The sequence below is a fragment of the Hemiscyllium ocellatum genome, chromosome 29 (assembly GCF_020745735.1).
Source record: "Hemiscyllium ocellatum isolate sHemOce1 chromosome 29, sHemOce1.pat.X.cur, whole genome shotgun sequence".
NCBI lineage: Eukaryota > Metazoa > Chordata > Chondrichthyes > Orectolobiformes > Hemiscylliidae > Hemiscyllium > Hemiscyllium ocellatum.
In genome coordinates this window covers 17,478,199-17,550,287 of record NC_083429.1, presented here as the reverse complement: position 1 = coordinate 17,550,287, position 72,089 = coordinate 17,478,199, and the positions used below count along the sequence as shown (strand labels likewise).

At 42.2% G+C, this 72,089-nt stretch overlaps 1 long non-coding RNA gene across 1 annotated transcript; it reads left to right on the top strand.

The window, feature by feature from the left end:
* Window positions 1-27,297: 27,297 nt before the first annotated feature.
* On the top strand, window positions 27,298-62,852 carry LOC132829689 (uncharacterized). Its single transcript, XR_009646254.1, has 3 exons — window positions 27,298-27,320; window positions 61,025-61,068; window positions 62,762-62,852. It is a non-coding gene; the product is annotated as an uncharacterized LOC132829689 (long non-coding RNA).
* Window positions 62,853-72,089: the final 9,237 nt, after the last annotated feature.

The following is a 72,089-nucleotide window of genomic DNA, read 5'->3' as shown; positions in this document are numbered from 1 at the left end:
AGGGGATGGAAAGGGAACCGGCAGGCGGTGCAGGGATCCCCTGTGGCCGTTCCCCTCAATAGCAAGTACACCGCTTTGGATACTGTTGGGGGGACGACTTACTGGGGTAAATCATGGGGAACAGGTCTCTGGCACAGAAGGGAATGGGGACGAGGATTAGTCATTGGGACTCCATAGTTAGGTGGACAGATAGGAGGTTCCGTGGGAACAAGAGAGACTCATGGATGGTATGTTGCCTGCCAGGTGCCAGGGTTTGTGATGTCTTCTATCATGTTTTCGGGATCCTTGAGGGGGGAGGGGGGCCAGCCCTAAGTCATTAGACACATAAGCACCAACAACATAGGAATGAAGAGAGATTGGGAGTTAAGGCAGAGGTTCAGGGAGCCAGGGTGGAAGCTTAGAGCCAGGGCAAACAGAGTTGTTATTAGATTACTTACAGTGTGGAAACAGGCCCTTCAGCCCAACAAGTCCACATTGACCCGCCGAAGCGCAACCCACCCAGACCCCTACATTTACCCCTTCACCTAACATTACGGGCAACTTAGCATGGCCAATTTACTGGTCCTGCACATCTTTGGACTGTGGGAGGAAACCGGAGCACCCAAAGGAAACCCACGCAACATGGGGAGAATGTGCAAACTCCACACAGTCGCCTGAGGTGGGAATTGAACCTGGGTCTCTGGCGCTGTGAGGCAGCAGTGCTAACCACTGTGCCACTATGCTGGTCAGTTATCTCTACTTTGTTGCCCATGTTACTAGTGAAGCGAGGAGCAGGGAGAGAGAGCAGAGTTGAACACGTGGCTACAGGCATTGTGCAGGGGGGAGGGTTTTGAATTCCTGGATAATTGGGCTCTCTCTTTGGAAGGTGGGACCTTTACAAACAAGATGGTCTACACCCGAACCAGAGTGGCACCAATATCCTGCAGTGGGGGAGGGGGGGAAAGGGTGTTGCTAATGCTCTTCAGGAGCGTTTAAACTAATTCAGAAGGGGGATAGGAAGCTGAATTGCAGCTCCAGTAAACAGGACGTTGAGAGTATTGAGAGCAGAAATAAGGTTTCAAGGTCACAGGAGGGAACCGGAAGCAAGAAGTTGGTTTGAAGTGTGTCTACTTCAACGTCAGGAGCATCCGGAATAAGGTGGGTGAACTTGCAGCATGGGTTGGTACCTGGGATTTTGATGTTGTGGCCATTTCAGAGACATGGCTAGAGGAGGGATAGGAATGGGTGTTGCAGGTTCTGGGATTTAGATGTTTCAGTAAGAACAGAGAAGATGGTAAAAGAGGAGAGATGTGGTATTGTTAGTCAGAAACAGTATTACAGTGGCAGAAAGGATGTTTGAGGACTCATCTACTGAGGTAGTATAGGCTGCGTTTAGAAACAGGAAAGGAGAGGTTACCTTGTTAGGAGTTTTCTAAAGGCCTCCAAATAGTTCTAGAGATATCGAGGAAAGGATAGCAAAGATGATTCTCGATAGGAGTGAGAATGACAAGGTTGTTGTTTTGGGGACTTTAACATTCCAAGTATTGACAGGGAATGTGATAGTTCAAGTACTTTAGATGGGTCAGTTTTCATCCAATGTGTGCAGGAGGGTTTCCTGACACAGTAGGTAGACAGGCCAACAAGAGGCGAGGACACGTTGGATTTGGTACTGGATAATGAGCCAAGCCAGGTCTTGGATTTGGAGGTAAGTGAACACTTTGGTGATAGTGACCACAATTCTGTTTTGTTTACTTTAGTGATAGAAAGGGATAGGTGTATACCACTGGGCAAGAGTTACAGCTGGAGGAAAGGCAATTATGAGGTGATTAGGCAAGATATAGGATGCATGGGATGGGATAGGAAACTGCAAAGGGTTGGCACAACTGAAATGTGAAGCTTATTCAAGGAATAGCTACTCAGGGTCCTTGGGAACTATGTACCTGTCAGGCAGGGAGTAAGGAGTCGAGTAAGGAAGCTGTTGTTTACTAAAGAAGTTGAATCTCTTGTCAAGAGGAGGAAGAAGATTTATGTTAGCATGAGACATACAGGCTCAGTTAGGGCACTTGAGAGTTTCATGTAGCCAAGAACGACCTAAAGAGAGAGCTAAGAAGAGCTAGGACAAACAGAGTTGTTATTAGATTACTTACAGTATGGAAACAGGCCCTTCAGCCCAACGACCTAAAGAGAGAGCTAAGAAGAGCCAGGAGGGGACATGAGATGTCTTTGGTGAATAGGATCAGGGAAAACCCTAAGGGTTTCTTTGGTACATCAGGAATAAAAGACTGATGAGAGAAAGATTCATGCCAATCAAGGATAGCAGTGGGAAGTTGTGTGTGGAGTCCAAGGGTATAGGGGTAGCGCTAAATGAATATTTTTCTCCAGGATTCACACTAGAAAAAGACAATGTTATCGAGGAGAATACTGAGATACAAGCTACTAGACTAGATGGGATTGAGATTCACAAGGAGGAGTTGTTTTGGGGCCACTGCTGTTTATCATTTTTATAAATGATCTGGAGGAGGACATAGAAGGATGGGTTAGTAAATTTGTGGATGACACTAAAGTCGGTGGAGTTGTAGATAGTCCAGAAGGATGTTGCAGGTTACAGAGAGACATAGATAAGCTGCAGAGCTGGGCTGAGAGGTGGAATATGGAGTTTAATGTGGAAAAATGTGAGGTGATTCACTTAGGAAGGGGTAACAGGAATGCAGAGTACTAGGCTAATGTTTGGATTCTTGGGAGTACAGATGAATAGAGAGATCTCGGTGTTCATGTACATAGATCCCTGAAAGTTGCCACCCAGGTTGATAGGGTTGTTAAGAAGGCATGCAGTGTGTTAGCTTTTATCAGTAGAGGGATTGAGTTTTGGAACCATGAGATCATGCTGCAAATCTCTGGTGCGGCCGCACTTGGAGTATTATGTACAGTTCTGGTCACCACATTATAGGAAGGATGTGAAATCTTTGGAAAGGGTTCAGAGGAGATTTATTAGGATGTTACCTGGTATGGTGGGAAGGCCTTATGAGGAAAAGCTGAGGGTCTTGAGGCTGTTTACATTAGAGAGAAAGTTGGGAGGTGACTTAATTGAAGATAAGAGGGTTAGATAGGGTGGACAGTGAGAGCTATTTTCCTTGAATGGTGATGATTAGCATGAGGGGACATAGCTTTAAACTGAGGGGTGATAGATGTAGGTCAAATGTCAGAGGTAGTTTCTTTACTCAGAGAGGAGTAGGAGTGTGGAGTGCCCTGTCTGCAACAGTAGTCGACTGACCAACTTTAAGGGAATTTAAATGGTCATTGGATAGACATATGGAATAGTGTAGGTTAGATGGGCTTCAGATTGGTTTCACAGGTCGGTGCAACATCGAGGGCTGAGGGGCCTGTACTGCATTGTAATGTTGTCTGTTCTAAGTTTATCCTCAAAGTTTATTTTCTTCCTTTTTCTTTATCATTTTTCGTGGACTTTTAAATTTTCTTTAAACATTTGGTTTACCATTTAACTTTGACACATTTTATGTTTTGTTTTCCTTTCAATTTGATGATATCTTTAGCTTCCCTGGTTAACCACAATCACTTTACTTTCTAGGATCCATCTTCCTCACTGTTATATATTGTAGCTATGAGTCATAAACTATTTTCTGGAACATCTGCCATTGTTCAACTGCCTTTTTGGCTAAACTCCTTACTCTGCCTACTCCAGTTAACACAGCCCTCATCCCCTACATGTTTGCCCTGATTTTAGTTTTGCATTGTTGTCTCACGCCCACGTTTCTCATTCCAAAACTGAATACTATATTACGACACGTTATGGTCACTGTTCTCTCTGGCATCATTTACTCTGAGGTCATTTATTGTATCTGCCTTATTGTGCAATATTAAAACCAAAATAGCCTGATCATTGGTTGGATCCACAGCATATTGTTCCAGGAAACTGTCCCAGATATATTCTCTGAATACTTCCACATGGTTCTTTCTGCCAATATGATTTTCCAAAAATTATATGAATATTAATTATATGAAATTGACATCACCCATAATTTAATTACTTCCTTTTTTACAAGGCCTCGTTGTCTCTTGTTTAATCTCTGCCCCACTGTATAGCTACTATTAGGAGTCCTATAGACTACTCCCTCCAGCAGAGATATGGCCTCGTGGCATTAATGCTAAATTATTAATATAGATAATGTTCTGGCAACTCAGGTTTGAATTCCACAATGGAAGATAATGGAATTTGAATACAGTTAAACTTGATCTGGAATTAAGAATCAAGTGATGATTTAATGCCATTGTTGATTATTGAGGGAAAATCCATCTAATTCACTCATATCCTATTGGAAATAAATCGGCCATCTTTACCTGGTTTAGTCTACATGTGATTCCAGACCGAAAACAATGAGAGTGTCTCTTGGAGCATTCTGTTTCACAGCAAAACAAGAACCACTCGACTGTGACTGGACGCAATACTTACAGACACTCACTATCATAAAGAGAGTCAAACATAACCGGCAACCAAACTTTGAAGCTGTAATAAGTCATTGGAGATCAACTTTAATGAGGGTGTGGAATTTTGATTTGATTTTTCATGCTGTAATATTATCAATGAGCATTTAGACCAGTAACTAATGTGAAAAGCTCTCAGCGTTATGACTAGGAAAAGGCAAATTCAAACTATTAAGTTCTGTATGTTAATTCATAAATCAGAAATAAGATATTCAGGAGATTTTTCTACTTTATATTCTGCCTGTCTCCATTGTTAAAAGGCCTATAAATTCTTGGCACCAGTATTATGTTCCTTAGCTTCACCTAAACCCACGGTCTTGAAATTCTGACCGAAGATCCTTCTCTAATTGTCGTAATAATGATATTGTTCACAAGATCACCCTTTCCTCCTTTCCACATTTTTGATCGGTCCTCAAAGTCCTATTGTCCTTTCCTCTATTCACTCCTTTCTTTTCCTAACACTGCTGAAATCTCTCTCCCACTTGATGGTCCTCCATGGTTCATTCTTTGTCATTCCTGTCTCTCTCACTATGTTGAGCTTCACTGGAACACTGTCAAAAGCCAAACACAGAAAGGTCAGAGTGGTAGCAAAGGTGGCGAATGGAAATGACAGGAGACAGGTGCTTCAAGGTCAAACAAGACTGAAGACAGGTGTTCCATCAGACAGTCATCTAGTTGTATCTCATCTTGCCAGTGTACAAAACACCACATTGTGTGCAGTAAATGCACCATGCAGAGCCCTTCCTTTAAGTCTTCCCTTTTTAAAGTTTAACTTTAAAATCATTTCTTTTTCAATATCCTCTCACTTCATTTAAAGTGCCATTACCCATTTTGACATCCTTTTCTTTCCACATCACATCTGACATTGATAGGTGTTCCACCAATGACACCCTCCTGATTATGCTGCTAGACCTGGAGCCATGGTGTCTGTGCAGCTGAGAGTTACTATTCATTTAAACCTGGCACCAGATCCATGTAAAGGGAAATTAAGTAATTAAAATGTACCTTCTGTAGGTGTCTTTCTTAAGCCTGCTGAAGAACCCAAAGAATCAAGAGCAGTTGTCTTATGTCACCCCACAATGAATCACTAAATGAGATCCAGGAATCAATCTTAGACTCCTGGCCTCCAGGTTTGGCAGCTAAGGTTGTCTCAATATCATCAAAATCAAAATGGTATTGAACTTATTTCACAAGATAGCCTCAAAAGTGAATTTGTCCATCTTGACTATCTGCTCAATAAAACATACTTAATATGCTTTAATTTCACTTCTCTTTGTTGAGAGAGGAAAGTAGGAGAGAGAAATGTAATTATTTTTAGGCACAAGAACAAGAAACACAATCTTGTAATGCAAGAGATATCAGCCTCTTCACTCCCAGCTTTGTTCATTCAAGATCTTTTTAGGACACCTGATCATTCAATCACCCAGAATGTCACTCCAGAGTTCTCTTCAATTATTGAATCCCCAATATCAACATTCCATGGATTATTATTCACCAGAAACTCAACTGGACCAGTGGCAGAAATATTGCAGATGCAAGAGTAGGTCAAAGGCTAGGAATCCTAAATGATGGAACACACAACTGACCTCCTGACATCCCAAAGCCTGTCCACTATCTACAGAGCACAAATCAGAAGTGTGACGGAATACAGGGCTAGCTCAAGTCCAACAACTCTTCAGAAGTTCAACATTATTTAGAATAACACCTGACTAATAAAAAATGGTTAACAATAACCCACAGGATGTAGGTAATGCAAGTTTCGGTGATTGTTGTGCCATGAAATGCCAAGAGGAGACATAGTTAGGTTCTCACTTGTTGAAGATGCTCACTGCCTGAGATTGCTCTGGCACAAATATTACTTGTCACTTGTTAACCCAAGCCTGGATATTGTCCAAATATTGTTCCATTTGAACATGAGCTGCTTCAGAATCTGTAGAGTCAGGAATGACACTGAAATTGTGCAATCATTGGCGAATAACCCCACTTCTGCCCTTATGATGGAGGAGGTCACTGATAAAGCAACTAAGGTGGTTGAGCCTAGGAGACTATCCTGAGGAACTCCTGCATACATGGCCTGAAGTTAAGATAACTGATCTCCCACAACCACGACCATCTATGTGCCAGATATGACTCTGACTAGCGGAGTCCTTTCCCCAAAACACCATTGATTCCAGTTTTGTTAGGGCTCCTTGATGCAGTTGGTCAAATGTGGTGGTGATGTCAAGGGCTATCACTCTCATCTCACTTCAGTAAAAGTAAGTGCTTTGATATATCTTGTGGTTGTGATATGTCAAGGGGCCCTGAATGTGAAAGATGGGAGCAGCTATTGTGGCCTCCTGAATTCACCCTGGAGAGTGGTATTGGACCAGAAAGATGTTTTCCACAACAGGGAAAACCATTCACTGTGTGAAATACAGAAAGAACGGCTAAAGCACTGTCAAATGAACATTATTCACCAACGCTGAACAACAAGCTAAGCAATACCTGCCTTAGTCCAAATGGAGAAAAATAAAATGATATCTGCTTCAAAATGAATCATTGGCTAGGCCAGTCTCTTCAAGATGATATATCACCAGCTGTGCTCAAAATATCGAGTTCATGTTTCCTGTCAGTGTTTGTGGCTGAAGACAAAAGTGCAGCAGTTTATTAAAGATACTTGAATCTTGTAACTAAACAGCCTCAGAACATCAAAAGCATTTTGAAAACATAGGCATCATGAAATCTTGCATAAATAAAAACAGAAGTTGTTGGAAAAGCTCAGCAGGTCAGGCAGTATCTGCGAAGAGAAATCAGGGTTAATGTTTTGGGTCCAGTGACCCTTCCTTAAAGCATCTGTTAACTTCACAGAAGCTGCCAGACCTGCTGAGCTTTTCCAACAACTTCTGTTTTTGTTTATGATTTACGGCATCCACAGTTGATTAGATTACTTACAGTGTGGAAACTGGCCCTGCGGCCCAACAAGTCCACACCGACCCGCCGAAGCGCAACCCATCCAAACCCATTCCTCTACATATACCTCTTCACTTAACACTATGGACAATTTAGCATAGCCAATTCACCGAACCTGCACACTTTTGGACTGTAGGAGGAAACCGGAGCACCTGGAGAAAACCCGCACAGACACAGGGAGAACGTGCAGACTCCACACAGACAGTTGCCTGAGGCAGGAATTGAACCCAGGTCTCTTGAGCTGTGAGGCAGCAGTGCTAACCATTGCGCCAACATGCTACAGTTCTTTCAGTTTCTATTCAATCTTTCACATTCGCTGAAAGAAGCAGAACAGGTTTTAGTTTATCATTACAGCTACTTTAATTTCAATTCAATAAGTGCTCTTGTGGTAGCAGTATGCCTACCTCTGAGCCAGGAGGCCTGCTTTAAAGTCCCATCTATTTCAAAGCTGTGTATTACCACCTCTGAACAAAGTTAAAAATGACACAACACCAGGTTATAGTCCAACAGGTTTAATTGGAAGCACACTAGCTTTCGGAGCCATGCTCCTTCATCAGGTGATATCACCTGATGAAGGAGCGTCGTTCCGAAAGCTAGTGTGCTTCCAATTAAACCTGTTGGACTATAACCTGGTGTTGTGTCATTTTTAACTTTGTAAACCCCAGTCCAACACCAGCATCTCCAAATCATCTCTGAACAGGTTGTTTAAAAAATATCTATCTCCCCTCATGGTTGCATTGAAGTATCACCTAGACACATGACTAGCTCCTTGTTGGGATTTAATCCAGAATGATCTGGCTCTCCAATATTTAATAGAACCTGGAGGAATCTCTTTGCAAGTGATGGAAAAAATGGCAAGGAAGGGAATAATTGAGTGAGTAGACCCTGATAAGATAACTGTCTCCTTCTCACTTTTTTATTAATGAGATACTGAGTGAGGAGGTCCATTGGGAGTTTTTCAAACTATCACCAACCAAGGCCCGTAGTGGTAAATTAAAGGCTACTGAAGGGCCTCAATTCATGACCCCCCCTGACTACCTGTCTTCTTAGCATGTAAGAAAGGCAGCTATTTGACTGACTGGGAAACCAAGGTGGCCCACTGGATCATGAGGAGTCCTCAGATTGCCCCAAACTGAGGGTAATCAGAGATACAGATGGTGGACAAGTGGTGGTCTCTAAAACATCTGAACGGTGGCTTGTCTCTGATCGCTGTTGCCCAGCAACCTTTAATCCCTCCCTCATTGGAAAGTCCTGACTATCTAAAGGCTGATGTTGAGGTGAGTGAGGCTCATTCAAATGAGCAGGAGAGAAACAGATTCACGAATAGTGCAATTTCATTCAACTCAAGACCTGGCCCAGATGGAAAATTTCTGGAAATCTTCAACAGAATGAGTGGAGAAATAGACAAAGTGCTAGCTAATGCTTTCTTAAGAAGCTGTGGGGTAGGTAGTCAAGGATTGGAAACAAATGCTTGTAATCCCAGAACTCAAAAAGCAGAAAAGTATCAAACAGATACAGTCAGTCAGAGTTTGATAATTACAAGGACAAATTCACAGTTTAATCTAACTGTCCTTTAAGAATGAGGTGTCATTAACAAGTAGTTAGGTTATAACCTCACAAGCTTCCTGAATTGTTTGAATACCCAAGTCAGGCAGACCTGGTTAGGATTGATAACATAGTTAAGTATTTATTAGAGCAAATGCAACATCTGGAGCTATCTTGATGTGTACACTATTCAAAAGCCATTCATAATGTTTTCTCGAAAGTTAACTCATATGCACTGTATGCCACATGGAGGGAAACTATATTATCAATATGCATTGATATTGCAGCTTGACCATCATGAATGACCACTCAGAGAATTGTATTCCCATCTCTGAGGATGACCAATCCCATGGTTATCCTTACAGATTGCCATGTAACATTTGGGTTCTAATAATACAAAGATCACAGCTGTGGCAATGATTGACATCACCACCCTCTCCCCTTATTGATTCCATGATCTTCATCTTGAATATATTTCACATCTTGGTTTGATGAACAGCTAACAAACAAGCAAAAGTGTTTCAATGGGGAAAGCCTAAACATATCAGCATCATCATGTCCGTGAATGAGCTTTACCTTCTTTACTAGTATTAAGATTAACAGAATGGCTGCAGGGGAACTGTGATCATTATTTGGTGAAGCCTATTAGCTCGGAGAAAGTGAGGACTGCAGATGCTGGAGATCAGAGCTGAAAATGTGTTGCTGGAAAAGCGCAGCAGGTCAGGCAGCATCCAAGGAACAGGAGAATTGACGTTTCGGGCATGAGCCCTTCTTCAGGAATGAGGGAAATTTGCCAAGCAGACTAAGATAAAAGGTAGGGAGGAGGGACTTGGGGGAGGGGCATTGGAAATGCGATAGGTGGAAGGAGGTTAAGGTGAGGGTGATAGGCTGGAGTGGGGGTGGGGTGGAGAGGTCAGGAAGAAGGTTGCAGGTTAGGAAGGTGGTGCTGAGTTTGAGGGTTGGGACTGAGACAAGGTGGGGGGAGGGGAAATGAGGAAACTGGAGAAATCTGAGTTCATCCCTTGTAGTTGGAGGGTTCCTAGGCGGAAGATGAGGCACTCTTCCTCCAGCCGTTGTGTTGCTATGGTCTGGCGATGGACGAGGCCAAGGACCTGCATGTCCTTGGTGGAGTGGGAGGGGGAGTTAAAGTGTTGAGCCACGGGTGGTTGGGTTGGTTGGGCCGGGTGTCCCAGAGGTGTTCTCTGAAATGTTTCGCAAGTAGGCAGCCTGTCTCCCCAATATAGAGGAGGCCACATCGGGTGCAGCGGATGTAGTAAATGATGTGTGTGGAGGTGCAGGTGAATTTGTGGTGAATATGGAAGGATCCCTTTGGGCCTTGGAGGGAAGTAAGGGGGGAGATGTGGGCGCAAGTTTTGCATTTCTTGCGGTTGCAGGGGAAGGTGCCAGGAGTGGAGGTTGGGTTGGTGGGGGGGTATGGACCTGACGAAGGAGTCACGGAGGGAGTGGTCTTTTTGGAACGCTAATAGGGGAGGGGAGGGAAATACATCCCTGGTGGTGGGGTCTGTTTGGAGGTGGCGGAAATAACGACGGATGAAAAGATGTATATGGAGGTTGGTAGGGTGTTAGGTGAGGACCGGTGGGGTTCTGTCCTGGTGGCGGTTGGAGGAGCGGGGCTCAAGGGCAGAGGAGCGGGAAGTGGAGGAGATGTAGTGGAGAGCATCGTCGACCACGTCTGGGGGGAAATTGTGGTCTTTGAAGAAGGAGGCCATCTGGGCTGTACGGTATTGGAACTCGTCCTCCTGGGAGCAGATGCGACGGAGACGAAGGAATTGGGAATATGGGATGGCGTTTTTACAGGGGGCAGGGCGGGAGGAGGTGTAGTCTAGGTAGCTGTGGGAGTCGGTCAGTTTATAGTAAATGTCTGTGTTGATTCGGTCGCCCAAGACAGAAATGGAGAGGTCGAGACAGGTGAGGGAGGAGTCTGAGACAGTCCAGATAAATTTGAAGTCGGGGTGGAAGGTGTTAGTGAAGTGGATGAACTGTTCAACCTCCTCATGGGAGCACGAGACAACACCGATACAGTCATCGATGTAGCGAAGGAAAAGGTGGGGGTAATGCCAGTGTAGCTGCAGAAGATGGACTGTTCGACATATCCTATGAAGAGGCAGGCATAGCTAGGGCCCATGCGGGTGCCCATGCTACTCCTTTGTCTTGGAGGAAGTAGGAGGATTGGAAAGAGAAGTTGTTCAGAGTGAGGACCAGTTCAGTCAATCGAAGGAGGGTGTCAGTGGAAGGGTACTGGTTGGTGTGGCGGGAAAGGAAGAAGCGGAGGGCTTTGAGTCCTTCATGATGGGGGATGGAGGTGTACAGGGACTGGATGTCCATGGTGAAGATAAGGCATTGGGGGTCGGGGAAACGAAAATCATGAAGGAGGCGGAGGGCATGGGTGGTGTCCCAAATGTAGGTAGGGTGTTCTTGGACTAAGGGGGACAGGACTGTATCAAGGTATACAGAGACGAGTACAGGGGGCGGGAGCAGGCTGAGACAATGGGTCGGCCGGGGCAGTCAGGTTTGTGGATTTTGGGCAGGAGGTAGAAACGGGCGGTGTGGGGTTGTGCGACTATGAAGTTGGAGGCGGTGGATGGGAGATCCCCTGAGGTGATGAGGTTATGGATGATCTTGGAGATGATGGTTGGTGGTGGGAGGTGGGGTCATGGTCAAGGGGGCAGTAGGAGGAGGTGTCCACAAGTTGGCATTTAGCCTCAGTGGTGTAAAGATTGGTGCGCCAATTAGCTGTTTGGTCAGGACAGACATTTGAACAAATAGACCCCATGGTGAAGTCTAATTGCTGCAGATTTCTCTAGGTTATTATATTGTTAAAATAAACCCAGAGTGAGTAGCTCTGTATGGATAATTTAATCTGCCTACTTTTTCAAAAAAAACTGTTCTATTGAAGCAAAAATGGAAATTGTTGGAGAAACTCAGCAGGTCTGCCAGCATCTGTGAACAGTTAGCAGAGGACGTTTCAGGTCCAGTGACACTTCTTCCGAACTGACAGCAGGTTGGTATATAAACTGAAGACTGGGGGATGGGGGAGGGGAAGAGGGTTATGAGGAGTAGGCAGATAGGTGGAGACGGAACCCAAAGAGAGAGAATGACAGTTAGGCAGCTAAAGGAATGGATGATAGTAAGCCGTAGAAGGAGAAAAGGGGATAATGGAGACCATAAGGCGGGGAAAGTGGATTAGCTTTGGAAAGCAGCCCATATCATATGGGGCCTGGGATTTCAGGGTGAGTCAAGGACATGGAACAAGGTGTTCAGATTCTTAAATTATTGAACTCAAAATTGAGTCCTGAAGGCTGTAGAGTTCCAAAAATGAGGTGCACTGAGCTTCATTGGAGCAATATAACAGGCCTGAGTCAGCTTTGTTGGCCAGAGAACACAGTAGGGTGTTGTAATGGCAGGAAACTGGAATTCAGGGTCATTTTCCTGGAAAGAACATAAGTGGTCTGCAGAGAAATTGCCTTGTCTATGTTTCAGCTTCCCGGTTGACTGGACACCACATTGTCAGCAACAAATGCAGTAAACTAGATTGAGAAAAATGCAGATAAACCACTGCTTCACCCGGAAGGTGAGTCTGGGGCCTTGGATAGTGAGGAGGGAGGAAATAAACAGGCAGATGTTACATCTTCGGCAATTGCATGGGGTGGGGGCGTTGGTGGGTGACGTGGAGTTTGGGAAGCTGTTGGGATTGAAGGAGGGGGGAAACAGTCCTGGCAGAATGCTGACAAGGGGTGGGAGGGTAATATGTGTCTGGTGGTGAAATTCCACTGGAGGGAGCGGAAATGGTAGCGAATCACCCTTTGTATATAGAGACCGTTGGGATGGAAAGTGAGGACCTAGGAGATCATATCACTATTTTGTGTGGGAAGAGAGAAGGAGTGACTATAGGATTTCAGGAAATGGCTGAGTGCCACTGTGGTAGGGAATCTTCAGGGGTTAAGGTAGATTTTTCAAAGGGTCCCCTATGAAAAGTGGCAGCATCACAACAGATGATACAGACACAAAGAAATTGGGAGAATGGGATCAAGTCACAGGAAGTCCTCACACTTTGTTTCCGCAGTTCTTTGTTTTATTTTGGTCTGTTAAAATTTCAGTTTGTTCCTGGGATATGAAATTTAGACTATTTCTAACAACTATCAATTTAAAAACTGCCAGTTCAGTACAGGTCGTTTTGTTATAACACGAGTTTTGTTAATGTAAATTCACTATAACACAATTGATGAACGAGGGACACTGTTTCTAAACCATGAAATTTTAAAGCGTATACGGGTTATAATGAGATTCTGGCCCCATTACTTTAAATGGGGCTGCTATTACATGATTTTTTGATTAGATTAGATTCCCTACAGTGTGGAAACAGGCCCTTCGGCCCAACCAGTACACACCGACCCTCCAAAGAGTAACCCACATAGACCCATTCCCCTCTGAATGATGCACCTAACACTATGGGCAATTTAGTATGGCCAATTCACCTGAGCTGCACATCTTTGGACTGTGGGAGGAAACCGGAGTACCCGGAGAAAACCCACGCAGTCACGGGCAGAATGTGCAAACTCTGCACAGACAGTCATCCGAGGCTCGAATCGAACCTAGGACCCTGGTGCTGTGAGGCAGCAGTGCTAGCCACTGAGCCACCGTGCCCCCACCCCATGAGAATGGAACATGAAAATGGAACGTTTTTCAGAGTGGAGGTCTGTGACCAGTGGAGTGCTACAAGGATCAGTGCTGGATCCTCTACTTTTTGTGATTTACATAAATGATTTGGATGTGAGCATAAGAGGTACAGTTAGTAAGTTTGCAGATGACACTAAAATTGGAGGTGTAGTGGACAGCGAAGAGGGTTACCTCAGATTACAACAGGATCTTGACTAGATAGGCTAATGGGCTGAGAAGTGGCAGATGGAGTTTAATTCAGATAAATGTGAGTTACTGTATTTTGGAAAAACAAATCTTAGCGGGACTTATACACTTAATGATAAGGTCCTAGGGAGTGTTGTTGAACAAAGAGACCTAGGAGTGCAGGTATATAGCTCCTTAATAGGATAGATAGGATAGGATAGCAGGTAGATAGGATCGTGAAGAAGTCATTTGGTATGCTTTCCCTTATTGGTCAGAGTATTGAGTACAAGAGTTGGGAGGTCATGTTGTGCTGTACAGGACATTGGTTAGGCCACAGTTGGAATTTGCATGCAATTCTGGTCTCCTTCCTATCGTAAAGATGTTGTGAAACTTGAAAGGGTTCAGGAAAGGTTTACAAGGATGTTGCCAGGGTTGAAGGATTTGAGCTATAGGGAGAGGCTGAACAGGCTGGGGCTGTTTTTCCTGGAGCATCGGAGGCTGAGGGATGACCTTATAGAAGTTTACAAAAATTATGACGGGCATGGATAGGGTAAATAGGCAAAGTCTTTTCCCTGGTGTCGGGAGCCCAGAACTAGAGGGCATAGGTTTAGGGTGAGAGGGGAAAGATATAAAAGAGACCTAAGGGGCAACTTTTTCATGCAGAGGGTGGTACGTCTATGGAATGAGCTGCCAGAGGAAGTGGTGGAGGCTGGTAAAATTGCAACATTAAAGAGGCATTTGGATGGGTATATGCATAGGAAGGGTTTGGAGGAAGATGGGCCGGGTGCTGGCAGGTGGGACTAGATTGGGTTGGGATATGTGGTTGGCATGGATGGGTTGGACGGGAGGGACTGTTTCCATGCTGTACATGTCTATGACTTCTATGACTCTACTACGTTATAGCAGAACTGGCTGTACTGCCTTCTGCTCCTTCAATGTCAGCTAACTTTAGGTCAAGTGCATTTGCTATAATCCAGCTGATGCTATGGCTGAACACATCAGATCCTGAGTGAAACTTGATTTGTTACATCACAACTTCATTCTAACCCTGTAAAACATTTACTGCATGCATTCACAAGAGGCTGTCAGAACTTTTAAATGATAAATACTAAACGATTTATTCAAATAATAATACAAATATACCAAAGTAATTATTTGATGCTGGACAAAAAGTTGAAAAGATTTCATTTTTGGGGTTAAAAAATAATTAAAATTCACACTATCCTTTTTCACTCAGCAATATCCTTACAAATATTTCAGCTGGAGTGAAAAGTTGGCATAATTTTCACACGTGCTCCTTGCTCAGACTCAGGCTGGTAAAGCTGCGACTAGTTTCCTTTTGATGAATTTCTGCACAGTCATTAGGTGCATTTTCTCTTTGTCTCATCCCAAGCCACATAAAACAAACTGCAAACTTAGTTCTGCTTTAACGTCAGAAATCTACATGAGTTTCCTGAGTCGAGCTGTCCTTCACTCTCTGGTTTACACCAAGCCACTGATGGACTTTCAGGATTGTTATGCCTTTCTCTGTCATCAGACCTCTCTCCAAACAACAGCACAGCTTTTCTTCCTTCTTTTTTAATGCTCTGAACTGCTCACATCAAGGATATTAAACCTCATTGAATTCCATATCTAAAAAAGACTTTCAGATTTCTGGCACCAACTGAATTATAAGTTGAACAAAACTATTTCTCTTCCTTCTTGATATAAAAACACAAAATATAAAGTCAACTTGAAGTCATATGGTGTTCTTAATGCATTCTTCCTGAAAGACTGATGACGTTTCCTAGCATTTATACACCATTCTCCACAATTTCACAAACTATTAAAACCTGTCACTCAACTTTAATGATGGAGCCCATCTTCATCCCTCAGGTCCCTTTGCCCCTTTAGAATTATGTCCTGTAATTTATATTGCTACTCATCATTTTTCCCATCACAATTGATTGCTTCATACTCCTCTTCATAACGTTTCTTCTGCTACTTGTCCATCTTGGACATCTGCTCATGTCCATTCCTCAAGATTGTTAAGTTCCTCTTCAACCTCTTGCTGTGTTTTCATTTGTGCACTATCTGGAAAGCTGAAGCCAATCTGTTTGACCTTATGTTGCCTAATGAGTGATAATTTAAAGATTACTACTTTGAATGGCAGCACCTATCTCCCCAAGACCTCCATCATGCAAGTTTCCAAAGTCAACCATTGCCTCAGCCTGGTTACCACGCCCTCTCCATTGGCTCCATCCCCTGTTTTCAGAAATAACTGAGAGCTTGGGTTTTGACCAGGATTACAACACAAATTGGACTGTCTGTCTGAAAAGAGGAAAACATGTATTTCCAGAACACCTTTCATGATGTTAGCGACATTGTAAAGTACTTTCATAACAAATAATGTTGCCCTTTCCAACTATAGTCACTGTTATAATATAGGAAAAGCAGCAACCAATTTATGCACAGCAAGCTCCCACAGCCAGCAATGAGGCCATCTTTTGGTTGAGAGATAAATATTGGACAGAACACCAAAGATCAGTCCCCTGTGCTTCTCCAAAATAATCGCTTGGGATTTTTTATAAGCACACAAGACTTGATTTAAAATCTCGTCTGAACCTCTGACAGTATTGTGTTCCCTCAATATCACACTGGAATGTCATTCAGGACTTGCTCTCAAGCCTACAGAACCTGAGGCTTAAAGCCTCAAACTTAGGAGATCGAGGCAGGCTAACAGCGCTCATGATAGAAACTCTGTTAACCACTGTGACCAATACCTTCACTTCTACTCCCAAGGTAAAACTTTGCTCCATTGATTGTCTTGTATTCTCAACTTGAATTTCAACTCTATTACAGATGGTGAAGACAAGAGGTATTGTTCTGAATTCTGGACTGCCATCTGATAGAATTTGCCCTCACTTCCTGGGCCAATGATATGCTTCCTTCGTCGCTATTCCCTACTTCACCATGAAAGTTGTAAGATTTCATAAGATCTTACCAATTAACCTATTATCCGTTAGAAAGAGGTTATTGTCACAAAAAGCATGATCTGTCAAGGTTTGAATCCACCATGCATTGGAACATTTGAACTTCCCTTTCTACCTGTGTCCCTATGTTTTTTGTAAGTAAGCTTTGCTGTATGTCAAACAAAAGTTCCCTTTACCAAAAACAGAAATTGCTGGAGTAACTCAGCAGTTCTGGCAGCATCTGCAGACAGAAAGCAGAGTTAACTTTTCAAATCTGATTTTGGATTCTGTCCTGAAGCAGAGACAGAATCTGAACCATTAACTCTGCTTTTTCTCCACAGATGCTGCCAGATCTGCTGAGTTTCTCCAGCAATTTCTGCTTTTGTTTCCGATTTCGAGCAGCTACAATTCTTTGTTTCATTATAGGAGTTCCCTACATTGCTTGCATCCCTGTCTTTCCTTGTCTCTAGAGAATGATCACCCACTTCCCTGCCTGTACCTCATTACCATTCATTCATTGCAGGGTATAAGGACCTTAAGATCACATTAAAAATTATTGTAAATTACCGTTCGTCAATTTTATTGCCCATTTTATTTTCCAAAATTCAATTTTTCACTTCTTAAAATCACCCTTTCTAAAATGTATTAACTGGATTTTCATTATAAACATGCTTTCTTAAAATCATTTTAAGCATCTTATATTCTGGTCATTGTTACCTAGATGTTCCTCTGCTTTTACTTTTCTGCTATCCCTGCTCTGGTTTACTCCCTGATATGGAGATAATAATAACCGCAGGAAATGTAAAACTTGCGCCCACACCTCCACACTCGCTTCCCTCCAAGGCCCCAAGGGATCCTTCCATATCCGCCACAAGTTCACCTGTACCTCCACACACATCATCTATTGCATCCGCTGCACCCGATGTGGCCTCCTCTATATTGGTGAGACAGGCCGCTTACTTGCGGAACGCTTCAGAGAACACCTCTGGGCCGCCCGAACCAACCAACCCAATCACCCCGTGGCTCAACACTTTAACTCCCCCTCCCACTCCACCGAGGACATGCAGGTCCTTGGACTCCTCCACCGGCAGAACACAACTACACGACGGCTGGAGGAGGAGCGCCTCATCTTCCGCCTGGGAACCCTCCAACCACAAGGTATGAATTCAGATTTCTCCAGCTTCCTCATTTCCCCTCCCCCCACCTTGTCTCAGTCGGTTCCCTCAACTCAGCACCGCCCTCCTAACCTGCAATCCTCTTCCTGACCTCTCCGCCCCCACCCCACTCTGGCCTATCACCCTCACCTTGACCTCCTTCCACCTATCCCACCTCCATCGCCCCTCCCCCTAGTCCCTCCTCCCTACCTTTTATCTCAGCCTGCTTGGCTCTCTCTCTCTTATTCCTGATGAAGGGCTTATGCTCGAAACGTCGAATTCTCTATTCCTGAGATGCTGCCTAACCTGCTGTGCTTTGACCAGCAACACATTTGCAGATAATAATGAATGTAAACCTGGTGGGGATTATTTTATGTATTGAGTTAGAATGAAGTCCCATGCACATAGTAGGATCTACTTTCCAATTTCTCCCTTATCTACTTTTCTGTTCAATTAAGATCAGAATTTTATTCTCAATTCCCTAAGTTATTGGCGTATTTCTTCCAAAATCTCCCTTACACTATTAGACAATCTGTACATTAAACTTTTGATCTGTATTACCATTTTCTTCCGATTTTTGTCCCTAGCGGATACTGCTTGTGGTAATATAAGGATTGGAGAAAGTGAGGACTGTAAATGAAAGTCACAGAGAAGGTGGAGGGTGTGGGTGGTGTCCTGAATGTATGTGGGGAGTTCCTGGACCAAGGGGGAGAGGATGGTGTCAAGATATGAGGAAATAATCTTGATGGGGTAGGAACAGGGGGAGACAATAGGTCAACCGGGACAGTCAGGTTTGTGAATTTTGGGCAGTGCGGGGTTCCAGGAGTATGAGGTTAGAAGCTATGGATGGGAGATCCCCTGAGGTGATGAGGTTGTGGATGGTCTGAGAGATGTTGGTTTGGTGCTGGGAGGTGAGGTCATGGTCGAGGGGGCACTAGGAGGAGATGTCCATGAGTTGGTACCTGGCTTCAACAGTGTAGAGGTTAGTGCGCCAAACTACTCTTGCTCCTTGGATGCTACCTGACCTGCTGTGTTTTTCCAGTGCCACACTTTTCGACTGGTGGTCGTATAAGGTCTTCCTGAGATCGCGAAGAAAATCTGGTAAAGCTTCACCTTTGATCTCTACTGCTATACAGCATCAATTTAGATTCAAGCCACTCAGTAAAACAGAAAGAAAATCATTTTTCCTTATAGAGTCTAGTGATTCTTCAGTTTTTCAGGTCCTTCCACACCCCACTCCCCTCTGTTCTCCCTTTTTGTCTACTCAGACAATGAATTAAACAATGAATCTCATTGCTTAACTGTTTGATATATTAAGATACAAATTATATTCAAAATTAAAATGAGAATCAACAGCAAGATAATATTCTCCTTTTTTAATTAAAAAATTGAAGTATCCCTGCACAAATATAATAATAAGTAAATGAAATAATTGTTTTCATATTTTTATCTTAATTACAGCCAATCAGCAACATAGTTAAATATATACATTTCACATTCCACATAATACAATTAGCCTCCCAAATTTCTTTTTTTTTGAAGATTGAAATATACAACATGCTTAGTCATGAAGTAATCCAAACGAAAATGAACTTATTTTTATTTAACTCCTCCTGTTGCAAAGTGCTTTTCTAAGATATCTTCAGGTCTGCTTTGAGATGAATGCAACACACTTTCAGCAAGACAGACCTGATTGAGAATTTCCAAACCATCACTGCTTTTTTGTTTTGTTCAATGTTTTTAGATTTTCAGCAGCTGCAATATTTTGCCTTTGCACAGCTGCTGCTGTACTGTGTGAGTCCAAATGAATGCTCAATATGTCAAGTATAGAAACTTGTATAATATAGGAAGCTCAAGCCTCACAAGCTCCTATAAATACCAAATTATTTTCGTTTGCAGTATTGGTTGAGGGATATTGTGCAAAAAACCAGGTCTAGTGATTGTAATGAGGTCAGCCAGCTGGACCTAAAAGGATATGAGTTCCTATCTGATCCAATCAGGGAGTCCTGGCTGACATAAAAGGAAGAACATCAGGGTTATTGAGCTCTAGATGTCTGATTCCATGAGAGGCAGTGCTATTGTCAATGGTTATACAGTTGTAAATAGTAATTCATGATAGGATGCCGGCCTCTGAAGAGTTATTTCTGAATGTGATCCCTAGGCTTTTCTTTGAATTAATGATATGCAATCCCGTGCACACACATGAGCGAACCTTATTTTAAGACAGTGCTTCCCAAGGTGACCCTGTCTTGTGGTATGAAAATTTTTGTTTATGTGTGTATGTATGTTCATGTATGTGTTTCTGTTTGCATACATGTGTGTTTGTTTGAGCTTGTGCATGTGAGGGGTATGTGTGTGTTAATGCTTGCCTGTTTATGTGTGAGTGTGCATGAGTATGTGTCTGTATAAGAGTACATATGTTAATGTGCATTTGTGTATATGAGTACATGTGTGTCGGTGTTTGTATGCCTTTATGATTAGATTACTTAGATTACTTATAGTGTGGAAATAGGCCCTTCGGCCCAACAAGTCCACTTGAATCTTGTAACTAAACAGCTTCAGAACATCAAAAGCATTTTGGAAAACGTAGGCATCATGAAATCTTGCATAAATAAAAACAGAAGTTGTTGGAAAAGCTCAGCAGGTCTGGCAGCATCTGCGAAGAGAAATCAGGGTTAATGTTTTGGGTCCAGTGACCCTTCCTTAAAGCTTCTGTTAACTTCACAGAAGCTGCCAGACTTGCTGAGCTTTTCCAACAACTTCTGTTTTTGTTTATGATTTACGGCATCCACAGTTGATTAGATTACTTACAGTGTGGAAACTGGCCCTTCAGCCCAACAAGTCCACACCGACCCGCCGAAGAACAACCCATCCAGACCCATTCCCCAACATTTATCCCTTCACCTAAAACTATGGGGCAATTTAGCATGGCCAATTCACCTAATCTGTACATCTTTGGACTGTGGGAGGAAACTGGAGCACCCGGAGGAAACCTACGCAGATACGGGGAGAATGTGCAAAGTCCATACAGACAGTTGCCTGAGGCAGGAATTTGTCTCTGGGGTGTAAGGCAACAATGCTAACCACTGTGCCACTGTGCCATCCGTATCTGTGCATGTGTGTATGTGCGGATACGTGTTCCTGTGTCGTTTATGTGTCTGTGTATGTGTGAGTGTGCCTGAGTGTGTGTGTGCGTTTGTGTGTGAGTGCGTATGTGTTTGTGTGTTGCTGTTTATGTGTTTGTGTGTATGAATTTCTTTTTGTGTAATTGTGTGTTTATGTGTTTGAGAGTAATGTGTGTATTTGTGTGTGTGAGAGAGAGTTTGTGTACATGGTTCTGAGTGTGTTTGTCTGTGTGAGAGTATATGTGTGTGTGGGCTTGTGTGTGCACGTGTGTGTGTGTGTGTGTTTGTGTGCGACTTTTTGTGTGTTTTTATGTCTGTGTATGTGCAAGTATGTGTGTGCATGAATCTGTGTGTGTGTGTGAGAGAGAGTGTGAGAGCCTGTGTGTATGTATATATGTTTGTCTGTGTGTGCGTGTGAGTGTGTGTGTATTTGTGTGTCATCTCTATGTGTGCGAGTATGTTTGAGTTTGTGTCTTTGTATATGTGTGTGTCAATTTTTGTTTGTGTATGCCTGTGTATTGGTGTGCGTGTGTATGTGCACCTGTGTGTGTCTGTGTATCTCTGTATGTGTGTTTGTGTGTATCTGTGTGAGTGTGTATCTGTGTGTGAAGGCTGTGTGTGTGTGCGTGTGTGTGTGTGTGTGTGTGGTTATGGTAGGGGTTCAAGTAGTGGTGTTGGAAGGTTGCGAGCTGTCAGAGTGGAGTTGGGGGAGACCTCTGGCCGTTGGGGTCAGATTGGAGTCAGGAGTCATTGGTGTGTAGCTGTGGGTGTGAGGCCTTGTGGAGAAGGAGAACGGTTGTTGTAACTTGAGTGGAGCTCCATAGAGCTGAAAAATGTGTTGCTGAATTTATGCCCAAAACATCAATTCTCCTGCTCCTTGGATGCTGCCTGACCTGCTGTGCTTTTCCAGCAACACATTTTTCAGCTCCGATCTCCAGTCCTCACTTTCTCTTGGAGCCTTATAGAACCCATTGCTGCCTCAGAGCCTGACGACACAATATTTCCATGGGAAGCCCTAGTTTAACATATGCTAAGTGTGGCATCTCTGACAGCACAGCCAGAACTACCAGTCTTGATTGTGTGATTGCTGAGGCAATAAGATGACAAAGATGCCTCTTACACCCAAGCCAATCGAAGGCGCCTGTCACCCCTCCCAGAATGCGGTACTGTGACCAGTCAGCTGGCATATGAGAGTCATCTTACAGAAAGAATCATTTAAGGTACCACACAAAAATAGTCATGAATCAAAAAATATGATAGTTTTGTGATATTCTTTATTACAAACTCTGTGTGTCTGCTGTGAATCCTCAGTCTGTTGTCCATTCCCCCTCTCCTGACAGATAGCAAAGTAGTAACTTCTCCAGCTGCATTCTATTTTCAAATGGTTGTTTTCTCTGTCAGTTTCATCTCCACCCCCACCACTTCCTCCCTTAGTCTGTTCCATTGGCTCAGACCCATCACTTCTGACGTGCGATTCATGCATTCAACACACTTCAAATTTGAATGGAGTCCGATTTTTGAAAACCCTCAGATTAGCAGAGCTGTTGATTTTGATTAAAAATAGGTCGGATATCCTTCTCCAATTAACACCTCATTGCTGTGGTTCCCAGTGTTCCCGAGACTCCCTGCCCTTCCTGCCATTGTCGTGTCCAGTCGAGATATGGCAAACATTTTTCCCTCTGGAACTGTGTGTGTTTTTGCTTGATTGCTGCTACCCCAGTGGCTGGTTCAGATAAACAAGAGAGAAAGTTGGCTGAACAAATACTGAGCAGAGGGAGACCAGTGACTTAGTTCCCATACTCTCAATCAGCACAATGCAAGTGGTGGAGCCAATGATATAGAGGACCATTGTGCTCCACAGCAGGGAAATTATCTTCCTTATTCCCATGAATTCAGAATCCAATTCATGAGGCCGGAAGAGAGGCCACAACCCTGCCTCTCTCCTGCTTGAACACAACACCAGCTCTTACCTTCCTTAATTCCCAATCTCATCTTCAAACCAGTTTCACCTTGATTTCTGAGGTGCAGAGCTCTGGAATTTCATTCCTACAAGTCATCATTTCTATTTCATTTTCTTATTTTAAGATACTCATCAAAACCTACTATTTTGTCTCACCTTTTGATCATCTGTTCTTATATCTCCTTACATGGCTCAATGTCACATATTGTTTTGCAATAATTCATAATATACTGGAGCAGGCAATCAAAAGGCTAATGGAATGTTGGCACTCATTTCAAGGGGATTGAAGTATAAGAATGGGGAAGTCTGTCTGCAACTGTACAAGATTCCAATGAGACTACATCTGGAGTATTGTGAGCAGTTTTGGTCCTCTTAACTAAGAAAATATATTTCTGCAGACAGTTTGGAAAAGGTTAACTAGGATGATCCCTGGTACAGAGGAGTTGTCTTAACAGCAAAAGTTGTTTTTTTTAATGGGGATTTACAAGGTAAGTTGAGACTTTTCCCTTTATGGGTTAGTCTAGGACCAGAGGGCTTAGTGTCAGAATAAAAGACTGAGATGAGGAGGAATTTCTTCTCTCAGAGTTGTGAGTCTTTGGAACTTCTTGCAGAGAGCTGGGGCAAAATTCCTGTGGCTGAGATAGATTCTTGATCAGTGGGGGAGTCAAGGGTTATGGGACAAACACAGAAAAATGGACATGAGGAATTTCAGATCAGCCATGAATGGCAAAGCATGCTTGAAGGGCCGAATGGCCTACATCTGCACCTATTTCTTCTGGTCTTCTGGTCTAATGCACCTGTGAAGCTCCTTGGGATGTTTCGCTACATGAAAGATTCTCTCTGAATATGATTGTTGTTGCAACGTGCAAAATTTGCCAGTTTAGTTCACCGCAGCATCTATCCTTTCATTGGCTCAGCCTTATCATCAAATTGAAACATTTTGGAAGTCTGCATCTTGTTATCAAGTTGCCAATTTTGAATAGATATCTTCCTGGAGTTTTGTGACATGATTTCTTGTTTTTAACTGCCCAGCACCACATTCTCAATTATTGGCCACCTCAATAATGCCTCACTAGCCCAGCCAATTGGAAAGCAGATGCTTCATTACCCAATGAAATGATTTTTGACTCACAGCCATTTGTTTCAGACTTGCGCAATTGATAAATGCTACAAAGGAAAAGAAACAAAATAAAAAATCATTATTGCTGCAATGTTTCTCCATGCAACTTGCTTGAAGCAGTGTTCTGGAGCTTAATTGTTAACCCCTGGAGATATCAGAACCATCCTAGAGTATTAGTAACCTGAGACTGCTATCTCACTTCGAATGGCTCCAGTCAGCCTCAGTCTTCCCATTATAAATTAATTTCTAAATTACCATTTTGATACAATTGCCAAAATATTTCATGACTATGTACCAAAATTCCTATAAATGCCCCTGTTTGGCTGCATATAATGATGGCACAGCACAAAGATCAATTATCTGAAATAAAGTACAAAGAGAGCCATTTTTCCGACATGAATGGAGTTGCAGATTTCAGGAACATTTTCGCAGATTATATCCTCATCATCCAATGTCTGAGAGTGAGGATTTATCTGTTGCAAATACATTGAAGTTTCTTACTGACCAAACGAGGAAAATGAAGTAGTCACCAGAATGACTCATTGTTTCTTGATGTTTTTACCAGGCATTCTACGGTCTCTGGGTCAGACCTCACAATTACAATTGATATGCTTTTCCAACCCCTCTTCAAACAACAACAGTGTCATCAGACATTGCTTTCAGTGTTCAGTTGCTCACTGCATGGGTCATTGCAAATATAGGCAGGTCACTTCATCTATCAGCAGCACTCCCTGTACAAACAGATTCCAGAGTATTGAGTGCACGCTCTGTGTTTACTGTTAAGATTTGTAATTTGAAAGAGAGTTCCAATAATAATTAATTTTTTTAGAAAATTGGATATTAATTTGAAACAGTAGTATGGGAAAATCACAAGCAATGGGATGAGTTTGGGATGACTCATGGCTATCAGAAGAGAAAGGGGCAGCGTGATTAGTTAGAGATTGATGGAGGCAATAGAGAAAGAAGAAGATAGTGAGTTTAATTTGACAACAGATACAGGGCTACAGGGAAACAGTGGGCAACGGGATTATATTGGGATTGATACAAGGTAATAGGGAAAGAAAGTGACAGTGGGATTGGTTTGGGATTGATTCAGGACTACTGGGAGAGAAATGAGCAGTGGGATTAGTTTGGGATTACACAGGGCTATAGAGAGCATGCAGGGTAGTAGGATTAAATTGGGATTGATACAGGTCTATCAGGGACAAGTGGAACAGTGGGGCTGGTTTGGGATTTTCCTATGGATGTGCAGGTAGTAGAACTATAATGGATTTGTTCCTGTAAACTGCTGTTCGGTTGACTCAGCTTCCTCCAATAACTATAATTAAGTGTTTTCTGATGTGAAATCCAGTCACAGGATTGTTTGGTATAGCTTCCAAGCCTTTCCAATCATACATTCAATGTGTCACTTTCCAAAAGCCAGCAGCCTCCCCTGGAGGCACTGAGCAAGATTCCATGTGGATGGTGGTTCTGAGGATGCCACTGTTGATAGGTCCTCCCTCTTTGTAAATAATGATTAAGAATTTAAATAGGTTTTACTTGGTGACAAACTATCCAGTTAATTAAATGTACTTTTTTTTATTTTGAACTTTCTGTTTAAATCCCAAATCTCTGAGTTGTTTTGTTTTGACCTTGATTTTATATAAAATTCAAAACCCCACCTTCTATCATTGTAACAAACTCAGCATTCTGTGTAGCATGGACTGTTGATAGGCAGAGTTAAGTTACCTTTTAGATTACTTTATATCCGATCAAAAGTGCATTATTTTGAGAATTTGGGAACATTGACATCACCTTGTTGATTAATATGTTAACTTTTTGACTTGTCTAACTATCAAAGGGTCTTTCTGATACTCAAATCAATGCTAACACTAAAGGAAAAGCATCTTCTTCATTCAACATGGGTGATGAAAGTTTATTGGATTCCCATGGTAACGCACTGACCAATCAAAGTCACCTTTGGTCTGAGAATTAAGATTGACAGTTAACTCTTCCTGCTGCATCTCCATGTCAATGATGGATCGACCAATCAACACCTTCCTTTTTTTTAAAAAACAGTGATTCTTCTTTGGAAGTCTGATTCTTGCATCCTAATTCAAATAAGTATAAGATGAAAAGTTTTAATTTTGAGATTCCATTGAGTAAGGTTTAAGTTATAACTTATATCTATCATTTGTGCAGTCTATCTGTTTGTAATGAAGATGCTTCACGTTCACCAGGAAACTCTGGGAGTGCTGAGGAGAGTGGGTTTCTGACAGTGCAGTTTCAACACACACTTCATTGGATTAATCCTGGCTAACTGGCTTAATGTTGAAGGAACATCACTGTCTTATTACAAAAGCATAACATTGTGAGTGTTGGAAATCTGAAATAAAAACAGAATGTGCAAGAAAAACTGAGCAGATCTGGCAGTATTTATTGAGAGAGAAACAGAGTTCATGTTTTGAGTTGAGACACTTCTTCAGATTAATTGTTTAGTGAGGTGTTTCCACTACCTGTAAAAGCCAGGAGGAAGCGGAACCAGTAATGAGAAAGAGTTACAATTCTTTGCTAAAGAAGAATATGTATTTGGCTTATAATAAATAAAATGAAAGCAACAAAAATCAGAGAGGCTGAAAATAAAGAAACAGCAGAACAGAAATAAAGCAGGTGAATATGGTTTTGGGTGGCTGAATGATCCAACTATAAGAGTCGGCAGGAATGTGAGGGTCACAGAGAATCAGCTACTATTGTATACAAATCCAGCAAATTATTGCCTGTTTTCTGCAATCTTGATTTGCTAGTGCCTGTCCCACAGCCTAATACTGTCCCACTGCCTAATACTGTCCCATTGCCTAACACTGTCCCACAGCCTAATACTGTCCCACTGCCTAATACTGTCCCACTGCCTAATATTGTCCCACTGCCTAATACTGTCCCACTGCCTAATACTGTCCCACAGCCTAATACTGTCCCACTGCCTAATACTGTCCCACTATAATTTCAGGCTGACATACACAGTACTGAGTAGTATTGAGAATCTGTCCTCGCTTTGAAGACAAGCACAACTTGGCTCCTGCTGTGGAACTTCAAGATTCCCAGAACAAGTCTATCCGTGGAAAGCTGTGCCCCCACTTTGCCAAAAGGAAATGCCTAACCTTGCAATTTTCTCATTTAAGATGATAGCTGTCAAAGGTGAGTTGGTTACAAACAATGATTTTTAAAGATGCGCTAGTTGGCCCTTTGTATTACATATGGCAGCTTTGACTCATATCGTACTCTGAATGTTCCATCTGACGGTTAGAGGCCCGTCTTTCGCCCTACAGTTTGCTTTCACTGTCACCTGTCCTCCAAGGGGAAGTTTGATGGAGGGACTCTGTAAGGAGAAAACTTGGCTCCACTGTTACATTTCTTAAAAAAAAAGACCCGAACAGATCCAAGAAAGGGAACTTGAGTATACAAAATCATCTTTAACAGTGTGAGGGTAGTTGTTTTCCTTATTTACGCCATTGCCTTTTTATGCTGCACACTTGCTTTTGATAATGTTTAACAATACTTTATTATTAAAATAAGTAAATTCTTTATAGAACCATAGAAATGATACAGAGCAGAAGGGGCTATTTAGCCCAATTTGTCCATGCCAACCCAGCGACATCCAGATTTCCTTTCTAATTTCATCTTCCTGCACACAGCCCATAGCCCTGCAGTTTGCAACACTTTAAGTTCAGATCCAGATAAGTTTTGAAATAATTTAGTGTCTCTGCATCCACCACCAACTCAGGCAGACTTCCCTCCAATGATTCTGTTTAAACTCCCGCTGCCCTCGTAAAGTAGCCAATGTAATCAAAACCCCCTCTCAACTCAGTTGCACTCTCTCCCACCCTCTTTCATTGGGCAGAAAGTACAAATGTTTGAAAACATGTATCAACAGGTTCAAGAACAGCTTATTCCTCACTGTTATCAGACTTTTGAATAAACATCTCATATATTAAAGTTGATCTTTCTCTGTACCTTATTTGTAGCTGCAACACTATATGCTGCATTGTGTTCTATTACCTTGATATACATACGTAAAGAATGATTTGTCTAGCTAGCATGTAAAACAAAACTTTTCACTGTATCTCAGTATATGTGACAATAATAAAAATCAACTCAAAATCATAAAGGATCACACCATTCCCAGTACCATGCAGCATACCTGTTGCATATGAGGTTACGTTGTTAATGTGATATTAACAACAGAATATGTGAAGCTTAATTCTATTTACATCCATTCATGGTCCAGTACTACTGATATCAGGCTGAGGTAACATGAGAGAATCACAAAGATTCTCCAAACACAGATAGAGGAGCAAGTCCTGCCATTTGTGATTTAAAAAGAGTTAAAGAGCTCAGAGATTTGCGGCTGGGTATTGAATATTCCATGGGTGTGAGTTGACAGCAACACGCAGCCATCATTCTGTTGTACAGCAGTTGCCTGATACACAATGCTTGATAGAAATATTCCTCCACTCCGACAGATTCGACATTTCATTTTTTAACTTTTTATCCACCAGAAAAAAACAACAATGTGAGGCCTAGTTTCAGTCCTAGCTAGCAGTATCGATCCTGGCAATGGGTGGCTTCGTGACAGTTGCTGGAAACCACACTGTGGGGTGTTAAAGTTCACTTGGCTCATCTTCTGAACTCTTTCCCGATATTTGTAGAAGCGAGTCTGGCTTCATTTCCAGTCTTTGTATGAATAATCGTGTAACAATATTTTATGTTTCTGAAGGAGATAAATTCTGGTTCCCAACTCTATCCTTGATCGCAGAGAAATGATATTATTAAATTAAAAAGGGTGCAGAAAAGATTTAAAGAATGTTACCCGGACTGGAAGGTTTGAACTATAGAGAAATTCTGGATAGGCTGAAACATTTTGCCTGAAGAAAGGTTACACCCAAAACGTTAACTTGACCAACTCCTGACGCTGTCTGGCTTGCTGTGTTCTTCCAGCCTCCTGCTGATATATTTTTTACCCTGGAGTGGTGGAGGCTGAGGGGTGACATTATAGAGGTTTATAAAATCACGAGGGGCATAGATAAGATAAATAGTAAAGGTCTTTTCCATAGGGTAGGGGAGTTCTAAACAAGAGGACATAGGTTTAAAGTGAGAGGAGAAAGATTTAAAAGAGACCTGAGGTGCAACTTTTTCACACAGAGGGTGATGCACGGACAGAACAAACTGCCAGAGGAAGTGGTAGAGGTTGGTATAATTACAACATTCAGACAGGTATATGAATAGGAAATGTTCAGATTACATTCCCTATGGTGTGGAAACAGGCCCTTCAGTCCAACAAGTCCACACCAACCCTCCGAAGAGTAACCCACCCAGACCCATTTCCCTCTGACTAATGCACCTAACACTCTGGGCAATTTAGCATGGCCAATTCACCTAACCTGCACATCTTCGGACTGTGGGAGGAAACTGGAGTGCCCAGAGGAAACCCACACAGACACAGGAGGAACATGCAAACTCCACACAGTCACCGAAGGCTGGACTTGAAACTGGGTCCCTGGGGTGCTGTGAGGCAGTAATGCTAACCACTGAATCACTGTGCCTCCCCAGTTAGAGGGATATGTGCCAAATGTTGGCAAGTGGTACTAGTTTAGCTTGGGAAACCTAGTTGGCATGGATGAGTTGGACTGAATAGTTTGTTTCCGTGCTGTATGACTTATGACATAATGGCTCTATGATAGGATTTCCTGGCCTGAGTCATCCACCTTCGTGAAATGCTGCCTCTGAAATGTCTCTAACTGATAAACAAAAGTGTTCCAAACAAATGTTAATAAAGACAAGAGGTTTTGTTCAATGATGCTGCAAGCTTCATCCTGGATTGTTTGCAACAGTTTTCTGGAGAATACTGTTCAGTGCTGGAGCCCACAGTACAAGCTGGGAGGGTCGGCAGCTCCAGCAGTGAGTGTCTGTGTGGGGTGTAGGAGGCTTCAAGGGATAAAGCTGGAATCAGACAGAATGAACAAACCCTCATTATATATTCTCAATGAGTCACTAACACTTTCAGAGCAGTAACCATTGCGCTGATGTCATAGCCTCTAATGTACTGTTATATTGTATCACTGGAGGTGTGTAATTGTAGACAGCAGAGTGCAAGCTGTGATAGATGACTCCAGTACAAATTAAGGCAATTAAAGCAGTGAATGTGAAAGGAAGATAGGAACAAAAATCAGTGATTCAGTTAATCGAGTGTATCCCATTGCTCTCTTGGCTGACACAGTGGCTCAGTGGTTAGCACTACTGCCTCATGGCACCAGGGAGCTGATTCTAGCCTCAGGCAACTGTCTGTGTGGAGTTTAAACATTCTCCCCATGTTTGCGTGGGTTTCTTCCAGGTGCTCCCATTTCCTCCCACAGTCCAAAGATGTGCAGGTTAGGGGAACTGGTCATGCTAAATTGCCCACAAAGCCCAGGGATGTGCAGGCTAGATGCATTAATCAGGGGTAAATGTAGAGTAATAGGGTATGGGAATGGGTCTGGGTCGATTACTCTTCAGAGGGTCCATGTGAAATTGTTAGGCCAAATGGTCTGTTTTCACACTGTAGGGATTCTATGGTTTTATGAGATCCACAGCAATGTGGTTGACTCTTAACGGCCCTCTGAGCAATTAAAGGTGAGCAATAACTGTTCACCGAGCCAGTGATACCCATATCACATGAAGTAACTTTTAAAAAACTCATCACTGTGGGTCTGGTGTCACATGGAGGCAAGGACTGATTAAGGATAGTCAACATGGCTGTGTTCGTGGGAAAGCATGTCTCACAAACTTGATTGAGTTTTTTGAAGTAGTAACGAAGAGGATTGATGAGAGCAGAGCAGTGTGTGTGATCTATATGGACTTCAGTAAGGTGTTCAACAAAGTTCTTCATGGTAGATTGGCTAGCAAGGTTCGATCTCATGGAATACAGGGAGAACTAGCTATTTGAATAAAGAACTGGCTCAAAGGTGGTGGTGGCGGGCTGCTTTTCAGACGAGAGGCCTGTGACCAACGGTGTGCCACAATGATCGGTGCTGAGACCACTACTTTTCATCATTTATATAAATAACTTGGATGTGATCATGAGAATTATAGTTAGTAAGTTTGCAGATGACACAAAATTGGAGGTGTAGTGGACAGCTAAGAAGGTTACCTCAGATTACAATCACATCTACATTAGATGGGCCAATGGGCTAATGAGTGGCAGGTGGAGTTTAATTTAGATAAATGTGAGGTGCTGCATTTTGGAAAAGCAAATCAGAGCAGGACTTACTCATTTAATGTGAAGGTCCTAGGGAGTGTTGCTGAACAAAGAGAACTTGGAGTGCAGGTTCATAGCTCCTTGAAAGTGGAGTCTCAGATAGATAGGATAGTGAAGAAGGCGTTTGGCATGCTTTTGTTTATTGATCAGAGCATTGAGTATTGGAATATTTTGGAATATTGAGTATTTTGGAATATTGTATGTAATTCTGGTGTCCCACCTAGCGGATGAATGTTGTAAAACTTGAAAGGATTCAAAAAAGATTATTAAGGATGTTGTCAATGTTGGAGGATTTGAGCTATAGGGAGAGGCTGAATAGGCTGTGGCTGTTTTCCCTGGAGCGTCGGAGATTGAGGGGTGACCTTATAGAGGTTTATGAAATCATGAGGGGCATGGATAGGATAAATAGGCAAGGTCTTTACCCTGGGATCGGGGAGTCCAGAACTAGATGGCGTGGGTTTAGGGTGAGAGGGGAAAAATTTAAAAAGGACTTAAGGGGCAACTTTTCAATGCAGAGAGTGGTACGTTTATAGAATGAGCTGCCAGAGGAAGTGATGGAAGCTGCTATAATTACAACATTTAAAAGTCATCTAGATGGGTATATGAATAGGAAGGGTTTTGCGGGATTTGGGCTAAGTGCAGGCAAATAGGACTAGATTAGGTTAGGCTATCTGGTCAACATGAACAAGTTGGAGCAATGTGCTGTACATCCCTTTGACTCTATGACTTTATGACTCCATGAGCACAGTGAAATTTGAAATCACAAAAAGCTAATATCCAAGTTCAGTAGATCACAGGGAAGGCAAAAGAAATGTTTGCCTTTATTTCAATGAAAATTGTGTATAAAACTAAGAAAATCTTGCTAAAATTATGTAAAGCATTAACTAGATCAAACCAAGAATTATGCGAACAGCTTTGGTTCCTTATTGGAGTGAAAACATGCTGGCATTGGAGGCAGTCCAGAGAAAGTTCACTTGGCTGACCCTGGGTATGGAGGGACTGTTTATGAGGAGATGTTGAGTAGGTTGGGCTTGTACTCATTAGAGCTTGGAACAATAAGAAGCAATTTTATTGAAGGGACTGCACCTGAGAGGTGGATAGGTTCTTTCCCCTTGTAGAGAGAGTCTAAGACTAAAGGGTCTTAGAGTAAGGACTTGCTCAGTTGAATCAGACATTTCATACAGTCCTTTTCCAGGAACTCATTGCCTGCTCATACTTCTAACTTGATTGTAATGAGATCATAATGTATTCATTTTGTCCAACTTACAACTCTAATCTTTCCTGTTCTTTCTGCACAATATGATTTCAATGTTTGATGATGCCAAGGATCCTGAGTGGCAAACATGAAGGCAGATCCACATATTGTCCACAGCATTGGTAGGAGTAGAAAATAAGGGGTCCATGTAATGTACTGGAGGTAGGCATGAGGCATTTGCACATCAGGGACCGCCGAAATGTCAGTACAAATTGTCACAAGAGGTAGATTTGCTATTTCGTTGAGAGTGAAGCTTTTCCAAGCACTCTGTGATACTGACCGTGTATTCTGAAAGTAATGTAGCTTAGTCCCATTGTCAACCTTATGATGAGGCTCTGGTCCCAAAACTTATTGTCCCACAGCATATTATCCATCCCATGTCTGTCTGTCCTTTGGGTTATGTCACTGTTGTTCTCCTAAAAAGCAAGCAGCTAATGAGACAGGGAGAAGTAGGATCCTCATAGGGTGCACGGTGAGATGGAATTGGGAATGAGGGAATTATCCTTCCTTCATTGCATAATGCATCCGCATGATTAGGGATTTGGAATATGGAAGGTTTTCTCTTTGCTCTGGAATAAGACAGTTAGCAGACAGAGATGCTCCAGCCTGCTGAGCTGATAGATAGTTGAAGAGGAGCTGTTGTATTATGGCACAGATCCCAAAATACTTGAGCTTTAAGTCAATGACATGATGTCACAACATATAATGTTCTAGTATCAAGGAATAGCACTCACCTGCAGTCTCTACCTCTGTGCAATAGAATAGTAGTGAGTCAGCTATATGTGTGCGTATTGTATAACATCAAAAATCATACAACCAGACCATGTGGGTACATCTGTGAGATTAAAGCCCCATAAATAATATTGTAAATACATGTCAGATATTTTTCTCAAAGAGAATCCAACTTTGTCTGGGTACCTTGTGTGGATGAACGTATAGTAAACCACTAACACCATCATGCTCACAGCAATAAGCCCAATCTGGATCCACAGAAGCAACATTCAGTTCAGCTTCATTTTTCAAAGTACAATTTAAAAAGAATCAGGGAGAAGAATTGTGTTCAATCTTGCGGTTTAAATCGTTCAGGGATCAGTTATATTACATTAGAAACCACAGACTTTCTTGCTTATTAAGCCAGCAGCTGCTCCTGTGTTATGTATTAATAATTGAAAACAATGAAGCTGATCAGCCCATATCCCAAGACCCCAGCAACACAGATTCCTGCTCTGTCTATCCACACCTGAATCCTCCTCTGTGTAGCTCCGATGCTTTATCTCCTCTTTTAATTCCAAACATTGCTGAGACATAGAGAACGAAGATAACAAATAAATTGGCAGTGAAGAAGGTGGACCCTGTTGGGACATGTCTCAGCAACACAGCAATCAGAGCAATTACATTCCCAATGCAGAAACTGAACTCTTAGTCCTGACTGCCAGCAAATATAAACCAGACCGCGAGTCTGCAAGCATGTGTGCTTTATAAAAAAAAACAAGCTGCCTTAGAGAGAGAGAGAGAGAGAGAGACGCTCATTTTTGTCTAGACTGGAGCTCCTGCTCTCTAAGACTCCCTAACAATAAACAATCTGGGCTACAGGGTCACATCAAATGAAATAATAGCTGAGTGGGGTAATTGCCATGGTACCAGGTAGAATCTATCAATGTCACTGGCACCCAACTTGAAGACGGGCTTGAGTAGGTCAGAATGTTTGTAGTTTCATTCAGAGCAGAGTCAGGTTCCCAGTGACTGCGAAAAGTGGAAACTATGAACAGGCATCTTTCACTGAAGCATTTTCTCAGGACTATGAGACTGAAGACCAGTCAGGGAGCATCAGGGATCAAGCTGTCATCTTCGATCCTATTGGCTACATATCCCACAAGAGTCTGTAACCTCATGTTTGTTAATTTACATTCCCATTTGAGGTTGAAGGAGTATTAATGTTGCAAGGCAAAGGCAGAAATCTGTTTGTGTGTGTCTCTGTCTGGGCATGTGCACGTGTGTATGTGCAGGACTTTTCCTTTGTCAGATCAGGGCATTGCTGAGCAAGGCCAGCATTTATTGTCTCCGGTCACTTCACAGGGATATGAAAGGTCAGCCACATCTCTGTGGGCCTGAAGTCAGATCTAGGCAGCATGGCAAGGATGGCAGATCACCTTCCCTAAAGCACATCAATGAGCCAGATAGGCTCTTAGAACAATCAGTGATAACGTCATGGTCACTCTTACTGAATTTAAAGTGAAATTCCAGATTGATTAATTTAATTTCTAACAACCGTCATGATAGGATTTGAACTTGTCTCCCTCGATCTTGGGTTCAAAGTCGAGAGCGTGGTGTTGGAAAAGCACAGCTGGTCAGGCAGCGTCTGAGGAGCAGGAAAATCGATGTTTCAGGCAAAAGCCCTTCATCAGGAAACTTCATCAAATTGGGTTCAAAGGCCAATTGTGTCACTTTTAACACTACTTGAGCTCTGATTGATTGAAACTGCATGGATAGGTGCCCTAACTATATAGAATTTTCCAGTACAGAAGGAGGCCATTTGACCCATCGTGTCCAAAGCCCTCGAGATTCAAAATTCTCAAATATATGTTCTCTCTGAAACCTCCTATGGAATCTGCCTCCACCACCCTCCTAGGCAGTCCATTCCAAATCCTAACAACTCACTGAGTAAAGAAAGTACTCCCCATCTCACTCCTAGCTGTCTTGCTGACGGTCTTGAAATTGTGATCCCCTAGATACTGACATACCACTTGTGGAATCAGAATTTATCATGTAAAAAACTTTTTCATCTTTTCAGTGTCGAGGAGGATAAGTCCAATTTCACTAATCTCTCCTCATAGCTAAAATTCCTAAATCCTGGAATCATTCTGCAAATCTCCTTTGCACTCTCTCCAGAGCTTTAACATCCTTCCTTAAAGAAGGAGCCCAGAATTGAACACAATACTCCAAATGTGGTCTGACCAATGATTTGTAGAGATGTAACATCACTTCTTTGCTTTTATACTCAATGCCTCTATTTATAAACCCAAAGGTCTTGGAAGCCTCTGAACAACTGTTTCAACTTGCTAGCCATTTTCAGAGAATTAAGCACATGAATCTGAAGATCCCTCTTCTCCTGTACTCCTTTCAAAGTTATACTACTGAGCCATGTACCTCCATGTTTCTTCTGCCAAGGTGTATTACCTCACATCTTTCTGCATTGAAATTCATCTGCCAGGTGTCTGCCCATTTGACCCCAACTTGCCAATATCCCTCCAAAGTCACTCAGCATCATCCTCACAGCTCACAATTGTCCATAGCTTACTCTCATTTGCAAATTTAGAGGTTTTGCCCTCAACATCCATTTCCAAATCATTTCTATAGATCAACAAAACAAGGATCCCAACATCAATTTCTGGGGAAACACCACTTTCCACTTGTCTCCAATCTGAGAAATGCTCATTTATACCCACTCTTTGCCCCCTGCCTTTTAGCCAATTTCTATTCCATGCTGCCGTGGACCCATCAATCCCAACTATTTCTACTTTGCTAACCAACCTGCCATGTGGCACCATATTAAATGTTTTCTGAAAGTCCAAATTTTTAACATCACGCACTACCATCACCCACAGCCTGTGTTAACTCATCAAAGAACTCAATTAAATTTGTCAGGTATGACCTGCCCTTAACAAAGCTATGTTGACTGTCAAGTACTGGTTTATTTTTTTCTTGAAGTGTATATTTATATTATCATCTATAATGGTCTCCATCAGTTTTGCTACTGTTGATGTCAAGCTGACAGGTCTGTAGTTTCCTGGATTATCCTTTAACCCTTCCTTAAACAACAGCATCACATTTCCAATCCTCCAGTAGCCCAAGACTAATCCTATACTCAGAGAGGGAAATTTCTGTCAAAGGCTCTGCGATTTGCTCCCTTACCTCTCTCAGCAATCTAGAATAGATCCCAACTGGGCCTGGCAACCTCCCAACCTGGAGTATTTTTCAGTCATAGAGCCATAGAGTCATAGAGATGTACAGCAGTCTTTTTAGCACCTCTGCTTTATCTATCATGACATTGCTCAACATCCACATTTTCAACTCAGTCAATATCACCATCTGCTCATTTGGCCAAGACAGAAGCAAAATATTCATTTAGTACCGCTGCCATATCTTTTGTAACAGTGAGCAGTTTACCCTGCCTGTTCCTTATGGATCTCACTCTATTCTTCGCTAATGCTTTGCTATTAATAGGTTTGAAGAACATTTTCCTGTTTGTTTTAATGCAGTCTACTATCCTCTCCTCATGCTTCCTTGTAGCCTTCCTTATTCCAGCCTTATCCTGTCTGCTAGTTTTGAGCTATTGTACATAATTTCTGTTGCCATTATTATTCTGAATTGCATCATATATCTCATTTTTCTTCCTCATTTTCTTTCAATGCCTTCAGTCATCCAGGGTACTCTAGCTTTGTTAAACCCTGCACTCATTTCTCATGAGTATATACCTCGGTCTTCCTTTTGAAAGTCTCCTTTTTGTCAGTTGCTGTATTGTCACAAAACATTTTTCCAATCAACCTGACCTTTTAGATGCCTAAAATCTGCCTATTTCCAATCTGACATCTTAATCCTTCTCTGATTTTTATCCTTTTCTGACTTGATATTGAATCATATTATGTTATAATGCTGTTTCCCAAAAACTCCCCCATTCTGACATTCTGCATTTGGCCTGCCTCATTTCCTCTGACCAGATCCAGCACAGCCCCCTCCTTGGTAGGACAGAAAATGAGCTGTTCCAGAAAGTTCTCCTGCATACATTGCAAGAAATTTTCCCCTCCATGTACCAAATTCTACCTTTTCCCTTGTCTCCTGAAGGTAAGTGAAATCACCAACTATCCCAGACCTACTTGTCCAACAGATTTTCAATAACCTGCCTGCAAATGCTCCCTTCTATTTCCTCCCAATTATTTGGAAGCCTATAATAAATATCCAAGAAGGTCACCACTCCCTTTCTGTTTCTCACCTTCAACCATATAGATTCTAATTCAGGAACAGCATCATGTTCAAGGGCTATGATATTGCCTTTGACCAAGACTGTTACACCTCCTCCCTTTTTACCCACACTGTTTCTAGTGAAAGTCTTATAACCCGGGTCGTTAAGTATTGAGTCCTATTCTGGCTTGAGGCATGTTCTTAGCAATGCTACTCTGTCATATCCCTTTCCAACAATTTCTGCTTCAAATTCCTCAATTTGGATTCATAATACTCTGTGCATTTATATACATACAATTTAATCCTGCCCTTATCTTCTTCTTATCTATTGGAAGGCAATTATTTCCTTCTTCACTATGAACACTCATGCCTCCCCTCACTTCCTTATCCCCATTCCCCATCTTCTCACTTTTACCCTCATTGATACTTCCAAATCTAGGCCCATTAGTCAACCATTTTCCCTCCATTGGCACTGGTTATACACCATCCCTTTCCAACTTGTTCTGTCATGTCTTGAATCCTTGCACCCGGAAGTCAACAGACTATACAAAATTAATAAGCTTAACTATAAACAGTTGCTTGACACCAGTTTCTCCATGGTCCCCTTCTGAGCTGTGAAGAGTAAGCCAACTTCTTCTAAAATTATCCTCAGTCACTTCTCTATGTGATGCCACTGGGACCATACTCAAGCATCAATGGGCTCATCTCCATCATTGTTCTCTGGTTGAGGATGTAGGCAGACATAACACATCCTAGATATATTCTTGAGTTTTAGGTAAAACTTGCCAAGTCTGCATTTGTTGTCCAACTCTAGTTGCTCTTGGGAAGAGTTGCTTTTGAAATCATTGTCGTCGTAGGTGAAGGTGTTCCCATAGAGATGTTATGTTGCACTTTCCAAGATATTAGGTGGCACGGTGGCACAGTGGTTAGCACTGCTGCCTCACAGCGCCGGAGACCTGGGTTCAATTCCCGACTCAGGCGACTGACTGTGTGGAGTTTGCACATTCTCCCCGTGTCTGCGTGGGTTTCCTCCGGGTGCTCTGGTTTCCTCCCACAGTCCAAAGATGTGCGGGTCAGGTGAATTGGCTATGCTAAATTGCCCGTAGTGTTAGGTAAGGGGTAAATGTAAGGGTATGGGTGGGTTGCGCTTCGGCGGGTCGGTGTGGACTTGTTGGGCCGAAGGGCCTGTTTCCACACTGTAAGTAATCTAATCTAATACTAACCCAATGATGATGAAAAGAATGGTGATATATTTCCAAGCCAGGATGGTGTGTGACTTGAAGGGATTTTCCAACTGACAATGATCTAATTTGTCGATTACCCTTGTACTTGTAGATATGAGAGAGTGCAGCTGATGGAGGAATGTCTACTCTTGTACTGATAGCCTGAACAGAATCTCTACAAATGCAAAACAATACAAAAGTGGGGCATACTTAGCTATTTAGTCCTTCAAGCGTGCTTGACCATTCGTTATGATCATAGCTGATCTGTTTGTTTTCCTAATTCCATGTCTCCATCTATTCCTAATAAACTTTGCTTCCCTTTGCTTGACAAGAATCCCATTACTTCTGTCTTAAGAATATTCAATGACCTCCACCACCTCCTGAGGAAGAGAGTTCCAAATGTCCACAATCCTCTGAAAGGAAACAAAATTCACCTTATTTTAGAATTGCACCAACTTCTGGATTCTCCCACAATAGGGAATGTCATTTACACATCCACCTTCTCAAGAACCATTCAGGATCATATACATTTCACTCAAGTTATCCCATGCTCTTCTAAACTCAAGTGAAAGCAAGTCCAGCCTGGTCCATACTTTCCTCATAAGACAACACACTCATTCCAAATATCAAACATCCTCTGAACTACCTCAAATGCATTCATATCTAGAGTAGACTGAAATGAGGAGGAATTTATTCACCCTGAGAGTGGTGAATTCTATGCCACAAAAGATGGTTGAGGCCAAAGCATTATTATCATGAAGGAGGTAGATATTTCTTTAAGTGCTAAATGTATCAAAAAGCATGTGACAAAAGCGAGATCAAGGTACTGAGTTGAATGATCACCCATATTGAACAGCTGAGCAGGTTCAAAGGGCTGAATGATCCACTCCAGTTCCTATTTTCTATGTTTACCTTACCTTTAATAAGGAGATCAAAATGTCCATCAGTATTTGAGGTGTCATCTTCCCAATGCAATGTCTACCTGAAGGATAACATCCTTATCTTTACTTCAATTATACTTATAAAAAAGGCTAGCATTTCATGAGTCTTCTTAAACACTGCTGTGCCTTAATGCTAAGTTTTCTGTGACCCATGCTCTCAAACACCTAGATCCATTGCATCTCAGAGTTCTATAATCATTCTCTATTTAGTTATTATCCTGCTTTCTTGTTCGACCTGTTAAAATAAGCTACTTCACATTTTCCTACATCATATATTAATCAGCCAGATGTTTGTCCGCTCACTTAATTTATCAACATCTGTCTGCAATCTCCTTATATCTTCCTCACAGCATACTTTCCTATCTAACTTCCGGTCATCAAGCTATCATGCCTTCGCTCTCCTATTCTAAGTCATTGATGTAAATTTAAAATAGCACGACCCCAGCAGAGACTCCTTTCGGTCTCACTCCTCAAATCCTGCCAATCACAAAATGAATGATACATGCATATTATCTGCTTTTTGCCATCCAGCCAATCTTCTATCCATCTTAATACATTATCCCCCACACTGCGAGACCCCACTTGCACGGTAACCTTGTGAAATGTTTCTTGAAATAGTACACCAATGAGCTCTCTCCTTTCCAAATTGCACAGCACTCCTTCAGTCAGTTGGTTAAACAACTGAACCTGCAAACAAGGAACAAGAGTAGACCACTCGTCTGTTTGAGCCTGCTCCCCAATCTGATAAGATTACGGCTGATCTGATTTTAACCTCAATTCTATATTCCTACATACCCAGGACGATATTTCATTCCTATGGTCACCAAGAATCTAACTCACTCTGCCTTCAAACTATTTAAAGATTCTGCCTTTTGAGAAATGGAATTCCAAAGAGTAACAGCCCTCAAATGGGGAAAAAAAAGCACATTTCCTCATCTCTGTTTTAAATAAGCACCAGCTTACTTTTAAACTATGACCCCCAGTTCTAGATTCTCCCTTAAGAGGAAACATTCTTTCCACAACCACCCAGCCAAAACCCTTCAGGATCTTACATGTTTCAATTAAGTCACCTCTGACTCCTCCAAACGTTAGAGGATACAGGCTGAGCCCTGTATAGCCTCTCCTCATATGGCAATGCACTCATTCCAAGTATTAGTTTAATAAACCTTCTCTGATCTGATCCCAAAGCATTAACATCCATCCATAAGTGCAGTGACTGCACATGATTTCCTATTCAGAAAACCACACTGGCTCTTCACAATTACCTAGATTTTTTTCTCAGAGATTTTAATGATTCATTCTAACGTCTTTCCTCTGTGTTAACAGCAGATGAAGCTGATAATGAAATTATAGATTTACATTGGGCAAAAACTAAGATGGCAATTCATGATGGTTATTTTCGCAGGAGAGCTGGGTTTGTTGATATGGGGCATTTCCTCTAAAAATTCTGTTCTCTCTGAACCCTTCAGAAAAACAAAACCAGGTGAATGGCTGGCCTCTGGGAAATGTATTGTACTCCCATAGAGATAAAGATCTCATTATAATGCCCCTTTCAGCTCCAGACAAGAGTTATGACATGCACCTCTCTTCAAAGTGACCATCAGATTTCACAGAGACTGCTTCAACAGGTCAGGAGGTCTCTACACACATCACATCCTGTTATAATGTGTGGTGCTCTTCATTTTGTCTTGCAATGGGACTTCGACATTGTTGCTGAAGAGATGCTGTTTCTGTTTGTTTCAAATCTTAGTTAAATCAACTCAACAAACTTTGTAGTAATTGCTGTAAGAAGCACTGCAGCAGATCTCAGCACTCTAATCTTCTCATCTGTGTCACAAACATGATTAGATTAGATTAGATTAGATTCCCTACAGTGTGGAAACAGGCCCAACACGTCCACACTGATCGTCCGAAGAGAAACCACCCAGACCCGTTCCCCTACTCTATATTTACCCCTGACTAATGCAGTACGGGCAATTTAGCATGGCCAATTCACCTGACCTGCACATCTTTGGAATGTGGGAGGAAACCGTAGCACCCGGGGGAAACTCACGCAGAGATGGGGAGAATGTGTAAACTCACAGTTGCCCGAAACGGGAATTGAAACCGGGTGCCTGACACTGTGAGGCAGTAGTGATAACCACTGAACCACCATGCTACCCAAAATATATAGTTATAATATTACAGATTTTGTAAAGAAAGCTAATCTGTCTTTAAAATGTATGCAAGGAATCTTACAAAATGGCTCCCATAAGTCACATGACAACTTTTGTATATTCAGTTATAACTGAAGCTAGATCTCATTTATCTCAAGAAGAAATTGCAATTCAATTATAATTCCAAAAGATAAACATAAACTCCCTGATAACGATTTCTCTAGAAATGTGGATATATCTGACTATTGTCACTAACACCTGACAGAATGAGAGCCTTACCTTGACTAATAATGGGTGTGTGTCCTAGACTGAGCCTGATCTGACAGTCCTAATACAAATTTACCAGTTTTGGGATAGCAGCCTTTATGAGTTCTAAATTGTATAAAAGTGCAGCTCAGAGCAACTGTTTTATGTGAAGAAACATCTTAAAGCAGTCACTGCTTGTCAACAGCAAGACAGAAGGTGGTTTTCCAGGATTGCTCACTCAATCCCAAGATCTATTCTGCTCAGTCCACCTGTGGAAGCAGCCTTCAACCACAGAAGCATCTGCTGAATCTGATTTGAAATTTTCAAGTCTATCATTTCACAAAGAGAATCTTAAAGCAAGCCAGGCTTGCAACTATGGTAGAGACTGATCTCCTTTTCATCTTCATATGTGACTTGCATCCTGACTTACATTAAATCTTTGAATCCATATTTTATTTAATAACCTTAATGATTATTACTTAAATAACTTTCAGAAGGAGGAAGATTGATAATCCAGGCAACTACACAAGCATTCTGGGATATTGGGTTTGAATCAGACCGTGGTAGATGGTAACACTTGAGTTAGCTAAAAAACTGGAAAAAAATGCTTATCTAAAGGTGACCATGCAACCATTGTTGATTATTGTAAAACCCTAACCTAGTTTACTGATGTCCTTTAAGGTAGGAAATCTGCTACCTTACCCGGTCTGGCTTACTCAAGACTCCAGACCTCCAGCAAAGTGGTTGATTCTTAAATGCCCTCTGAAATGGCTTACCAAACCAATCAGTTCAAAGGCATTTAGCAATGGGCAAAAAATAATGGTCCAGCCAGTAACACCCACATTCTATGAATAAACAAATAAACCTGTGTAAGAAACTAATCTTTTACCTTGTTTGAAGGAGTCACCAATTGTTTAAAATTTGAAAACTCATAAACTAATGGATAAAATTGAGCCTTTACCAACTCCTCATCATGGAATTCTGTGGATATTCCTGGTGTGTGGTCATAACATAATACAGTCTACCTTTGATACTGTAGTATATCAAGAAAGGCATTGTGCATTTTGTTATAGATAAAGAGAAACATGTTCCAAAGCCAATTATCCCAGAACATGAGAATACATGACATATTCCCTTCAATGTATCTAAAAAAAACATTGAGATTTGAAGGATCAGTGGGGAGAGAGATACAAATTGTAGATACAAAAAGTAAGGTTTTCAAATGGATCCCGTGAATGTAGCACTCAAATAGTTTTGAATCTTGACGCTGAATCATTCACAAAATGCTATTTTAATGTTTATTTTACTTATTTTTCCTAATCAATCTGTTCAGAGATATCATTACACATCCCTGGAACAGGTGAGACTTGAACGTAGGCCTCTGAATCCAGAGGTAGGGATTTTACCACTGTGCTATATGAAGGCCCCAGTGTTCTGTTAAATGCAGCAGGAGTTGACATTAGTTAGTAGCACTGAGCACTTCGAGAGGCAGAGGTGCAGTGGTGGTGTCCCTAGCTCTAAGCTAGGAGGCCCAGGTTAAAGTCCCACCTGCTCTAGAGTAATAACATCTCTGAATCGGATGGTTTAAACAAAACAGCATTTTGGGGAGGCAGGAATGGCAGTAGCAAGAGTAGACTGCAGCCATGTTCTCTGTTCGGTGTTGGCCTTAAAGGTCAGAAATGGTAAAACAGAGCCACAGTAAAGGTAATGCAGACATAGTGTTTAGACATATTGTAACTAACAAAAACACACTTTCAGGCCTCATCTCTTTGAACTGGACAGTTGCGCATTGCACCAGTCTGTTCAAGTTTGCCAAATTGCCTTTTGAAAATTGCAGTCTTTCCCTCCCTAGCTCAATAATCACCTTTTAAAGGAGCCTAATTAACTGATTAGGAGGTGAGGGAAATCCACATTCCTGTCCGTTGCAGTGGCCGGTATATAGGGTCTAGGTCGATGTGTCTGTTGATAGAATTCGTGGATGAGTGCCATGCTTCTAGGAATTCCCTGACTGTTCTCTGTTTGGCCTGCCCTATAATATCAAATATAAATCAAGATGTTATTTTGAGGGGAGATGAAGCATCCCAGCCCCTGAGATGACCAGTGGTCACAGAGGATAGATCTGAAGCATTTCGGTAGATACTGTGTGCTCTGTCTCTGTGGTCAAAGGACCAGCAGTCAGGTCTCTGGATCCCAAACCACTCAACTGCCAATTGCCTTGAACTGCCAAGGTCACCTTGGCAAGAGCAAACCCTCATGTGTTCATCAAAATATCTGCTACATCAGAGCCCCAGCAATAAAAGGCAGACTCCTAACTAGAGAATGACAAGGGCCACTCATCATCCTGACTTGGAAATATATCATTGTACCTGCACTGTTAATGGGTAAAAATCCAGGAACACCTCCCAATCGACATTGTGCTAGACGTACAGCACATGGGCTGTCACAGTTGAAGAAGGCAGCTCATCACTATCTTCTTAAATGCAACTAGGGATAGCAATTTATACTGACTAAGCCAGCTGCATCCACATTCCTTAAATGGATAAACAGAAATGTGCTCAGTCTAACATGCAGGATATTTTCCTGTTAGACACTTTAATAATGACATTGCTGTCTCAACATTGGGAATGCATATCGCAGAGTCTACATTGAAGAGAATATATAGTTTAGAGTCAGTATCAGAGACATATTTGTGAGGTGACTTCTGTACAGTCTATATCAGAGAAATATATGTGAAGACTGATGATTGTTGCATTTCCTTTCCTACCTATTGAACATAAACAGAACAAACACTGAAATGGGATTGGGAAGCTCAAGTACAGGGTCGTTGTTCATGAAGATGAAGGAGACATGTACAGTCTTGGAGACCTCTTTTCAACACATCTGGCTGGATAACTATATACTTCTCAAGGTGTAATTTCCTATCTGCTGATGTAATCAGATCAAACCATAAAAATTATCAAAGCTTTGTACATCAGTGGAGTGTACGGTGCAGATGTGACTATAGGGAGTTCTACATCAATGTTATGAATATTACAAAGTGTACTTCAGGTAGTGTATTTTAGGGATAGTATAAATCAGGGTATGTATATTTGGGACTGTGCATATCGGGCCATGCATTTTGGACACTGTATAGTAGGATATGCATACTCGGGCTGTGACTATCAGTGGAGCAATTGGAGAATCTATATTAGAGGCAGCGTATAGTAGGGTGTGCATGTCAGCAGATATAAGGTGAATAAATATTAGGGGTGCATATCGGACTGGTGTATCGGGGGGATATATGTCAGGGCTGGGTAGATTATAGGATGCATATTGGAGGATGTATATTGCGGAGGATGTATATCAGGTTATATATTGGGAGGTGTATATTGGTGTGAGTGCGTATCAGTGTGGGTGTATATTTGGGGCGTGTATTGAGGTGAAAAATGTGTTGCCTGAAAAGCGCAGCAGGTCAGGCAGCATCAAAGGAGCAGGAGAATTGACGTTTCGGGCATAAGCCCTTCTTCAGGAATGTGTGAGGTGGAAATATATCAAGGTATATATTGGGGCTTCCATCTCAATCCACAGACATCACTGCCAGTGACACCAAACCTGCTTTCAGTTGGTCAAATCATCTCTGAATCTGCCAGGAAGTCCATTGCTTCAGGTTCTAATTCTGTCTTACTCTGCTCTCTCACCTTAATCTAGCTCCAATATTGGAGCATTTTGCAACAGTAGCAAGATGCAGCGGATGGGTTGTTTGGTTACTGAAGGTGGGCTGTTTGGTTAGTGGGCGAGGTGCTGAGGGATGATTGATTGATTAATGATTGTGGGATGTGGTGGTTAGGGGTGTTTGGTTAGCAGGGGTAGAATACGTCATCAGGGGTGTTTGGTTAATGGGGGATAGGATGTGGTGGTTAGGGGTGTTTGGTTAGTGGAGTAGGATTCAGTGATTAAGAGTGCCTGGTTAGGAGAGTGGGATTTGATGGTTAGGGGTGTTTGTTAGGGGAGTGGGGTTCAATGATTAGGGTCCTTGGTTAGGAGAGTGGGATTTGGTGATTAGGGATGTTTGATTAGTGGAGTGGGGTTTGGTGGTTAGGGGTATTTGGTTACTGGAATGGGATGCAGTGGTTAGGGGTGATTGGTTAGTGGGAGTAGGATGCAGTGGTTAGGGGTGATTGGTTAGTGGAATGGGATGCATTGGTTAGGGGTGATTGGTTCGTGGAATGGGATACAATGGTTAGGGGTGATTGATTAATGGGAGTAGGATGTAGTAGTTTAGGGGTGTTTGGTTCGTGGATTGGGAAGCGCACAAGTGTAAAGGAAGTGTAAAGCTTCTTTTTACTCAGCGGGTTGTGAGTTCATGGAATGCCCTGCCAGTAGCAGTGGTGGACTCTCCCTCTTTATGGTCATTTAAGCGGGCATTGGATAAGCATATGGAGGTTATTGGGCTAGTGTAGGTTAGGTAGGCTTCGGTCGGCGCAACATCGAGGGCCAAAGGGCCTGAACTGCGCTGTATTTTTCTATGTTCTATGTTCTATGTTCTAAGTCTTCCTGCTTTCACAAAGAATATACAACACACTGATTGGCCAATTAGTCCATTCTGGTGTTTCAAGCCCCACAGGAGCCTTTTGCCACGCCTTATCATACAACACTATGAACATCCATGTGAAGCATGTCTTCCTGTCTCTTCCCCTTCTAGCTTCCCCACTGCATGTTCCATCCACATTCTGGCCTCACTACTACTGATGGTCAGGACAGACAGACCAGTCTGAACAGCCCAGTTACAGAACGTTAAACTGTGCATCTGCTTCAGATCCAGATCCCAGCTTACATCCCACAGCTCCGAGACAGGGAGCCCTGGGAATCAGGCACAACAGCAAATGAGAAAATCTCCAGGGCAAACATTCGAGGGGGATAGGGGTTTTGAAATAAAGCAGAAACTGACAATAGAAGTCAGCCAAACCAGTGACAGGTCCAAGAAACAGTGAGGTAATGATGATTTACCATCCTCCCTTTATCGTAGGCAACAGCAGCTTGCGGCTCAAACTGCCAGAGCTAAACGAGGCAGGGTCTTTATCAGATTTGGTGGTGGAACTGAGCCCAGCCTATGTGAGAAGAGTCTGTCGAAGACGGTTTCAGACTGGTTCTTCAGAGTTCTCAGCCACAGATCCTCCTGACGTTTGCTGCTGTTGATTTATGTGTTGTGCGCTGTGCAGACAGTTTAATAGCTGTTGGTACCCACAAGACGAGACAGAAGGTTTTGATAAATGTTTTAAACTGAACAAGGTCAGTTATTTGTGGAGAGGTTAGTGCTTGACAAGTTGCACCAATAAGCTGCAGGTTATCTTCTGTGTGAACAATGCTCTGTACTGTTTGCTTCATTCAGGATATGATAGAGTATTCTCTTTCTAGTAGGGCTCTGCTACTGACACCTGGGGTACCAATGACAGTAGCCCCCAGGTTCTGCTCTCTTCCTGCACTCTCCAACTTTAGCTGTGTCCCCGATGTGATCAGATCACCATTTAATCATACAGGTGGAGGTTCCAATGGTGCTACCCAACTGCCCTAGAAATATCAAGGCTTGTCACAGAATCAGAGTCATACAGCATGGAAATGAAGACAAGGATGATTAATGGTAGGGTCCGGGGGAATATTGTTCATCAAGGAGACACAGGAGTTCAGGTACATAGTTCCTTGAAAGTTGTGTCACAAGTAGGCAAGATGGTGAAGAAAGTGTTTAGCTCACTTGTCCTTGTTGGTCAGAGCACTGAGTATTGGAGTTGGGACATCATGTTGCAGATGTACAGGATATTGGTGAGGTCACTTTTGAAATACTGTGTACAGGTCTGGTCGCCTTTGTGTAGGAGGGATATTATTAAACTGGAAAGGATGCAGAAACGGTTTACCGGGATGTTATCAGATTAGATTAGATTCTCTACAGCGTGGAAACAGGCCCTTCGGCCCAACAAGTCCACACCGACCCTCCGAAGAGTAATCCACCCAGACCTATTTCCCTCTGACTAATGCAGCTAACACCATTTTAGCATGGCCAATTCACCTGATCTGCACATCTTTGGACTGTGGAAGGAAACTGGAGCACCCAGAAGAAACCCACGCAGACACAGGGAGAATGTGCAAACACAGTCACCTGAGGCTGGAATTGAACCTGGGACCCTAGCACTATGAGACAACAGTGCTAACCACTGAGTCACTGTGTCACCCAGGGCCAGACCGTTTGAGTTATAAGGAGAGGCTGGATAGAGCATAGAACACGGAACAGTACAGCACAGTAAAGGCCATTCGGCCCACAATATAGTGCTGAGCATTTATCTTATTCTAAGATCAACCTAACCCACGCACCACTCAATTTACAACTGTCCATGTGCTTGTCTAACCATCGCTTAAATGTCCCTAACGTCTCTGACTGTACTACCACCACTGACAGTGCATTCCACGCACCCATCACTCTCTGTGTAAAGAATGTACCTCTGCCATCTCCCCCACCTTCCTTCAATCACCTTAAAATTATGACCCCTCATGACAGCCATTTCTGCCCTGGAGAAAAGCCTTTGGCTATCTACTCTACCTTATTAACTTGTACAGCTCTCTCAAGTTACCTCGCTTTCTTCTTCCCTCCGGTATGAAAAGCCCTAGCTCACCCAACCTCTCTTCATGAGACAAGCCCTCCAATCCAGGCAGCATCCTGGTAAATCTCCAATGCACCCTCTCTAAAGTATCTACATCCTTCCTGTAATAAGGCAACCAGAACTGGACACAATATTCCAAGTGAGGTCTAACCAGAGTTTTATAGAGCTGCAGAAAAACCTCGGAGCTCTTAAACTCAATCCGCTGTTAATGAAAGCCAAAACACCATATGCCTTCTTAACAACCCTATCAACTTGGGTGTCATCTTTGAGGGATCTATGTATGTGAACCCCAAAATCTCGTATTTCCTCATGTAAGTGTCAACTGCCTTTGGGTTTCCCTAATCCTTCCTGCCAAGGTTTTTTTGTCCCCCCTCCTGCCTCTCTCAGTCCATTTTTGAGTTCTTTCCTAGCTACCCTATAATCCACTAAAACTGTGCCAGATACTTGCTTCCACAACCTTAAGTAAGCTTCCCTCTTCCTCTTTATGAGAAGCTCCTCTGGTCTTGTCTTTCAAGGCTCTTTCACCTTACCAATTCTTTGCCTGTCTCAGTGGGACAAAGTTATCCAAGACACACAACAAGTTCTCCTTAAACAGCCTCCACATTTCTGTTGTGCCTTTCCCAGAGAACAATTGTTCCAATTTATACTCCACAGCTCCTGTCTAATATCAGTATAATTTCCCCTCCCCTAATTAAATACTTTCCCATACTGTCTGTTCCTATCCCTCTCCATGACTATGATAAGAGTGAGACAGTGTGGTCACTGTCACTGAAATTCTCCCGGGAGATCTGTCACCTAGCCTAATAGCTGCCAAGTACCAAATCCAATATGGCCTCCCCTTTAGTGGGCCTACAAGACCTTAAGGCCATAAGAAATAGGAGTGGAAGTAAGGCCATTCAGCCCATCAAGTCCACTCCGCCATTCAATCATGGCTGATGGGCATTTCAATGCCACTTACCCACCCTCTCCTGTAGCCCTTAAGAATTTATCAATCTCTGCCTCGAAGACATTTAATGTTCCGGCCCTCCACTGCACTCCGTGGCAATGAATACCACAGGCCCACGACTCTCTGGCTGAAGAAATGTCTCCTCATTTCCATTTTAAAGAGTCCCCCTCTAATTCTAAGGCTGTGCCCATGAATCCTAGTATCCCCACCTGATGGAAACAATTTCCCCGCGCCAGCCTTTCTAAGCCATGCATTACCTTGTAAGTTTCTATTAGATCTCCCTCTGAATGCTAATACAATCCTAGGATCCTCAGCCGTTCATTAGGTCTATCTACACATTGGGTCAGGAATTCCTCCTGGACACACCTGACAATAGTCCAGACCATCTGCACTAAGGATGTTCCAATTAATATTGGGGAAGTTGAATTCACCCATAATAAATTCTGTGTCTTACAATCTTATAATCCACAACCACCTGATGAAGGAGCAGTGCTCTGAAAGTTCGTGTTTACAAATAAACCTGTTGGACTATAACCAGGTGTTGTGTGGTTTTTAACTTTGTACACCCCAGTCCAACCCCAGGTATCTCCAAACTAATGACAACTCTGTTACAACTGCATCTTTCCAAGATCTGCTGTGCAATCTGTTCTTCCATCTCTCTGAGACTATTGGAAGGTCTACAGAAAACACCCAATAAAGTGACTGTTCCTTTCCTGTTACTGACTCCGACCCATACAGACTCAGTAGACAAACTCTCCTCAATAGCCTCCTTTTCTGCAGCTGTGATGCACTCTCTAATTAACAATGCTACTCCCCCTCCTCTTTTACCCCCCGCCCCATTTTTTTAAAAAGATCTAAACCCTGGAATATTCAGCAACCATTGCCCCTGTGAAATCCATGTCTCCGAAATGGCCACAACATCATAGTCCAAGTATTGATCCATGCTCTAAGTTCATCACCCTTATTCCTGACAATCCTTGCATTCAAACAAACACACTTTAACCCATCCCTTTGCCTAACAACTTCCTGACAAACTCTCCACATTCTATTTCTGGCCATTCAACAACTAACTTCCCCTCTGATCTGCAGCTCTGGTTCCCATCCCTCTGTCAAACTAGATTCAACCCACTCGAAGTGCTCTAGCAAATTTCCTGCCTAGGACATTGGTGCCCCTCCAGTTTAAGTGCAACCCATCCTTCATGTACAGGTACCACCTTCCCCAGAAGGTACCCCAATGATCTCCGCATATAAAGCCCTCCATCCTGCATGGGCCCTGTAGCCATGAGTTTCGCTGCACTCGCTCCCTGTTCCTCGCCTCACTGGCATGTGGCACTGGTTGTAATCCTGAGATTACTAATCTGCCCATCCTGCTTTTTAGCTTCCAACCTAGCTCTGCAATCACTTTTTAGATCCTCTTCCCTTTTCCTAGCTATGTCACTGGTGCCAAGATGCACCATGACTTCTGGCTGCTCACCCTCCCCCTTCAGAATCTTGTAGACTCGATCAGAGACATCCCAGACCCTGGCACCTGGGAGGCTACATCCCTTTTGGGAGTTCCGTTCGCGACCACAGAATCTCCAGTCCGTTCCTCTAACTAGTGAGTCTTGTAACATTAGCACTTTTCTATTCTCCCCCATTCCCTTCTGAGCCACAGAGCCAGGCTCAGTGTCAGAGACCTGGCCAATCTGGCTTTCCCTGGTAGGTCACTTCCCCCCAAGCCTATCCAAAATAATATACTTATTATTGAAGGGAATGGTCACAGAAGATCCCTAAACTGCCTGCCGGTTCCCTTTCTGTCCCCTGACTGTTATCCATCTACCTTTTTCCTGCACCTGAGGTGTGACTACCTTCCTGTAACTCTCCTCAATAACCCCCTCAGCCTCCCGAATGATCCAAAGTTCATCCAGCTCCAGGTTCAGTTTCCTAGCGCAGTTTCCGAGGAGCTGGAGTTGGGTGCAGTTCCTGCAGATGAAGTCAGTAGGCGACATGGACTGTCAACCTCTATGAGTCTCGCAATCCATTCCATATACACACCACCCAGTGTGTGAAAAACGTTGCTCCTAAGGTCCCTTTTATCTTCTCACCTTAAACCTACACCATTGAATTCCCCAATGCTAGGGTAAAGACCTTTGCTATTCACCTTATCTATACCACTCATGAGTTCATAAACCTCTATAAGGTCAGCCCTTTACCTCCCTACACTTCAGGGAAAAACGTCTCAGCCTATTGAATTGGAAATTGAAATGCAAGTAAGTCAGTCTGGAAAACAGAGTAAGTATAGGCTGATAAGAAAGAAGTGAGTTTAGCACGACTGAATAGAACACAGTTCAATGTGAGGAAATTGAAAAATAAGACAAGCTAAGGGCCCTTTAGGCATACAGGAGTATCACATCATAGCTGTGACCAACATTTGGCTAGAAGACGATCAGTACTGACAGAACATATTCATAGTTTTAAGGTATTCAGCCAAGTTAGAGAGGGGACGAGGGCATGGAGACACAATATTGATGTTGGAATAAGTTCCAGTAATCAGGAGTATAATATTTTAAAAGAATCATTGAATGAGGCCATATCAGTTGAAGTAAAAAACATAAAGTATGCTGTTGGGTGTGCAGTTTCGGACACCCCAGACAGTGGGATAACTCGAGGATCAAAGATGTCATCACATTTCAGAGAAGGATAAAAATAATGAGGCTGTAATAGAATAGGGTAATAACGACACAAATATTAACAAAGATAATTTTAGTACAATGTAGGGAGAATGATTCTTAAACTGCAACCAAGAACTTCTTAAATATTTAACTCATATGTAGAAAATCCAACAGGAGAGGACACTATAATTAAGGAATAAGCCTGGACAAGTGGAAGGTGTATCAGTAGGGGAGCATTTTGTAAATAGTGACCATAACTCAGTTAGATTGAGGACAGTTATGAGAAACAATAAGAATGATCCAGAATTTAAAATTCCAAAATAATTAAAAGCCAATTTTGCTAAGATAAGATACAATTTGACCCCAGTGGACCAGGTGGCAACTACTTGTAGATAAAACTTTGTCAAAGAAAGTGAGAGGCATTCAAGGAAGAAATAGTCAGAGTACAGAGCAAATGTACTCAGATTTCCCATAAAGGCAAAGAAAGGAATGAATACCGGAGAAACCTTAATGTCAAAGAAGATAATGTTTAGGATTAAGAAAGAAAGCAAAGTTTATGGCAGACATTAAAGGCTCAAAATGTCACGTTCCCTCAAGTAGCATAAAAATTGCAGATGTGAACGTAATTAAAAAATAAAGAACTGTCGATACTAGAAATCTGAAACAAAATCAGACTTTTTTAGAGAAACTCAGCAGGTTTGGTAGCATCTGTGGAGAGAAACTAAAATTAACTGGGTCATGCAGTTCTGAAAAAGTGTAATTGGATCTGAAACTTTGATTCTGCCTCAGTCCACAGATGCTTCCAGACCTGCTGAGTTTCTCGAACACAAAAAAAGACATAGGAAAGCAAGGAGAGTGCAGGAGAAAGCATTGGCAGATGGACCCAAAGAGCAACATACCAACTGAGAAAGAGTGGCATCTATTAGTGACCATAGAGAGTGGGAACAGTTTTCAATGAATGCTTTGCATCTGACTTCACAATGAAAAAGGACAATGCAGCTATGCACATCATTTGGAGAACAGTGAGATATAAGAAAACTATAACACATAGAGAATTGAGGCACTACCAAGTTTCATAGTCTTAAAAGTGGATAAATCCGCAGAATCAAATGAGATATATTCCGACCTATTGAGCAGGGTAAGAGAGGTCTTATCAGAGGCCCTGGCAGTAATTTCCGAACCCTCCCTGACCACAGGTGAAGTGCCAAGGGACTGGAGGATTGCTCACATTTTCCTAAAATTAGGAAAAATAGAACAAAAGAATAAACCTGGAAATTACAGGCCAATTGGTCTAACTATGTTCTCGATGAGCAAAACACCTGAATCTACAAGAACTTTAGCAAGGGCTTTGACACAGTGTCTGTTGGCACTATTAAGAAAGTAAGAGTCCATGGGATTCCAAGCAATGTGGCATGTTGTATCCAAAACTAGCTGAGAGGCAGGAAACAGGTGATAACAGAGAGATGTTGCTGTAATTGGAAACTTGTTTACTATGGGATTCTTTACTGTCTAGTGCTCAGACCTTGTTGTTGTGGTGTACATTAATGATTTGGACTAACATGTAGGAGATATGATCAACAGGCTTGTGCATAACATGAAACTAAACAAACCCCAAGCTTGTCACTGACTATTAAACTTCAGTACATTAATTGCCTTCATTTTAATTCTATACTTTTCTTGACTACCTTTGTAAACACTTTGAGTTGTTTTCTTTTAAAAAAGAAAAATGTAGTTAATCAAAGCAAGTGGGATATATGCCTTTATTAGCTGAGGTATAGAATACAAGATCAGGGAGGTTGTGCTGAAATTGTATCAAGCACTGGCTAGGCCACAAATGGAGTACTGTGTCCAGTTATACACAGCCCATTATAGAAATTAGGTGATTGCAGGAGGATTTTCTTACACAGTATGTAGACAGGCCAACAAGGGTAATGCCATATTGGGTTTGGTACTGGATAATGAACCTGGCCAGATGTTAGATTTGGAATAGATGAGCACTTTGGTGAAAGTGACCACAATTCGCTTATGTTTACCATAGCGATGGGCAGGGATAGGTACATACCACAGGGAAAGAGGTATAACTGAGGGAAAGGCAATTATGATGCCATTAGGCAAGATTTGGGATGCATAGGATGAGGAAGGAAACTGCAGGAGATGAACACACATGAAATGGGGAGCTTATTCAAAGAACAGCTACTGCAGGTCTTTGATAAGTGTATACCTATCAAGCAGGGAGGTAGTTGTTGAGAGAGGGAGCCATGGTTTACTAAAGAAGTTAAAGCTCTTGTCAAGAGGAAGAGGAAGGTTTATGTGAAGATGAGGCATGAAAGGTCAGTTAGGGGGCTTGGGAGTTATACGTTAGCCAGAAAAGATCTGAAGAGATTGCTAAGAAGAACCAGGAGGGTTCATGAGAAGTTGTTGGCAGAGAGAATCAAGGAAAACCCTAAGACCTTCTATAGGTACATCAGGAGTAAAAGAATGACTAGAGTAAGTGCGGCACAGTGGCACAGTGGTTAGCACTGCTGCCTCACAGCGTCAGAGACCTGGGTTCAATTCCCGCCTCAGGCAACTGACTGTGTGGAGCTTGCACATTCTCCCTGTGTCTGTGTGGGTTTCCTCCGGTTTCCTCCCACAGTCCAAAGATGTGCAGGTGAATTGGCCATGCTAAATTGACCGTAATGTTAGGCTAGGAGTATGGGTGGGTTGTGCTACGGCTGGTCGGTGTGGACTTGTTGGGCCGAAGGGCCTGTTTCCACACTGTAAGTAATCTAAAAGTAAGATTAGGGCCAATCAAAGATAGTGGTGGAAAGTTGTGTGTGGAATCTGAGGACATAGGAGAGTGCTTAATAAATACTTTTCGTCAGTATTCACATTGGAAAAGGGCAATGTTAGTGAGAATATGGAGATACAGATTAGTAGATTAGATGGGATTGCGGTTGATAAAGAGGAGGTTTTAGCAATCTTGGAAGATCTGAAAATAGATAAGACCCCTGGACCAGATGGGATTTATCCTCAGATTCTATGGAAAGCCAGGAAGGAGATTGCAGAGCTGTTGGCTTTGGTATTTATGTCATCATTGTCAACAGGAATAGTACCAGAAGACTGGAGGACAGTAAATGTTGCTCCCTTGTTTAAGAAGGGGAATAGGGACAACCCTGGTAATTATAGGCCAATGAGCCTTACTTTGATTGTGGGTAAGGTGTTGGAAAAGGTTATAAGAGATAGGAATTATAATCATCTGGATAGGAATAATTTGATTAAGGATAGTCAACACAGTTTTGTGAAGGGTAGGTTATGTCTCACTAACCTTATTGAATTCTTCGAGAAAGTGACAAAACAGGTAGATGAAAGTAAAGTGTTTGATGTGGTATACTTGGACTTCAGTAAGGTGTTTCTTAAGGTTCCACATGGTAGGCTTTTGCACAACATATGGAGTTTCGGGATTGAAGGATGATTTAGCGGTTTGGATCAGAAACCGGCTAGCTGAAAGAAGACAGAGGGTGGTGGTTGATGAGAAATTTTCATCCTGGAGTTCAGTTACCAGTGGTGTGCTGCAAGGATCTGTTTTGAGGCCACTGCTGTTTGTCATTTTTTTAAATGATTTGGATTTGGGCGTAGAAAGATGGGTTAATAAATTTGCAGATGACACTAAGATAGGCAGACTTGTGGATAGTGCCGAAGCATGTTGTGGGTTACAGATAGACATAGATAGGATGCAGAGCTGGGCTGAGAAGTGGCAAATGAAGTTTAATGTGGTAAAGTGTGAGGTATTTCACTTTGGAAGAATTAACAGGAATGCAAAGTACTGGGCTTATGGTAAAATGCTTGCCAGTGTAGATGAACAGAGAGATCTCGGTGTCCTGGTGCATAAATCCCTGAAAGTTGCCACCTAGGTTGATAGGGTTGTTAAGAAGGCATATAGTGTGTTGGCATTTATTAGTAGGGGGATTGAATTTCAGAGCCATGAGGTCATGCTTCAGCTGTACAAGACACTGGTTAAGGCTGCACCTGGAGTATTGCATACAATTCTGATCACCACATTATAGAAAGCATGTGGAAGCTTTGGAAAGGGTTTAGAGGTGATTTATTAGGTTGTTATCTTATATGGAGGGAAGGACTTATGAGGAAAGGCTGTGGGAACTGAGGCTGTGTTCATTGGAGAGGAGAAGGTTGACAGGTGACTTAATCGAGACATATGAGATAATCAAAGGGTTCAATAGGTTGGACAGTGAGAGCTCTTTTCCTCGGATGGTGAAGGTTAACATGAGAGGACATAGCTTTAAATTGAGGACTAATAGATTTAGGACAGAGACCAGGGGTAGTTTCTTTACTCAGAGAGTAGTAGGGGTGTGGAACGGCCTGCCTGCAACAGTAGTAGACTCGTTGACTTTAAGGGTATTTAACTTAAGGGCATTGGACGTATATGCGGATAATAATGGAATGGCATAGGTTAGATGGGCATCAGATTGAGTTCACAGGTCGGCGCAACATCAAGGGCTGAAGGGCCTATACTGCTCTGTAATATTCTATGTTCTATGCTCTCTGACACATTCCAATGATGTGGTCTTCTTTGTCTTGTATACATGAAAATGGAGTTTGACTAGTAGGTCCACTTCCAAGAATTACTGGGATTTCCCTCCGCATGGAGAGTCAGTGGACAGTAGGGTGTTTTGAGTGGGGGTAAGGTGGTGTGGGACAGGATACAGGGCAGTTGGTCAGTTATACAGTTGTCCAGGAATTACACTCCAATTTCCACCGCCATGTTTCGCATGTAAGTTGGTTAGAACTCTCCAACTTCCTTGGTGGTTGTCTGTAGCTTCTTGATGATGCTGACATTGGGTCACTTGGGGTATCCTGTCCCACTGGTTCTTGTAGCAGTGGTGGGTCAGGTTGGGGGCTATATATGCCCCTGGAGTGACCTTTACCCTCCTCTGACTGAAGCTTCAGGGTATTTACTCTGGATTGTTTTGGGAGTTGCCTCCAGACCCAACAGAGGAAGTGTGAGGAGTTACTCATCCCCTTTGGTGGTTGTAACCCTCTCTGTGCCGATGCACCCTGCACTGCCCAGTCCCGTGTACTCCTGGTCCAGCTGGAGGTACCTGCTCTGAGCTGTGCAATGACAGCCCGCAAACAGGAAGCTGCTGCTTCAGAGATATACAAAAAGGGAGTGGCAGCTGCTTGAAACACCGCTGCTATTCATCTGTCTCCAACTCATGTTGAAATGATTGCCTGTTGCACTGATATTTACACTCCTTCTGCAAAATCAAGCACAGTCTAGAGCACAGCAGGAATCACATTGCAGACAAATTGATTCATCCCATTTCCCACTTTGATCCTCTGACAGTTTGCTCTGTTCAATATTTCCCTGAATTATGCTTGAATGTTGAGTTTTGAAATGGAAATATGTAAAATATACACAAGCATAGGAGGCCATTTTGCCCATAAAACCTACCATTCAGCACAATCATGTCAGATGTGATTGCTCCACAGATTCTGACATCTTCCTGCCATAAGCCCTTTTCTCCTTCACAGTCAGCAGCATCTGAACCAGAATCTCAAGTTCTTACTTGAATACCAAGGCAAGCTACCTGTCATGAATGTCAATGCTGCCAAATTGTGATTGGAGATTTAGGATGACTTTGTAGCAACAAAAAGACAAATTGCTGGAGAAACTCAGCAGGTCTGGCAGCATCTGTGGAGAGACAACCACAGTTAATGTTTCGAGTATGATCCTCCTGCATAACTGATTGGAGCTCAGAAAAGCTCTGTAATGGTATATCCGCTGAAGTCAGGGTCTGGTGGAATGCGGCTGAACTTGGGGAGGGGAAGGAGGCAAGGATAAGTGGAGATGGAGCTCAGCGAGAGACAGAGAGAGAGGGAATAGCAGTCGGGCAAAGGAATGGATAATGGTGAGCCAGAGAGAATCAAGAGCTGTTAATAGGGACCATTAGTGGGTGAAAATGGGTTGTTTATGATGCAAATGCCCCATAGGATGAAATGTCATTCTTCACATAGATGGGGTGCAAGTCCTGATCCTTGCAGTAGCCCACCAGTAGCTTCCTGGAAAAAGATCCGTGTATTCCCACTTTCCGTTTCCTGTCCGTCAATCAATTTTAATCCATGCCAATATCCCATGTGCTTTAACTTTGCCCACGAACCTTTTAGAAAGGATCTTATCAAAGAATTAAGTTGGTGGAAGGTCTGCAAAGCTGTGAACTGTGAACCTTCTAACAAACAACCAGAGAATCATCAACAGCGCGAACTGAAATATTGCAGTTAAGAAAAATAAAATATATTACTGATTAGCCAAATAGTCAATTAACTTTGACTTTCTTTTTAAACAGGTGTTGTATTTATGTAAATATGCACTTCATTAGATAGTTTTTGTAAAGCACCAAAACATGAGACAGTTTCCCAAGTGCCCCGGCTCTTCATTACAAGCTTGGTTTTTGAGTTCAGGTGATCCAGAAGAACATGTGCATTGTTTGAAACTGACAGCAAACTAATGAAAAGTTAATTTACAAACAGGAAGATAAGATGTACAAATTTCCTTCTGAAGAATTCTTACAGAAAAACCACATCAGGGAACTTTAAAATGCTAATGATTAATTCTTTAAATTCTTCTCAGGCCTGCAGTTACTTAAGCAAGCTGTTACAATTATCTGAGACTCAGACCAATGAACGAATTATTGTGGCACCTCTTTGATTCTTCAGCAAAGTATCTATTTACTGCTTGATGAGGGATGTAGTTGCATTGGAGGAGGTTCAGAAGAGATTCACTAAATTTATTCTAGAGGCGAGGGGTTTGTCTTATGAAAAGAGTCATAGAGATGTACAGCACAGAAACAGACCTTTCGGTCCATCTCATCCTTGCTGACTAGTTATCCTAATCTAATTTCGTCCCATTTGCCAGCTCTTGGCCAATATCCCTCTAAACCCTTCCTATTCATATGCCTTTTAAATATTGTAATTGTACCTACCCCCACTACTTTCCCTGGCAGCTCATTCCATAACCACGCCATCCTCTCTGAGAAAATTACCCTTTAGGACCCTTATAATTTTTTCCTTCTCACCCTAAACCTACGTCCTCTAGTTCTGGACTTCCACCCCAGGGAAAAGACATTGCCCATTTACCCTACCCATGCCTCTCATGATTTTATAAACCTCTATAAAGCCACCCCTCAGCCAGTTTAAGCTGTTTAGGTCGATACTGTCCAGAGTTTGGAAGAACAAAGTGAGATCTAATTGAGGTATGTAATATGTTAAAGATAATTGATGGAGTAGATGTAGAGTGGATGTTTTCCCTTGTGAGACAAATGAGAATGAGAGGTCATAGTTTTTGGTGAAGGGGTGGCAGATTTAAAATAGAGAGGAGGTGAAGTTATTTCTCTCAAAGGGTCATGAATCCATGGAATTCACTACTCCAGTGGATGCTGAGACGTTGAATAAATTAAAGAAGGAGATAGATTTTTGATTAGTAATGGGTTGAAAGGTTATGGAAAGAAAACAGGAAAGTGGAGTTATAGTCAGTTTGGGATCACCCATGACTGAACTGAATGACAGAGCAGGCTTGAGAGGCTGAATTACCTACTCTTGCTCTTCGTTCTTATGTTCCTAAGTTCTCATGTTCTGAACACATGTCAAATCTGACATAAAAGTTTTATATGAATACAACTATGGTTGAACGAAAGACATCACTTCAGTCACTGATATTAATTCCATATTATTAAAAACACACAGACAAACACAGCCAACACAATATCATCCCTTTGTATGCTCAAAATAATGCAACAAACAGACAAAAGAAAACAGCAAATGCTATCAGTATTTCCAAAGTCAGATTAAAAATAGTTGTGATATGATTGGCGTATTGATGTGCAAATTTGATCCCCATGTCTGTTCCATGTGTCTGGATGAAGAGCTGGTTGTTAAAGGTGAAGATGTTGAGTGCTAATTGCCCATAGGGAAGTACATGAGCAGCAGTATTTAAAGGGTGAAGACCACTTAAAAGATAGGTTTACCTGAGTATCTAAATGCTGCAACAATGATCTACATCAAGAACTCGCCAGTAGGAACAGCATAGGGTATCTGCATGAAATTATAATACTTTTACATAAATTCATAGTTGGAAATTGTGAAAGATGAATATTTCAGAGGCAAAAATGAATGTAGGCCAGCTATAGTCACCAGCATGAGTGGACCTAATCCTGGAGGTGTCTCACAACTACAACATCAATCCAAACCAATTCTCCCCATCTCTAGGACTCCTGAATGAAACAATTGAAAGACAGTAAAAATTGCAGAATTGTTAATTCCTCGATGATTTGCTCCCTGGGTTGTTTCACAATTACAACCAGGAGATTAATCTTCAACTGTAATACAATATCTCCCTTGACAGAATGGCCAACATTTCATTACATTTGTGATTATTTAATGCACTGCTCCTTCAATTGTGGACCTCTTGACTGTGAAATAGCAAATCTTTAAGAATGTGTCCTTTCAGTAAACATTGTACACAGATTCTTTGATAGTTGGTGAGCTACAGAGTTACAGCTTCTTCAACTGGAGAGTTGATGATTGATTCCTTATCTTTTTCTTCTAGTTTTCAAGAGGCAGAACGATTTTCCTGACTTTCATGTGTATCAGGTAAAGATGGTAAACAGCAAGAGTTCCATTATGTAAATCTAGCATTGGGATCATCTTACTGAAGTGCAGCATTGTACACCAAGGAGAAATTTTGTCCAGTAACTTTCTTATAGATCCCTGAATTCCCTTAATGGGTCCTCTTCCCAAACAATTTGAGTTTTGTCACTAATTGAACTGCAAGCCTTCAATTCCCCCGAGCACCAACATAGGCATAACATCTGGCCCTAATTTGAGAAGCAGTTGGTAAAGGCTGCATGATTTACCGAGTTGTGTGTCAATGGAACCAGTTCAGCCTGCACTCATCATATTGTTGAGAACTAAACTTTTGCCCACTCACTTGGCCTATTTAAATTAGCTTTTAGACCTATTATGACTTTGTCACAATTATTTTCTGATATATTTTGTATTATTAGCAAATTTAGCAACAAAGCATTCTGTCTCTTCAAGCAAAACTGAGCCATTTATGCCTATACTCTGCTTCCAGTAAGCTAACCAATCCTCTACCCATGCTAATATATTATCTACTATGACAATTGGTGAAAGTTGGTCTATAAATAACTATTTGGCATTGAGTATGATACATATGGGTGTGCCTGTGTTCCAACTCTAAACCACAATACCTAAGATGATAGATGAGAACACAAAGGCTGTGCCAAAGAAGCCATCATCAGTGTCTTGGTGATGCTGAGTTCTGTTTATATAAATAGCAAGATGCTGTCTGAATGACAAAGCTCCTGATGTTGGTGGAAGCAGACACGTAGTCTGCAAATAATTAACACTTGCCCCTCTTTGGAAATTTACCACCTCCAGCACCAACACCCAATCAGCCTTCAATTAAATAAATCACTGACATATCTGATGGTTAATGCCAATTGTAACAAGCTTTCACATGGAAGTAGAGTGAAAATTTATATCCCTTTGATATGAGGTTTTTTTCTTTAGGAAACAGTTCATTCTCCACTAAACTAATGGGTCTGGATGTCACAGTAACATGTTCCAATGGTCTGAGAGGGCCTTGTTCCCAAGTGACTGCAATATCTGTGTGAAAGCCAGTAAGAGTTGAACATGAGTGGCCTGGGGTCATGCTCCTTCCTGATGGAATTGTCCTGCTTGTTGGTTCGCTACTGTGAAGGAACAGTAAAAAATGTCACGGTGTAGGGAACTGGGTGGGGAGGGCCAGTGCTTTTGCAGTCTAGCACACTGTGGTCTAGCATTCGTGGGGTTTAGCATCCTGTGTTCTAGCACCCTGGAGCCTTGCATTCTGGGTCTAGCTGGTGTTAAGCATCATGTGAGTTAGCTTTTCTGTAAGGTTCTTACTAACTGGGGCTGGCAATCTGTGTCTTGCACCCTGGCGTTTAGCATCTGTGATGTAGCATCCTGTGTTCTAGCACCCTAGAATATAACACCCTGGAGTCTGTCTCCCATGTATCTAGCACTCTGAGGCCTAACATCATTCTGTTCTAGAATCATAGACCTAATGCTAGATCCCAGAATGTTACACCTTGGGATATTTGACTGTGTTCTAGCATGGAGAACTCTTGCGTCTAGCACCCTGGGCTATATCCTGGGATCATTGAGAATGAGGAATTTCACAAAACATGTAATAATTAGTGTCTGTAATCAAATGAATAAATATTCTTTCACATTTTCTGTGAGGTCTGAATGGTGACAGTGTCATTTTTCATTCTGTCAGGCTCTTGGGGAGTGGAGAGAAAGCTGTGAATACAGCCAGCTCACACCGCACTACAAAACGAATGCACAGGCTGGAGACCAACAGCACAGAGGCTGCTTATAGCATTCGATTGATCTTCAGTGCTTGTTTACCACTGTACAATCAGTGCTTGAGATGAAGTGTCAAATGTTTTTGAGGAGAAACTGGGGTAGGGTTCTTCCAGATGCATATCTGTCTTTTATTTCCTTTCTGGATGACTATCATATCCCAGTATTCAGTACATTCCTGCTTTTAATGTGTATTGTCTTGTCCTACTCCTTGATTCCTGGCACCGGGAGGCAGCTGTCCAGAATAGAGTAATATTGCGTTATTACCTCAAACCTTCCTCTTCATGCCCCTTCCCAGACCTCAATTCAAAATGAATTTTAATCATTGCTTCTAAAAACAGTTAACATCAACAGACACATCGACCTGGACCCCACATACAAATCACTGCAGCTGAAACTGACACCCGGAAGCGGCAAGAACAAACCAATATAAATACCGGAAGAAACATCAAAGCAGCGCTTCACACGAGGCTCCAACAGCACTGATGATGTTCCCTAGCCAGGGAACGAAACGTTTGCAGCAGAAACTTCCAGCTCGGCGAGCAGAACCACAACAACAGTTAAATTTGTTTTGGAGGGAGTGTTTAAAATTCTGAGAGAAGTGGAAAATGTAGATTTTTTTCTAGGAGGCTGTTAAATAAGGATTCATAAGTTTCCACAGAAGAATGAATCAGAGGGGCTGAATGGTCAACTTACCCACTTCTGAAAACACCAATATAGAGAAACAGAGTCAGTGAACTATTATGGTGCTAAAGGAAGCCATATGGCCAATCATGCCGGTACTAGCAGCTCTGTTATCTCACCTGACTATTACCGAGTATCCATCTCCTGCTTTTTCCCCAAATCCCTGCATGCCACAACAATCCAAAATACCATTCAAAACCTTCTGGAATGCCTCAACCCTCCTTTGGTATTAATAGGAAAAAAAACAGAGATGTGTAAGGGGCAGGTGTGTAATGCACCAACATATAACTGGCTATCAATATGGTCTGATATATTTTACTAAGGGAAGTTGAAGAACCCCCTCCCACCCCTTGTATTAGGTCCTGTGGACTGGGTGAGGACTTGCTCATTTGATGTTCTGTTTTATGCTGCCTGGCCACTGTTCACTGTGAATAATTTTTTAATGTATAGATATTGTGATCTCTGTAATAAATGGTCTGAGACCCTCTTCTTTGAGCTTCCTGTGTGACTCTGTTTCTATCAATCACTAGCAAATGATCAGAAATCCAAACAAAACGTACTGAAGATCAAATGAAAAACAGCTTTGGATTAGAATTGTTTGTAAGTGGTAAATCCAATGAGAAAGCAGGCTGGGGTCTCTCTGGATTCCACCTCCAACCCTCCCCCACTTTCAGCATGAACCTCAGTGAAGACGTGAAGTTGATGTTAGATTGCTCTATCTTAGCTGTGAGTTCTCCAATTGGCTGCAGATAACCAGGCACAGGCCTTAACTGAGTGAAGCCTCGTGGCTGAGATAGGAAGGAGGTGAAGCTGCTAGGTGGGGGTAGGGACGGGGCAGAGGTGTCTGAGTGAGTGGGCGATGAACTTCTTATTAGATGTTGATTGTGTCTGCTGGTACAGCATTATCCCCCTCCCCAACCCCACCTCTTGTGCTGAGTGTAACTGTCACTTATCAAAATGATAAAGAGCCAAAAAGAATAAACAAGCCAGGGTTTGATTATTCTCTAGCAGTGTCTGCCCATTGTGGGTGTACCAGGTGAAGGGGGATCGGGACAGAAAGTATTGCCCCTGCCAGCAGTCAACATAAAGGTGACTGCAGAGAGAGTGCAAGATGTGACTGGCTCTGTCCTATTGCTGCAGCATGTAATCCTGTTAAATATGAGCCAATTAGTAATCAGTATTAATAAAGCAGTTTGTGATTCCCACTGATGTAACCTAGATCAGCACAGTCCGATACACCGAAATAAAGGCAAAGTACTGTGATTGCTGGAAAGCTGGAATAGAAGCAGAGAGTGCTGGAGAAACTCAAATCAACAATCAATGTCTGTGAAGAGAGAAACTGAGTTAATATTTTGAATCTGATATGAATCTGTTTCACAATCATAAAGGAGTGATTGGATGTAAAGTATTAATTGCTTCCCTAAGGGGCAACGTTTTCACACAGAGGGTGATATGGATATGGAATGAGCTGCCAGAGGAAGTGGTGGAGGCTTGTACAATTGCAACATTTAAGAGGCATCTGGATGGGTATATGAATAGGAAAGGTTTGGAGGGATATGGGCCAGGTGCTGGCAGGTTGGACTAGATTGGGTTGGGATATCTGGTTGGCATGGACTAATTGGACTGAAGGGTCTGTTTCCATGCGGCACATCTCTGTGACTGCTGAGTTTCTCCAGCATTTTGAGTTGTACAAAATGCATTCTCCCTCTCAAGTTGCCAGAGGAAGTGGTAGAGGTGAGTACTATTACAACATTTAAAAGTAATTTGGACAGGTACATGGGTAGAAAGGCTTTAGAGGGATATGGGCCAAACATAGGCAAATGAGACTGGTTCAGTTCAAGAAACCTGGTTAGCATGGATGAGTTGGGCCAAAGGGTCAATTTCCTTACAGAGACCCTGGTTCTCTGCACTTCCCTCTCTCAGCTCCAGACATCGTACTTGTTGCTCCTTCTACAAACATTTTTTTCTCTGTTAAAACTTCATTCACCTATTTGCTAATATAACCTGCTATATCAAAGACCTCATCCCTTTCTGAATTTTATTCTAGAACATTGCTGTCTCTTATAAATGGCCCTTAGGAGCAGGTGAACGTCTTGACACACTCCTGAAAAGGCATGAACAATCTCTTCATAATATTGACATTTTAGGTAAGAACTATTCAAGTCACATTTTGAAAAGATAGGTCATTGATGCTTAAACTGAATTCAGTGACATTTTCTATTGGCAAGTTAAAGATTCTCATTTTTGCTACATACTCTGGTTCAAAGATTGAAATGGCAATCACTGCACCAAAGAGAGAGAAATAGACTGACCGTAAAATACTGAAGAGATTAGTGCCAGTTGACAGAAACAGGGACCTGGTGCCCTCTGGCAATGATAAAGCTCAAGATAGTCACCCACATAAAACTGTCAAGGATCTTTCATCCCACTCCGTCAAGGACATGCATGTCCTTGGCCTCCTCCATCACCAGACTATGGCAACACAACGCCTGGAGGAAGAGCGCCTCATCTTTCGCCTAGGAACCCTCCAACCCCAAGGGATGAATGCAGATTTCTCCAGCTTTCTCATTTCCCCCTCACTCCCACTTTTTCTCAGTCCCAACCCTTAGACTCAGCACCGTCTTCCTGACCTGCAATCTTTTTCCCGACCTCTCCGCCCCCACCCCCTCTCCGGCCTACCACCCTCACCTTAACCTCCTTCCACCTATCGTATTCCCAACACCCCTCCCTCAAGTCCTTCCTCCCTACCTTTTATCTTAGCCTGTTTGGCACACCCTCCTCATTCCTGAAGAAGGGCTTATGCCCGAAACGTCGATTCTCCTGCTCCTTTGGTGCTGCCTCACCTGCTGCGCTTTTCCAGCAACACATTTTTAAGCTGTTTCTTCGCAAGGACAGTTCCACAGTGGAATAAGTTACAAAGGAAAATAGTCACAGTCCCACATGAAATCAACAAAACCCATCTTTTGACTATTTCCATTTCAAAATATTCACTTTCAGGATAACTATCTTGGCTGAAATGGTTGATTTCTGTTGTTGGCAGATATTCTGTCATACCAACACAATTAAAGAAGAAGCAGAAGGTGTGAAAGATGGCATGACATTACTTTGAGGAACAGCAGAGGAGTTATTGTCAGCATTCTGGCCAAGCAATATCTGAAGATACATTGTTAGTTGTGGGAACTTGCCACGCACAAACTGAGACTGCAATTCTGAAGCATTCAAGAGAGCATAGATTATTAATTAGTGAGAAATGGTTTGCAGGGACATGAGGAGGTGGCAGGAGTTTGATATTAGGTAATAGAACGCTATTGGTACAATCAGCCAAATGGGACTCTTCTGCACTGTAACAATTCTGTGAGGTTTTCCATGTTCCAATAGTGGCTGCATCACTCATTATACTTCACTGACTGTAAAAACTTGAAAGAACGTGAATAGGATTATTAATCTCTCATTAGTGTCTAATTTATATGTAATTGACAAGTTACCTGTACAAAATAAATATTCAATTCGAATTAAGCAGTTTGGCTCAAAGTGAGGCAGTGACGATAGCTGTCTCTGTGATTCTATCAAAAAGCATCTGATGAAAATGGTTTATCAGTAATTGTGATAAAATCAGTCAACGCCTAGACATCTACTTCTAACCCCACCTTTAACTTGTGAAACAGATACTGAGGGGGCTCTTTGACACACCCTCAGATGCATCTGGCATGTTATTGTCATGATTTTCCGAAGTGAAAGGGTTATGCATGTTCTCTGAACATAGAATCACAGAATCTGTATGATATAGAAGCAGGCCATTCAGCCCATTGACACTCCAAAGAGCATCCCAACCAAATCCACACCCCCTCCCCCCTCCCCCCACCCACCAACCTATCCCTGTAACCCAATATTTCTATATCCATGTACACTAGGGGCAATTTAGCACAGCCAATCCACCTAGTCTGCACATCTTCAGACTGTGGTTAAAAAAACTGGAACACCCGAGAAAACCGATGCAGACACGGTGAGAATGTGCAAACTCCACACAGATGATCATCCAAGGGTGGAATTAAACCCAGGTCCCTGGTGCTGTGAGGCAGCAGTGCTAACCATTGTTTTCCAATCAAGTAGCACCTTGATTCAAAAATTCTCACTCTTGTTTTCAATTCCCTCCTTGTCCTTGATCCCTTCTAACTCTGGATCTGCCTTCACTCCCACAATCCTCAGGATAACTATATTCATTGAATTCTGTGTCTTGTATGTTCCAATAGGAACATCTCCGACACTGGTAGCCATGTCTTCAGATGTCCAAGCCTCAATCTCTGGAATTCTCTCTCCTACACTATTTCCCTCTGCTTTGCCACTCTAAGACACTTCTTGGACCAAACTTTTAATTATTTGACCTTTATTTTATTTGTTCATGGGATGGGTTGAATGGCCTACTTCCTCACTGTAGGAAATCTATGATTCTAGTTCTGTGATTTTGCTGCCAAACTATCACCTCTCCAAATTCCTAATATCTGATATCAACTAATATCTCCCTGAGAGAGCTTTAGTGTCAGAGGTTAATATTATTGTGTAAATAGAACAGAGCACATGATCACATGACTACTGGAAGTCATGGTTTGGAGATGCCGGTGTTGGACTGGGGTCTACAAAGTAAAAAAATCACACAACACCAGGTTATAGTCCAACAGGTTTAATTGGAGGCATTAGCTTTGGAAGTGTTGCTCCTTCATCAGCTGGTTGTGAGTACACAATTATAAGACACAGAATTTATAGTACAAGTTTACAGTGTGATCTAACTGAAATTATATATTGAAAACTACCTTGATTGTTTGTTAAGTCTCTCATTTGTGAGAATGACTATGTTAGTTTCACTTCTTTCATATGTTAATCACAAAACTCTTTTTAGAAGTTACATTCTCAGGTTAACTTTAACAATTGGTGTCAGCCCAGATAATATGTTGAAGGTGTTAGCCCCCTGTGTGCTCTTGTCTGTGCCATAATGTTTAGATTGGTTCTAATCTAATGTCTGAGAGTCTTACATGGATTTGTGCAGTCTTTGAGCAAAGTACAATGTAACTGCAAGTACACAGATTAGAACCAGTCTAAACATTATGGCACAGGCAACAACACACACTTTCAACATATTATTTGGGCTGACACCAATTGTTAAAGTTAACCTGAGAATGTAACTATTAAAAAATGTTTTGTGATTCACATAAGATAGAAGTGATTCTAACAGATGAGAGACTTAACCAGCAATCAAGGTATTTTTCAATGTATAATTTCAGCTTTTGTTATAAATTCTGTGTCTTACAATTGTGTCCTCCACAATCACCTGATGAAGGAGCAGCACTCCGAAAGCTAGTGCTTCCAATTAAACCTGTTGGACTATAACCTGGTGTTGTGTGGTTTTTAACTATGACTACTGGAAATACTGGGAAATGTTCCAAGGTAATCCTCCTGCCATTGCTTGCCCTGCGCATAGTTAGAAAATAGTGTTCAATAACAGATAAAGTTTACAAATGATCTCATCTCCCACAGAACCATTCCTAAACCTAGGCACAACTCAAGCTATGACCCCACAATGATGGCAGATTGTTGGAGAAATTCAGCCTAATGAATCAGAGACCACAAATGAGGATCACGGTGAAATTGACAAATGGTTTATTATCATTCCTGAAGAAGGGCTTATGCCCGAAACGTCGAATCTCCTGTTCCCTGGATGCTGCCTGACCTGCTGCGCTTTTTCAGCAACACATTTTCAGCTCTGATCTCCAGCATCTGCAGACCTCACTTTCTCCGCGAAGTGATTTATTAAACAAAGCAATATCGCGGAAGAGAAATCAACCAGACTGACACAGAACTGATTCTCTGCACAGACGGCCAGAATGCCCTTCCCAGAATGGAAGGTGTAGCAGGCTTTATAGGGGTATAACACAAAGGTAGCAATTGTAAAGCAGTTACAGTACAATGATGGGAATTGTAAAGTGATTAAAACAAGAATAAACTGAATGGAAATTAATGAAGCATCCAGCAGTAGCAATTCATTTGTAACTGACGCAGGAGATTTCAGCCATTTCTGTGAATGTGTGAGAATGTCTTCCAGAGGATTCTTCATTGTATTTCCTGTCCACACAAATATGTGTGAATGTCCCTTCTCCTGGCATCCAGGTCTGTCCATTGTATTCCTCCTGCAAGTGAAGTCTTCCGGGGTCTCTCCGTCTGCCTCTTTGTTTATGAGGTATTGGTTTCAATGAGAAATGAGCCTGCCCTTAGTGTGATGGGACTGCAGTGCTAATCTGGGCTGGGAGTTTACTGTGAAGTCTGTTTGGGAAGTGTTTTTTTGGCCTGGGAGTAGCTTGGCCAAGACTGGGGCATGGCTTTTGACTGAACGATCGATTTTTCCTGCTCCTCGGATGCTGCCTGACCTGCTGTGATTTTCCAGCACCACTCTAATCTTGACTCTGATCTCCAGCATCTGCAGTACCCACTTCAGCCATTGTGGGTATGTTCTGTGTGTGTTGGCAGGTTTGATCGCTGTGTTTCGCAGACCTGCTTCTGTGTTTTTTATGTGGTCATGCTGTGGGTGGGCAGGGGAGCAGATTTTTCTTCCATGTAGATGATGGCAGAAAGTGAAATACATTGCAGTGAGAAAGTATAATGAGTGAAAAAAAAATCAATGAGAGAAAATACAGCGAATGAAGAAAAGCGGGTGGAACATGGTGAAAGTGAAGGAAAGAAATGAAGAAAACTTTGCTTTTGTCAGAGTGCTTCAAACTTATGAAAGGCTGAAGATAGGCTTGTTGGTGTTTTAAATTTACAAAGTGAAGAATCACAATGGGATCGCCAGAAAACTCTGGGAAGGAACAAGCCAGCATTTTCCTCTACACCATTGGCATTGCATTAGATTAGATCTTGGTCAGACAGAAGAAATGACTATATACAAAGATAGTATAAGGATATTTGATAAATATTTCACCCTTAAGAGGAAATCAATTATAGATAGGGAAGAGTTCAACAGGTACTGGAAGAGAGTGTTGCTTCCTTTATCCATGATTTATAATGATCAGCTGAGAATTGTTCTGAGCAGGGTTCACTGAATCCAGAATGCTCTTCATTGACCCCGACCCAAATCCCCATCCCAACATCCTTGGCACTGAAACATCATTTCACTTACCTATCACCCTAACCACCTCACACCTAACCCAACTTCACTCACCTGTCACCCTAATCACCTCAGACCCAACCCAACTTCACTCATCTGTCACTCTAACCACCTCAGACCCAACCCAACTTTACTCACCTGTCACTCTAACCACCTCACACCTAACCCAACTTCACTCACCTGTCACCCTAATCACCTCAGACCCAACCCAACTTCACTCATCTGTCACTCTAACCACCTCAGACCATACCCAACTTCATTCATCTGTCACCCTAACCAGCTCGGTCCAAACCCAACTTCACTCACCTGTCACCCTAACCACCTCACACCTAACCCAACTTCACTCACCTGTCACCCCCAACCACCTGAGACCCAACCCAACTTCACTCATCTGTCACTCTAACCACCTTAGACCCAACCCAACTTCACTCATCTGTCACTCTAACCACCTTAGACCCAACCCAACTTCACTCATCTGTCACTCTAACCACCTCACACCTAACCCAACTTCACTCACCTATCACCCTAACCACCTCAGACCTAACCCAACTTCACTCACCTGTCACCCTAACCACCTCAGACCATACCCAACTTCACTCACCTGTCACCCTAACCACCTCATTCCTAACACAACTTACTCACCTGTCACCCTAACCACTTCAGACCCAACCCAATTTCTACACCTCGTAGGTAGCCACCATATTCAGACACTCATTCCCTCACTTGCCCATTTCACTAACATTTACACTAAACAAACAGCATTCATAACATGATAAAATGTTGCTTTCATTTTGGATCGTACAAGTCTCAGATAGCATTAAACATCTGAATAATGGTATTCATAAGAATATTAAGGTAGAACTAATGAGGTTAAACTAAGAGACTTGCTTAAAATGTAAAACAATTGCAATGCAGTGGCAGACATTCAGGAAATATCTATTCCTTCTCTCCTTATTCCAGCGAGAAAGTGAGATTTTTTGAGAAGGATTTGTCATCTTTGGTTAAATAAGAAGGTTGAGGAAATTGAAAAAATACACAATGAAAATTTGTGAAAGATTGGTCAGATTTTAATAACCAGTTAACAAGGCTAAAGAAAGAGAGAAAATGTTGAGTATGAAAGGAGGTTAATGAGTAATATTAGAATAGATATTCAAAGTTTCTACAAATATTTACACAGGGGAAGAGTAAACTTAGTGTTGGTCTTCTAAGGAGTATGCTGATCTGATAATGGAAAACAAGGAAATACTGAAGGTATTGCGCATGTTGGAAATTCAAAACAAACAGAGTGAGAATGCCAGAGAGTTGTGCATTCTAATAAAGTGCATATACACTCAAAACTTTACCTCCGTTTTTCTCTCTCCATAGATGCTGCCAGATCTGCTGAGTCTCTTCAGCATGCTTTGTG